Consider the following 71,222-nt stretch of genomic DNA (forward strand, 5'->3'; position numbering starts at 1 on the left):
ATTGTGTCGCTATAAAATCAAACCTTTTGTTGTTAAATTTTTTGTGATCGTTAAAAGGTTCAAATAGTACATCAGATTATTTTTGTTCCGTTTGCCTAAAACGTGTTCGGCAAACTGCAAAACAGTTGTGTTGCGGTCGTGCTCAAAACAATGGTATTCTAGGTGTTACAAACACAGACAATCGTGCAATACGAGACGATAACTCCAGGGAAAGGTCACGCATGGCCGGCGGCGCGTAACGCTGGTTTGCATCAGTTCGCGGAAATTTTGGCAAAAACATTTCTCTCCAGCTTCGTTGAAGGTTTTGGGTCGAAAACAAAGGTGGCCGTATTTTTAGCGCGAGGGTCGGATATCGGCTTGGGGTGATTTCCACGAATTTTTGTGGTCTTCTGTGTTTGTGTCAGTTGTCTGCCAATCGTCCGGTGGGACATTTACGCGACCGTTATTGTGCGATTTGCAAATGCTGACTTTTGAAAGGTTTCCCAATCGCAAAAACTACGGTCTTTGAACAAATTGTGTTCTATTTGGCCGAACGAGTATGAAGCTGATTTGGAGAGAATTAGTTAATAATCACGTGTTGTAATTTTTTAAATATGTCCTATCTGAATCGCGCTCAGAAATCTATGTTCATTTGCACAGTATAAGACAGGCCACAATGAGTACATTGTTTGTATCTCTGTAATGCTGAGAAGAATTAATTGCACACAACGGACATCAGCTGCCAATAATAGATTAATTGTGTTGGTTTCCAATCGTTGGGATTAGCCATCCGGATGGTCTTCTTGAGCGGCGTGATAATTGATTGGTCTCAAGTAAGTGTTGCCAGATTTTATCAAAAATACCGCAGAAGCTGTAATGTGGTTTAATCTGATTACAGGATAAAAACGTAAGAAACAAGTCATAAAAATCTGTTTTCTTTGATTTAACTGTTTTGTTTGTACGCAATTCATGCTATTTTGTCCTTTGATGTAGTCGCCTTGTTATTCATGTTTTTTTTTAAGTTAAGTAACCGCTGTTTTTATACACTGTTCGCAAGATAGTTTTTTCGTCATCTCCATTGCTACCATTTTATCGCACAAAATGTCAAGAGTGCCTATAATACGGTCTTGCAATACCACATAACGTCAACGTTCGTCGTCTTAAAAGTCAAACGTTTTGTTTATTTTTGACCACCTCTAACAAACACCACGAACGCCGCCTTTGGCGATGTGTATGAGACACAACCGCTCCAGTGTGAATTGGCGCAGTTTGCTCAACATATTACACCGGCAGTGTGTTACAGGGCTATAGTGACGTCATCTTTTGGGACGCTGACAGATCAATAAGAATAACAGTCAATGCGGCAAGCTGGTATAGTCATCGATAGACGAGCGTGCAATGCAGGGCAGTGCGGGACGTTTTTGTTTTAAGTTTTAACTCGCACGAACAACTGTATCTTGTTACTTATGTGAAGTTGGCCCAGAAAGCGACAACAATACAACCAACTAATCCGATACGCGTAAATGCGTTGTGGCCATGTGGCCTGCTATTTCATTGGCTACTAATGGCGGTTAGCGTGTGCGTACTTGCCTGGATGTCTAGATTGTGGACAACGCGTTTGTAGTGTTGTGCACAGTTAACGTTTTGTGATTTTCAAAGGTTTAGCCGATGTAACTTTTATTCTAAATGCGTTTTGATCCTGTGTAGTGTACAGTGCCGGAGAGTAGTTGAACGCCTCGCAACCAATATTATATTTATATTCTACAAGCCTAAGGTTTGAATATGTTAACTACAGTATATCTGTAGCCATTGTTTGATGCTCTGTTGCGAAAACCTGTGTATACACGCGAAGGCGTATGTGAGATACAGTTTGGTCGGTTGGCATAGGCTGCCGAAAACAGAATATATTCGTTGCGCGATGCAACTGAGAACGGATATAACCTCGCCTTACAACGTAAATACTACAAGTTACACTATATAAGACCCACGTGCATTATGATTAAAATGTAAAGTTGCATAACGACCGGACTTTTGCAATGTATCAAACCAGTTCCATGCAACATGAAGCATAGTGTTCAATTAACCTCTGAAGTATTGAATCATTTGAAGTCGAACGATACGTGATGAGGTTGACATATTTTAACTTCACGTTACGTTCTGAGTTCAGAGATAAAAGTGTCACTTGGTGCTTTACTCATTAAACAACATTTTCTAACAAGCCTGCACAGCATAAATTTACTGTTGACAGTGAGTATTGTTGGATAATTGTGATCATAACAGCCGCAATATAACAGTGTGCTCATTTTAGTCTGTAATATTTTGTTTACGCTTGAATAATCCAAATTTAATTTATTTCCAAATTGCTTGGCAGATTGACGTAAGGCCGCTGACAGTTATAATGCGAACAGATTCAAATTCTTGAGAGCGATCTGCTTGAGATAGGATGCAGACTATCAGTATTTATAGCGTGGGCCGCAGGTGCTTGGCCTCACCGGATAAACCAATTAGCATGACAAGAACGTATAGTTAAACTATGCGAACTCGACGCGAAATTGAAAGCGCTAATTTGCTCTTGACTTGACGTTGCATTCCATTGTCATCCCCAATTCACGGGATTATCAGTGTAGGTTGCTTCGATTGGCGCCGGAATAGAGTGGGATTAGGGCAGGGAGAGGCGATGGATTTATTTGTGAAAGATGTTGGCTCTGGGCTCAGATGCTGTGAATTTCACTGTGTGGAGTTTGAGACATCTTTGCGTAATGGACAACTGAATTTCTGTGCAAACAGGAGCTGATATATTCAAGGTCGTTGCGTCTGTTTGGTAACTAGATGTGTTTTGCAAACGAGGCCCATTTTTACTGGCGTTTTTGTTCAATTACGTACTGGCTTTTATGCTAAAACTTGCGTTTTTGCTCATCTGTTGATGCGATCAGTTCCAGTTAACGACTCTTGCACTCGACAGGTTAGATTAAACCGAACGAACCTGAGTAAAACAGTAGTGAGAACGTAGGTAGACACGCGGGCGAAGAAGAGATAACAGCGATCGGTCTTTCGGCATTCCAGCGCAAAACAAACCACAAGCCGCGTGACGGATGAATCTGGGCACACAATAGTTGACTCCCTGGACCTTATTGGAATCCCCATAGGCGACAAAGTGCTTCCTCGCTTTTCGAAGATGTTCATTTGTCGGTTGCTGGAATGCCCTGCTGGGCACATCGCGAAAACTCGCGTCTGTAATAGAATGCAGTTTATCAGGTGAATCATCGGGCCCGCCCCGGGCGACGCGAGGAAAAGGTGGACAGGTTTTCTTGCAGTCGCTGTCCTTTTGCGGCAGTCGCAGGGTTACGTGACATATTTACAGCGCACGAGGAGGCGGATAATGAATTGTCATTTTATTTAATACAAGTGATCAATGCAAGGCCAAAAACCCGCGTTGTGATTTTACTGAAGTGTATTTCTGCAGTTGGAGCAACTAGGAAGTTAAGCGGCTTCGTCTTACTTATCTACTGGCAGTTTAAAATGATAAAGTCTGTATATTTTTACAATCTTGTACTTTTCCAGGGTGTGTGTTTCCTATAGTGCCAGTGTGTAAACCTGTTATACGTCACTTCAAGGCCTCTGCATACCACTACTACGTGATCAAAGCCAGACGCAGTTGTCAGTGTGGGGTGATACTCGTGATAGTGACAATACCCCTATGGTTTAGTATGTTTTCGAGACTCATTAGAGGGAAGGCGGAAATGCAGCCGGCCGAGAAGCCTTTGCGGGGAATGCCGGCTCTGAAGCAAAAGCGATCGTCGCAACGACAGGAAGCATTGATGCCCAGGTTGTCAAGTCCAACTTCGTTGCCACCGCGACAACCTCAAATTCGTAAGTTTATATTAATGGTTAACTGTAATGATTCGACTGAGCAATGATCGTTGAAGTCTGCTTGTCTTCTGTGTATTTCAAGTTTTCGAGCATTGGGGCTCTTCTGGCAAATCAGCATATGTTCAACTTCGACATTTCGATGCTTTGTAATTGATTTGTCACGTATTTGTAGGAAATGCTGATGTAAACATTATAATATTTCATCAATACTTTTACGGGCTCGAAATCTGAAAGGTATAATTAGCACTTAGATGTTTGTTCTTAGACACTTTAGTTATCGCAAAACCAGATGAATCCATTCGTTTCAAACTACTTTGGACAAATCAAAATAACCCATGCTTGCTTTTGCTGCAATTTGTGGTTCAATGGCATTATCACCTTTAACTTTGATTGAACCGGGGTTGACCTTCTTGAACAATTTATAGCGACGTAAAACCATTCATTATCATTTAATGTCCTTGCGAATTGAACGTGTCGATCAACCCGAATTTAGAATACCGGGTGAATTTGATTACATTAAACTTTTGTTAGAACGCTTCAACGGCGGTTGTATATCATTAGCAACCCCTGCATGTATTGACTTCGTGTGACAGGTTTGGAACAAGCCAGCCCTTAGACTCGATTCTATTTTTGTCTCTGTTCCATTAAACCGCTGACAATTTATTGCTTGTTTTCAGGCGATACAAACGGGATGCATCAACACAACGGAAGGACAAACACAAAGGTGAGTTATGTGGTTCAGAAGCGCTACTAGCGCTGCCCGACCGCGGTTGGATCACGTTTAGATATATTTACCTCTCCTGCTTCGCACTTAGAAGCGCAAATATATGGAGTGCGTGTCTCGAGAAGGAGACGAACAAATCCTTGACATTTGATTCTAGAAGCCAGCGGCCGAAACCACCCGATACGGTAGCAATCGCTCCACGCTAATATAATCGCTGCCTGTTGCTCAAAGAGCGGTCACCGTAAAATGCGTACCTCGGCCTATTATGTGAATTCCTTTGTTACGATTCATGCTCTTGTGGCAGGGTAGTATCGTGTTGTGAAGATCCGCTTGCGATTATTCAGTCCTATTGTGTTTACACACTAGCCCGTGTGTTGCCTGGAAATTCAGTATGTGAACAACATACGTCTGAGGTTTTCTTGGTAGGTTTCGTGGCAACTGGTGAACTTTGCCTCGGTGTTGTGAAGCACGTATACGAATTAATGTATTTCATATACACGTATCGTATAGGTTTGGGTATATTTGGATGTTTTTGTATTATGTAGATTAGTATTTGTAGCTCGTTTCGCCCTTTTACGAGGATGTAGGTATTTGCACATGAACTGGTGCCTGTCTCAACGTAGTTTCGCTTCAGTTTTATCGATTTTCGCATAAAAACAGAGACCTTTGAAGTCAAAGGCAGTATGAAAAGGAGGGCATTGGTTGTATAACCCGACATATGTGGGGTGAGCGTAGTGGTGGAACTGGAAGTACATTTCTGCTATGCGATAGCTTGTAAGTGCAGATATAATGCGAAAATCTACTTAATCGTCTTACCATCGAGAACAGGCCTTTATTGCACCGGGGTACTCAGCATTTACAACATATTTTAGAATAGTTGATTGCCACCTAAGGTAATGAATACTTGACATTTTCGGTTTGTGATTGTCGCTTATACGTATGTGTACCAGGTGTTCCCAACCGTTTAAAACCGGCGAGTCGATATTTCAAATATGCTTGCAATAGTGTAGAAATACTAAAGTTGCTGGAATCTGTCCGATCCCAGAAGATTTTAGATAAGATATGAGGTTTGCAACACTTAATTCATCCACACTTACCATATTTTACAGTGTGTAGAAAACGGGCACGCGATGTCCGATCCAAGCGAAACGAAAGCTCGCTACAGACAGCAGAACGGTCTTGTAAAGGAGAGGCAACCTTACAAGAATCCAAACCGCTTGTCCTACCAAGAACCCCCTGCGAACAAGGGGAAATCTCATGGCCAGGGTGTCGCCACGAAGCAAAGTGAAGGTAAACAAATATACGTTCGTTGTTTCAGTTGGAATAAAGGTGTGTTTCGCTGGAGACAAATTCTTTCAGGGCTGATTTTGGCCAACGTCTAAGGCACGTACGTCACGTGAAGTATGGTTGTGTGGTAATACTGCTGAAGGGGCGCCTGGGTAGAATTGGATTATCGATAATTCTTAATATAGCGTAAGGTTAAAGGCTATTTTGGGTGTTTGGGAAATCTTTAAAATTCAGTTTCAATTTCGATTTTTGACTAAACGTTGATTTGTTCTATTTTTAAAACAAGCGAGTGTTCTCAGAAATACTTGACATTTGATAATAAGTTTGTTTAGGCAATATGTTTTTATCATACATGTTGGACTTCTTGTTTGACAAGAAATCGTCTTCGTGCAAATGGTTGTCCTAAAAACTCCAAGCAAAAAGAATGTGAACCATATAGGTGGAGTCATTAAATTTGACGGACGTTTTATTAAACCCTAAAAGCGCGGGGGATTTTTACGCCGTTAATACGTACAGGCTGGAGTGTTTTGCTCTCCCTGGCTGTCTATGTTTCGTTCCCGAAATCTTTTCGTCCCATTTCGGGCCTTGGCAGTCACTGAAGCGTACACGTATACGAAGACAAGTTTTCCAGCTCTCTAACAGTGACTGTTGTTGCTGTAAAGGTGTCTCTTCGTAAAAATGGTTTGAATAAAAGCGATTACGGCGTAAAACAATAGATTTCACGTGAATCGAGGGTGAGTCAGTGTGCGTCATGTGACCGTTGGGTATATTTTAGGAAACAAAACCCTGTAATTGGATAATTGCCTCCTCGTGTGGGATTAAATATAAAAAAACAAATACAACTATTATATGTAGAGATTTGTTACTTATACTCCATTACATTTTGCTTGAAAGATCGTTGTAAGTCACCAAATATGCACGGATTAGGTCGAAGTGGCCTCATCTGCAACTCATTAGGAAACTGTTGCAACGTTTAACAAATGCTGGTTTGTATCTTTAAAAAATCGACCCTAATTTTTAACAATAAACAAAGAAAGCGACCACAGGGTATTTGTGCACAAAGCGATCAGACCAGCAGCCAGGGCAAACGACACAGCCTTCACCAAACCACAAGGAGTTTGTAACGCCCCACTGCCCATAGTCTTTTGCGGTTATTTTGTGCCTGCGATCGTGCTGATGCTGATGTGGCGTCACCGGCGGATCACGTGGATAAACAGTGGTTTAGAGTTTCGTTTGTTTTGTGTGCGCGTTCCGTTCCACTCCATACTTTTTCCAACATAAGTCCATGTTTAGACATGCACAACCGAGCGATTTTACTGCAACCCAGAAGGTAAATTTAAGGTTCAATGCTCTACAGACCTCGAGGGGTTTTGTTTCGTTTTGACTGTTACTGGAAAAACAAATCCAGATTTTCACAGTCAATACCCACAGTCCTTACGACATTTGAGTCCCCACGAAGCATTTGACAAATATGTCACAGTTCATTACTGTCAGAATATGCACTGTCTCAAATGCATCTATGTATAGTGTTGCTCTGCATTGTGTGTAAGCAACACACTGATACAAACACAAGCGTTACCACTCAAAGAGCTTGTTTTATCGATTTAGATTCGGCAAAAAAATCCAAGCAAAAATCCTCATTTTCGTCAGATGTGAGGAAGGCGAAGAGCGAGAGTAGCAGTCCGACGCAGAAGAGCAACAACAAAGGCAGAAATCTGCACTCCATCAAGAAAGTTCGCAAGGTAACTTATCCTTATGATTGAAGTGCCTTTAGTGTACGTTTTCAACCGAACCCAGTATAATCACATCCCCACATCGTACTCTTGTGTCTATTCCCGTCTCTGTCTACTCTTATTCGTCTTTCAACCAACCAGAAACACTTACGCACACCCCTTTATCACAACACCACCTAATCAGCTTAACACAGCCGGGCTCAATTCTTCTTCCAACAATAAGTTAAATCTTGACTCTTGCGGCGCAGGAGAGCAGGGAGAGTGCGGTGAGTACGAGTATGAGGGCGCTTACTCCTCGGGAGCGAGAGAGCATCCGATTCTTGGAGGAAATCATCCAACAACACGACGAGTGGTGTCTGGAGTAAGTCACAGTGACGTTAATGCATGAATTTATGAATATGGAAAATTGACCCACATTAAAAAAATAGGAATGCTTCTATAGTGTGGTTTCGACACATTTTACGTCAAGGGGCTGAGTGTTCTTAGGAGCCCTGTAAGACTGACTCTTTTCCGGGTGTTTGGCCTGGCTTTTGATAGATTCTTAGTAGGGCTTCATAGCTGACAGATTACCGTAGATTTTGATAAACATGCAAACAATTTTCTGTTATTGATTCCGGTCTTAAAACATTAATGTGCATCTTTCTAATTCAACATTACAAGACAGTTGCTTCTACAGATAAATGTTCAATCAGTAAACGAAAGTATATGTTTATTATTAATTTGTGTCTTGTCAACACATTATTTCACAATTTACTATCAAAGCGATCACCCGTCATTCCCAAGAGCATACATTCATTGTTTCATGATCTTCACAGTGACTACGAAAATGCGGGTGACGAAAATGTTTTTTCGGAGACAAACGAGAATGACGACGACACGGACAGCGACACCACCAGTGTGGGGAGCATCATCGATCTTGTTGGAAACCTCTCCTCATCATGCTCCTCCCCACAGATGTCCGACAGTCGAGTGTCGGTCAACAGTAACTATAACAACAACGGATACGGCGGGAATGAGGAGGTTGACGATGTGTACGCTCAGGTGGACAGAAGATTTGTCCAGAAGAAAAGAGCCGTTAAAGCAGAGGTAAATTTGACTACAACTGTCTCAAAAGTATGCCGTGATGTTAGGTTGTTATATGATATACAATGCTATGGCCATGTCTACTGGTTTGCATTAGTTTTCAGTGGTAAAATTCCCTAATTGATAAAGTCGACACATTTTCTCGCCCTTCTTGTCGTTCCGTCTGTACATCTCTAAAGAAAATTTGATAAGTATCTCTTATATTTAATATTGTTTTTATCGTTAGGCGGGAGCAAAGGAAGCGGAAATGCATGCAGAGCCGGTATACGCCGCCGTAAAGAAGCCTAAAAAGAAGAAGGACGTCAAGTCCAAAAGGAGCGAACCCAAATACGAGGAGCCAATGCAGGAACGCTCCCAACCTTATGCGGAGGAACCAACTGCAAAAAGCAGCCGCATTTTCTGGCAGAAAATGAACGCAAAAGGTTCTCCTGTCAAACCTCCGACACCAGAGGCGCTGCATGATGGAAAAGTACGCCTTACGCCATCTAGCGGACACGAATCGCCTCACGCGTGGGAAAGAAGCAACAACATTGAGCACGTTCCTGGCTCATCCAAGAACAATTTCGTTGTAAGGCCTGGCAAGGGTAGGGGATCCACATCTAGCCGAAGCTCAGAAGGCAGCAGCTACTCAGACCATGGCGCCAAACCAGTACACGTGGACAAGAACACAATGTACCTGGACATTTCGCCTAACACCCCGCCGCCCAAGAGCGACTTCAAGCGGACACCAGACACCGATTCCGATGCTGATTCCGGGTGTCAGGTCGAACCATCTATGATGGCCATACCTCGGCATATGGTGATGTCAGCAAGTCCAAATAAACCCTTTGTGCTCACGACGGCCAAAAGTAGCGTGATATCTCTTTCCTAGAAGCACTTTTTTGTGGTTTTGTACAAATCTTTCCCTTTGCAATTGCCCCCGCCATACCGCCGTCTGACGCTGCACTTATACCTTTAGTTGCTTGTTACTCTTCCTATAGATTACGTTTTTTTGCGACTTCGACCAATCTTGCTTTGTATACTTTTGATTGCTTTGTTTTATTTGGTTGCGGCGGTAGCCTTGTATATATTTAGCTGTTGTTGACTTTTTCTCGTCTTTATCAAGGTCAAGTAGGTCACAGTCCGTGAAATGTGAAAACAAAGCAGCATTGACATATTAACATGGTATCACTTACAAACACATACATTTAATCTATGGTCAACTTTTGAGTCGTAGTTTAGTTTCTTCTCATCAATGTTTTGCTTATTGTGACAATGGAAGCAAACTGTTAAATACCTCTGTTTTATATTTCTTACCTTTTAATTTTTTAGTAACTTCACCTGTCACTTAAATTCAGTCACACTATGATTAAGACATGCACTTTATATTTTACAATTGCGAAAATACACACGATTATGAAAAGGCAACCATTTTCCACATTACTGCAATGACTTGATTATTTTTGCTTCCAAGTTCCATTTTTCTTACCCTTCCACTGCTGAATCATGCTGCCATTGAACAAATCGCATTTTTTTTATCGGTGCCAGGTTTGTGTGCACTGTTTCTTCAAAGCGAAGGATGAAACGATTGGAGTAAAAGGAGTTTTTAACAATGAGTTTGTCGTATTTTGAGGGGAATATTTCTTGTTGTTTAAAACGATTTGTAAATGTTTTGCAGTAGTTTCATGTCTTATAGCATAACTTCATATTATGTATGTTTGTAATACTGCAGTGCAACATGCATTTTACAGTTAAATTGCAAGTTAGAGAAAATAATATGACTAAGCAACCGTCTGAAAACCTAATCACTGAGCGTAAATGTGTCCAACACGTCGTTTGATATCATGGGGTATTCTTTTGTAACAAAATTATATTTTTCAGCGGGTTCTGTTACAAAAAGTCATATTGACAGTGACCAGTAATGCTAACCGGTTCGCTGATCTCATAAAATTTCGTGAGACGGTTCTATATTAGCGGCGCGAACCGGCTGAATCCCACCACTGAGATTATCCCAAGCTATTAATTGTGGAATCATGCGAGATCAAATTTCATCAGCGACGGTATGATAGTGAACCCCATCCTCATCCTCAAAGTCACATGCAACGTCATTATATGTCACATCGTCCTCCTGCTTGAGTTCATTGTTGTGAGAAGTGTTTGCCGCCCTGTTGTTCTTTCCTGATTGCTGGTATACGTTAAAAGAATATCTGCCGTAGGTGGACAGCGACTGAGATGTTGTCTTAGTTTGATTGACGTAGTTCGGGCCCTTGTTTGAAATCTTTGACCCATTTATTCGTGTAGGACGTACTTTGGTAAAATCTGTAGCAACATGGTGAAATTTGTCTCGGGTAATATAGGGCATGAACTCTATTCTGTTACAAACAAGTCTTACCGGTTTCGGCGCATGTGCATTGTTTTGGTTCCTTGTCGGTTCTGAAAGTGCGAAGGCATTTTATATATGTTCTGTAACATTTATAATATCGGCAAAATAATTGCATTGTGATTCGATAAAAAAAACATATGCTACACCGTATACCTTGCCCTTTATTTATGACATTTCAATATATTTATGTTAAGAGCACAATTACATACGGTCCTGTGAATATAGAAGCAACATGTAAAGGCCGGGTAATTGTCATATGAGATATATGGAAGCAGTACCTCATCTGGTTGCGGAGGCAGAGAAATAGGACAACAGCAGCAATAAAGAAAACTCCCGACACCGCACATTGAACCAGCACTGATCTCAATACTGACCAAACACGAGATTCTTAAAAATAAAACTTTACATTTTTAAGTTTTTGGGGGATTTGTGTAGGTTATAAATCACTGTAAAAGCATTCAATTAACGTCAGCAGGTAAAACGCTATGCAAAATAATTTGGGTTTTGCTGATTTTGTTGCTCCAACCAAAAAAAACAAATAAAAAAGGACGTCAAACATGCCGCCGATCAACAATTTAAAAATGATATAACACTGTGCATAGATTCGAGATTCAAAGTATTACAAACCTTCACATGTTGTTGTAATCACAATTTCTTTCCTGTGTGTTGTAAACTCAGTAGCAGGAGTGTTAGTTTGAATATCCACGAGAATCGGCGTTGGGACTGTTGTTATGCTTGCAGTAGTAGATGCAACTGCACAAGCGTGCGTACGATCTTTGCTCTATCGTAAACTACCTTTTAACTAGAGCAAACAACATACCTAAACTAGATCTTTGACAGATATATCTTGATGTGTATGAACAGGGAACATCTCTCCATCCGAATGTTGAATCATGTTCATAAATCCAACCCATTATCACACAATCTTCATTTCCTCCTTGATTGTTTGGTTCCCCTGCACTCCACTGTGCTACATCAACACTTGTTCCATCTGTCCACTGAAACTTTTTGGTGTCTGTGACTCTCGTGGCACCGATGTATAGGGAGTAGGGAACGTCTGTGGAAAAACTCGATATTGGAATATTTTTTGCACAATTTAAACGAGTTATGTGACAGAATTGGCATACGGTCGTACACCTGTTGCAATTTACCTGTAACGTTTATCTTTCCAATTAAAAAGTTGAATACTTGAGTTGTTTTAACATTTGCCACATTGGCATTTCTTGCAGCACATCCACTTTGAGCTTGAGCGTAAGAACTGACTGCACTGTATTCGATGTAATACTCATAATCTTGAAACTGGTGCCAGGTATGTGCATTGATAAGATGCGTAGCGGTTATCAAAGCATAGATCATCAATTTCATGTCGATAAAGTAATCAACAACACACATATGTTCCAACTTTCGTAAAAAAACGCTCAAAATTCAATTACTAAACACTGTTAAGAACTGTATTTTAATTCCAATAAGTTGTATGTTTACTGCCTGGTTAACTACAGCGAATGCATTATTGTTGCAAATAGCGTGGGAGCAGTGAGGAACAAAGATATAGAGTTACATGAGTATTATAAGACGTAATGCTACATGATGTGTGGTGACTTAAAACCTTAACCCTACCGCTGTTTGTACGCACAGCAAACAATCCCAAATCTTTGACAAAGTTAAGTATGGTGAAAAGGATGAAATTGTCCGGGATGAGTTATTTTAACAAACAAAATGTTTAGACATATTAGCAGTGGATGTCTGTTCTGACCCCACGATTCATTTACCCTGGGACAATTTTGTAGTGTTTAAATCAGTATCACAACACCTTCCCACGACATTGATACCACTACCTAATACATATGCTGATTTTTGACAACATAATGCGAAGTAACATGAGGTGGTTGCCTTGTCACGTGTATTGTTTGTCCATACCCTGTTTGTTTTAGAATGTTAAAGTAGAGAAAATGCATAAGTTTCCTATAGAATATTCCGATGATCAGCGTTTGGAGAAATGTCTTATTGTGAACAACGTATTCCGGCGTAAAAACTGTTTTCCTCTTTGTGTAAATGAAGCATTTGGGGTGACATTGGGGTTATGTCAGAACAGTTCTCTATTTCTGATACTTTTTCACAGCAGTCGCCAAATGTTTCGTTTCATGTCATAACAGCAATCATGTACGATACATGTATTGATGCAATTAGAACTACAAAGAAGCACGTAGGAATCAGGTACGAACAGTATCATGGCCACATTAAAACGATGGTGTGAAGGACAAAAAAACCCACACGCTTCCACATGCTTACAAAACACTGCAGAGGAGAGCTTCGTCTGGTGTTGGTAGAATGTGTGGGATCCAAGCCATAACACAAAACACAAGAAAGCACAACAGTGTGTGGAGGTTACGTCACTAGTGATAGCAGTGAAAGCGTGTTTGAATATAAGTGGGCATATCTTAAAATCTCGAGGATACCAAATACAACAACAAATGAAATCTTGCCTGGCTGAATGCTTATTGAGAACAATACCAACGCTATGGGATCAAAAGGGTCATAATAATAATGCATTCGGTGATACTTGTCCCTAGGTGAATGTGAAATACATGTCTTAACATACCAAAAGCGTTATTTATTGAAAAAACGTGGGACGCAAAACTTTGCTAAAGAAATTACCTCATACAAAGCAATAGTCAACGTGTACTTTATTGCAAATAAATAAAGTACAATGTTTCATCAACAACCACAAAAAAGGAAAACTAAAATATCAAAACGACAACTATCACTACAAGGTATGGGATACAACGTACTATGCAGTATAGCCTGATGAGATAAACGCAATAGTTTTCATCCATTGTTTAACAAAAAAAAACTCGCAGAAATATTTAGAGCAACATTAGGGGTATGACAGAACAGATCTATAGTCTTAATACTTTTCCACAGCAGCAATCGCAATTTTTTAAAATTTTATGTCATAACAACAATCGTGTAATTGATACGATTCATTTATTGTTGCAATTACAACGCCAAACAAGCACGTAGGGAACACACGAGCAACATGATGGTGACATTAAAGCGATGGAGCGGAGGACAATATAATGTGATTAATCACACGCTTTCTAACGATTACAAAACACTGCAGAGGAGCGCGTTCTGGCGGTGGAGATTGTGTGGGATTTTAAATCATAACTTTCTACAAAAGAAATCACAACAGTGTGTGGAGCGTGGAGTTTGAGTCACAAAAACCAACAGTGGAAAAGTGTTTTGATATACAAGTGGTTATATCTGAGAAACACACGAAGGTGACGCACGAGAAACGGTGGATGAAACCGTTTTTTAATCAATTTTACAATAAAATCGTCCAAAACACCCGCGTGTTGACGATTGAATGCAAGGTAACAAGCAATTAGCAACGTTGCAGGGAATGGTGAGAATTGAATGGGCGAAAATGATAAAGTTTACAAAATACTTTACAGTGATTGAAACGTGCAAAATGAAACAAATCAAGAATTACTTGATCAAAATGTTGAAAGTCTAGAACGCAAAAATGAACATCTTCGCGTTTTACTGCTCGAAAAATATCTTAAAACAGAAAGATATTTACACGGGGTTTTGAAAAAGAGCAGTAGATTAACGCTGAGGCATAAACGTCGCCACGAACCTCATCGTCCTTTAATTCAATGTCTTCCACCGGAACAGTATCATGGCATGCATCGGCTTTTGGGAGTGATTTATTGCTGAAAGATTCCCTGTCGACATCAAAGAGTACGTTTGCTTGCACTGACCCGTTGACCGTTTCGTCGACCACACCACTATTATCCGGGTTCTGTCCATCAAGTGGTTTGGATGTATCGTCGCTTTGATTGACGTGAGTTAAGGTGTTGGGTGGCTTGCTTGTAATTTTTGCTTCATCTGTATATACAAGGGGAGTTTCAGTGTTAACAAGTGTAAGTAATCTGCGTAAAACAAATAGCCGTAGACTACCGACTTTTACCTATTTCAGCGTGATGGTGTTGGTTTCGGTTTCGTGACCTAAAACGCATTTAGTTTTATATCACGTTTCATTGTAAAAAGTAAAATGAAATGTAAAAAAGAGACATCTGATGTTACTGCAAACCAACTGTATATGCACTAGCAGCAAATTGAACTAATTTAGTGACAAGAGTTGCTATGTATGTTTGCTATGGATACAAAAAAATGTTTTTCATCCTTGGCGCAATTAAATTATTAAATTGTTTACGTGTATTGTTAGAACAATTTTCATTACTTTGTGCGCTTGCGTATACAAATGTACAAAGCAATTCCAATTGCAAGAAAGACAATTCCCATCATTGAGGCAACTAGAGCGATCGCAACCATGCCAGTTGTTTCCGTAACTAAAAATGTAAAAAGAGCTTTACCAACATTACCTAACCGGCTTAATCAAACGTATTTTCATTATATTTGCTTTGCAAAAAGACGCTCGAAGGCGACAACTAGTATGTAAGTTTTGAGTTATTGCATTATCTATGCACCTAATTGATCATCTTGTGTTATTGTCGAATCCCGGAAATTAGAGGTTGTTTCTGAAATAATAAAATAGTCATGTTAGTAAAAAGACAGTATTAATCAAAAACGTTCTTCTGGCACTTAAGGTTCTTAAGTTGTTTATTCGAAACCGACGTTTCGTCTTCCATCCGGCGAGACTTCCTCAGACAGTAGTTCATGGTATCAATACTAAGTTTAAATAACTTTCACACCTTTAACCAAAGTTTTCTTTTGTTGGTCTTGCACATTGGTATGGGTTGTAAATACGGTGGGTGGCGTAATGGAATGATGAGAAAGAATTTCCGAGGAAATGATCGTTTGGAAGGTCGCTGTGTTCACTGTGGTGCCTATATGTGTTTATAATATGTAACGAACAAATTGTTCACCAATAGGTGAAACATTATTTAGTTTGTATTTATATAATAACTTACCTAATACAAGTTTTGTTGGATTCTTATTTTGGTATGTAGACAAAGCGATTTCAGTACTTGCAGTGTTGGTAACAATTTCAGTAAGATGCAAAGTTTCACTGGTTGACTTTTTTTCTGCAACGGTTGTGTAAGGAATGTCTGTGCAAAACGTAACAGTTACAAAAAGAGGCACCAGCGCAGAATAAATATTTATTTTCCATTTTGTTGCTATACGTTGTAAGTAAAGTTTGTTTCCCGGTACCATCTGACACTAATTTTCGAACGAAATGTTGAGGTTTTTTACTGAAACGAAATATCATACCTGAACCAGATCTTTGACAAATATATCTTGACGAATATGAACAGGGAACATCTCTCCATCCGAATGTTGAATCAAGTTCATAAACCCAACCCATTATCACACAATCCTCATTTCCTACCAGGTTGTTTGGTTCCCCTATACCTGGAACCCACTGTGTAACATTAACATTCGTTCCGTCTGTCCACTGAAACTTGTTGGTGCCTGTGACTCTCGTAGCACCGATGTAAAACGAGTAGGGATAGTCTGAAATTTAGGTATGTCAACAATTCATTTTCCATATCTTGTGAGATTGTTAACGCATTACATTGTAACCGTTTAAAATGTCATATCGTTTGTAAACTCAATGGTTGATTGTGTAGAGTGCTAGAAATTTAAATTACTTGTTTAGATGAAATTATAATGTAGTACTGGTTAGACAAATTACGTTACCGAAGGCAATTACGTGTATACCACGCATTTTGAGTTTATCTGCAAAAAATTATTGAGCACTTATCTAGCCAATAAAAAAGTTAAACACAAGTTGTTTGAACATTTTCCTCAATAACTGTAATCAGTAATCTGTACTCAATGACTGAAATATCTGAGGTTTATTACTAATATTTTAAAGCTTAAATTACGTTATATTTAGGATCCACCTGTTACATTGATCTTTCCGACAAGAAAGTTGAACACTTGAGTTGTTTTAACATTTGCCACATTAGCATTTCTTGTAACACATCCACTTTGAGCTTGTGCATAAGAAACGGCTGCATTGTATTCGATGTAATACTTGTAATCTTCAAGTTGATGCCATGTCTCAGCTTCAATAAGATGTGAAACAAAAGTTATCGCACAGATTACATGGAATATCTTCTTCATATCGGAAGATTTGTTTAAAATTGTAAAATACTGATCATTCATTCGTCTCTGCATATTTAAACAGTTACAGAACAAATAAACACAATTTCTCATTGTGGAAAATATTATTCGCATATACCTGTATATAGCTTGACATAATGTTACATAAAATACCATTGGTTTCCATAACGCGTAGGATTGATGATGCAGCTAGGCTCTAGGATATTACGTTACGCGTCACAACAAGACTTACTTATCGATAAATACAGTCAGTGGTGTACATATTCGAGATATTATGTCAATCTAATATACAGTTTAACTGTTCGCAAATGGAGCTTTGCTTTAGTGTTGTTGAGGCGTCGCAAAGCTATTTAAGACTTTCACAAATATTACTTTTTTAACGCTTGTTTATAGAAGTGGGAAAATCCTGGAAAAATCCCAAAATTTGCATAAACTCGAATAGCATTTTTTTAGCATACTTTAACATTGTTGATCTAGTCTAGCGTGGTGTTTAATGCTTTTTCTGCTTTCGGTGGGGTTTTACTTTTTTAAACAAAACTATTTACTGCCTCAAATTTATTCGATAAATGCTGCTTTCCGAAAAAGTTATTAAAATTTTAATACCTTTAGCACTACATTCCATAAATGGTTCCACATAACAACTACATCGTTTTATTTAGGACTACACTGTCGTCGAAACGCATTGATATAAGCGCCAGCTGGGCTGACCACCTCCATCTATCAATCCGAAGCTGCAATCAATCTACATGCACTACGCCGAGGCTTCTGGCAGAACACTTACGGGGGCTTGCGATATCAAAACATTCAGGCAACGTTTAAATCTTAAAATGTTTTAATTTAACGACGTGGGCGAAATATACATGTGCATTACATTGTAAAGTGTGCTGTAAACCTAAGCTGTAAAATCTGAAATTTCGGCGCAAATAAACACAAATCAACATACGCCGAGCATTTTGTGGAAGATACCTTTACCAAACATGACACCCTCTTTAAAGTTGGTATTGTCGCACGTGGGTTTATATCCAATAAACTACACAACACTTGAAATTCCTTCGAATAAAAAAAACATGGATTTCACAGACACCGTAAGCACAAAAACAAAGTTTGTGAAGTTAATTTTTAATGTGTTCAAACGTGCCAGGTGCGGGTTTGGAATAAATCAGTAACCGAGTCGCAATGTAGCGCCTGTTTCAAATATCACCACAATCCAAATCGCTACAAACTGCAAATAGTTTATAAAACACTGCTTTTATGCGGGCAATGACTGATAAAACATAACAATATAAGGTTTACGCACCAAACACTAATAAGAAATGAATCAGATACATATTTGGTGTTTTTTTGAAAGAAAGTACGATTTATACTTTAAGTAACTGCTGCGGTACCTTTTATTTAGACATTATTGCTGCGGTGTTTCTTTTTAATAACAACAGCATACACATCGTCTTGATTAGTCGCATCTCCTTTTAAATTAATTTCCTCAACTTCGTTTACATAATGCTGCGAGGAAAGTGACCCGGATGCAATGTCGGTTTGATTGACGTAAGTTCCGGTGTTGGGTTCCTTGCTTGCAATCTTTGTTTCATCTGTTGATGTAAGAATACGTTTAAATGTTTTAGGAAGTGTAAGTAGTCTGCGAAAAAAAATCAACATTTTCACTACTCTTACCAATTTTGCCGTATTCCTGTTGTTGTCGCTTTTGCTTCCTAAATTATATATATATATATATGTACATAGTCAACAAACAACGCTCATTTCGTTAGGCCGTTTTCACATTTTGCAGTTAGTTAACCGAAAGTACGCATAAATTTAAAGAAACTTATGGTATACATATAAAAATGACAATACTGTATTCAGCAATAAAATATGCCTGGCAGCGTCAGTAACAATACTGTATTTATCATGCAAAAATGGTAAATTAATTTCCATTCAGTTACATTTTGCGTTTGCAAATGCAAACGAATGAGACAATGCCTGAAGCGACGAAGACAATTCCCACCAATGAGGCAACAAGCGCTGGTAGCACAATGCCAGTCGTCTCTGTAACTAAAAAGGCGAAAATAATTGAAAAACATTGACAAAAATCAAACCGAGTCGAAATGCTATCAATCTAAACTAATTCTTCCTGCTTTATTCGTGTTTGTATAAAAATATAGGACAACGACACCAATCACAATATTATAAATTGTTGTTTCCATTTCATACCTAAATGTTGTTCAGATTCTGTTGACGTACCCTGGTAATTCGAAGTTGCTTCTGAAAAAGTTACATATGTAAATAAGGCTATCGGGTGCAATCAACACAATCTGTTATCGGGTGTAAGAAATCTTGAAAATAAATCTTTCCTACCTTTAACTATAGTTTTGTAACCGGCTTCGTGTATACCAAAGCTAGTAGTGATTGGAATGGTCGAAGTACTTCTAATCAGTTCCTTGAATTGTGACAATTCAGTGATTGCTGCGTCAACCGTTGATGCTGTATAACATATACACACACACATGCTGGCACATACATATGTTTGTTTATGAGCAAACTAAGCGGTTTAATGTAAACGGTTTAATCTGTGACGCTGAGATAAAGGCACTATAAATATTGGCTCAAACAGTTGCTTGTCCCAGGGTATTGTTCACCCGTCTCTTCGGGGTCTGTTACTATCTTAGGGTTTCCAATGGAGTGCCGTCGACTGCAATGTCACCCCAATAGATAAATCTTCCCCTAAATCGAAAGTCCTTCATAGGCGAGGTACGTTAACCTACACTAATAAGTCAAAACAGTGTGCACTGCATACAGCTCCCTTATTGGCATTATTAAGACAGGACTTGAGTTTTCTGTCGGATTAAGACATCATACCTGAACGAGATCTTTGACAAATATATCCTATGTCATATTCAGGTGAACAAGATATATCTCTCCATCCGAATGTTAAATCAATTTCATAAACCCAACCCATCATCACGCAATCTTCAATTCCATCTTTGTTGTTTGGTTCTCCAGTATGCCACAGTGTTACATTAACACTTGTCCCATCTGTCCATTGAAACTTGTTGGTGTTCTTCACTCTAGTACCACCGATGTAAAACGAGAAGGCATCGTCTGAAATGATTGTAAATTATGCAGTAAGAACCTGAAAGTTTTTTTAATTTCGGAGACCCTTCAGACATTGCCACAGCCGACGGTTTTTCACGTTGGTTGGGCGGGATATTGGGTATAAAGTTCATTTTTCAGACTGCTTAGGTATATTAAAAGAGTTGAAAAAAAATTCATTTTACCTTCAACCATTGCACGTATTTTGTTTACAAGGAAGTCGAACACTTCAATTGTTTTTACATTTGCCACATTAGCATTTCTTGCACCACATCCACTTTGAGCTTGAGTATAATTACCGACTGCTCTGTACTCAATGTAATACTCGTAACCTCGAAACTGGTGCCAGGTTTGAGCGTCAACACATGCAATTACACAAACGATAAAAATCCTGCACATTTTTAATAGACATTGGCTACGCATGACCAAACAAATGCTATGATCAATAATGAAGTAAAATATTTTCACTTTACGCCCACATAATGTGGTACATATTGTCTAATATTGTGATAACGGATAACGGATACATGCAATGCATTCATTTTGGAACGGACCCCGTTGTTTTGTAAGTAAATACCAGTCGGCATGTTTTGACTATGTGTCTCACCACTGCAGCTTTGATGTGATTTAAGCGATCTTGCCAGTTATATAGACTGACATTACTTCAACTTTGGAAAGACTATCCAGTCAACCATTGTGTATCAAACTATAGTTGCGACTCGCCGGAAACAACCAAAGGTGGAAAATAGCCAAGCAACTGCTAAAACAAACCGTGCTGCCAGGCTCGTGCAACAAAAATTTATGTTTTGATTTGCAGACAGGATCGTTCTAAGTCACACCAAAACTCTATAATTTTTTGAAAAGTTACTTTGTCACAATTTGAACATATAGCTCTATGGCGCCCGCTCGTGCCTAAATGTAGATTCTGTTTTTTACAGAAATAAGACCTGCAAAATGTTTAAGTCGTTCGTGCTTTGTATATGAAGGTGATAAATTTACAAAAAACACACTTTCCCGACCTACGCCAATATTAAAGCATTGCCGTGTCAATCGTGTACTTGCTGCATACATGGTGGCAACTTCGAAACAATTTAAGATGCTTTTTTCCGAACTCTGTCTTTGAGGGCACTCCTGGCAATGTAACCCTATTGCGAGAAATAAATATTCCCACTTTCTTGTTGAAAAACTTTTTGCTTTTAAAAATTTTTTTGAAACAAAATTTTTTGAATAGAATCCTTTTCTTGTGTATTTCAAACCAGTACTATTTGGAGTGGCCATCACTGCCTGTCGCTATAAAAACATGTTTTACTTTGACGCCTTCTTTTAATGACGTTGTAATCGGCCATACCATGGCTATAACTACAAGTTGCACTTATTCTACAACAGTGTCGAGAGCTTGATTGTCATGATTGGGTTAATAGTTACTTTGTACAAACATATTTAGTGTGTGACGATTGTAGCTGTGTCAAGAAATATAATCAAATCTCGCCTCTTGACATCAGCCTCATTCCCGGAATGTGCTATCATCTTTCAAAGTCCGAAACCTGAAAAGTATTGATAACTTCGTGGTTAAAATGAATGGATATCTTCTTCATTGATCCTTTATACGGCCAAGAACTTAAGAGTCGGCGATATGAACAGAAAAAAAGATTTTTATGACAATATTGTGCTAAATTTTATGGTATTTAGATGACAGGTCAACGAGGTTGTAACGATAAAGCGGACATATCCAGCATATAATTGAATACACGAAATTCAAATGACCTCCACGACATCTTAATTTGTATTGTGTATAAGCTGCAGACAGATGGACACTGTTTCGACCCCAAAAGGTCTCATGGTGTGACTATAAGACGACTTTACTGACCAAACGGCCAAGCAAAAACTTCCACTTTGTGGTGACTATACAATCACCGTCACCAAACTAGGTGCAACCTTACGGAGAAAACAAGGTGGAAACACTATGACCAAGCAAAGCTCAACCATAGCTTATCTTTATTTGTGTCTGGTAGAAATCTCCCATACAAGCTTTCCCCGCATTCGAATATCCGTAGCGCAACGTGTGGGTTAAAGTCTTACGTATGTTCGTGCAGGTGTGACACAAGTGTTGGAAAGTGAATAAAATTGTGCAGTGTTCAGTCATTTGCATGATTATGATGAAAATAAAAAATATTTTAATTTTCATGGCTTGTGTGGTTTTGCAAAGCAAAGCTCAAACCTGGCACCAGTTCGAAGGTTACGAGTATTACATCGAATACAGTGCAGCCAGTTCTTATACTCAAGCTCAAAGTGGATGTGCTGCAAAAAATGCTAATGTGGCAAATGTTAAAACAACCCAAGTGTTCAACTTTCTTGTTGGAACGATAAATGTAACAGGTTAAATGTAATCTATTTTTTTGTAACAAAGGCATGGAATATACATGATCGATAATCGAGGATAAATTTTCTAATGTTTTAGACCACCCATACTCGTTTTACATCGGTGCTACGAGAGTCACAGGCACCAAAAGGTTCCAGTGGACAGATGGAACAAGTGTTGATGTAGCACAGTGGGGTAGTTATGAACCGAACAACTCAGGAGGAAATGAGAATTGTGTGATAATGGGTTGGATTTATCATCTTGATTCAACATTCGCATGGAATGATGTTTCCTGTTCATACACATCAAGATATATCTGTCAAAGTAAGAAGAAATGATAACCTAAATATTGCTCTCATGGAAGATTGATTGTAAGAATAATCGTCAATAATAAATACTATGCGGTCCCAAGACAGGTAATTTTTGACTGAATTGCTTACGATTTCCACTCTGTGTTTAGACTTGAGCTGTATTACACGTGCTTGATATTTTCGACTAACAAACAAATCAAGTTGAATTACTCTAATAAGAAAGGCTGTTAAACAATGATGCGTGTTCAATAAAACTGGACATTAGATTAAAAACATAATTACCAATATTTTGTTCTGAATCCTTTACGTAGATCTATAATTGCCCAAATTCGGTTTCGAAAAACATGTCAACACACGCTACAGTACATTGTAAGATTAATATTTATTTTACAGAAATCAAAACACAACAGTCAACGACTGAGCTGAGTCTTGTAACAACAAAAGAGTCAACCACTGTATCTACGTCACCTGCAATAACACAAGCAGCAACTACCCGTCAATCAACACACGGATCCAAACCTGCGTCCACTCCACTTGCATCCCTGCCTACATCTCAATCTACAATGAACAACCGAGTATCGCATGGTATGCGTAAGTTCATTATCAAACAAAATCCAAAACTTTTCGGCAGAATTTTGTAATCATATTGCTAATATTAGAATCAACAACTAAAGAAAGTTCAATTTCTGGCTTACAAAATGCAGTAACGACTGATAGCAGTTTTCGTAAAGGTAAGCTGAAAATTTAACTATAAATTATGATATGTATGATAAGCTGGAATATCTCATCAAATGATTGTTTTCTTGGTAGATCCCATTTATGTATGTATTATTGTAATACTGGTTATAACAAACATCGTGTCCTGTGTTGTGATCTCGAAACAACGGAATAACAAACGGTAAAATTACAATCTAACTCACGACATATTTTGAACTTAAATAGCATTTTACTCAGAAGCGAATCACCAAGCAACGCAGGAAAAGGAAGTGTTTGCCATGAGAGAGCGTCTACAGAGAACTACGAAAATACTAACCCTACACAACAACAACAAAATCAACACGCATACGAAGAAATATCAGGTAAGACTTTGGACATTTTGACGTTATGAAACCAATATTCATACAGGCGATTAGGAAAAAAACATCACCGTTTTAGGTGTTGCTGCAACTGGTGCTTCGGCGTCGAGAAATCCATGTTACGTGAACGTGAAAGGATCTGCAACAAATGAAGATGCTGCTTACATTAATTTTTCTGTCTAGTTCACAGAATCGCACGCAGTAATTGAACTTGTTGGTGTGCTTCAATGTGTATTTGCGCAATGATAATTTGGCAATGACGACGCTGTTATGCTTTACTGTCACATACCTTCCGTAATTTGTGCCTTTTTCTTGCAGCTGGTTTATCACAAATGTATTTTAGGCATCGGCCTACGGTGGCTGCGCAGTGCTTGTGCCCATTATTGGTCAAGATTACATTTCGTTTGTGACAATTTTGGGAGGATTAAAACTGTTTGCCAAGTGAATCTAGCAGAGAGACAGTTAAAAGAAACGACTGTTTATAGAATAGGGTCGAACGTCATGGTGTTACATTTACAATATATTGCAGTATTATATTATAGGATTTGAGTAGAGTGAAAGCATGTTTTTACACAAAACCGCGACCAAACATAAGTTTTAGAATTTTTAATGTTCATTATTTAGCTATTGTTGAATTTTTCTCGTCTTTATCAAGGTCATGTAGGTCACAGTCCTTGAAATGTGAAAACAAAGCAGCATTGACATATTAACATGGTATCACCTAAAAACACATTTACACATACATTCAGTGTATGGTCAACTTTTGAGTCGTAGTTTAATTTCTTCCCATCTACGTTTTACATATTGTAACAATGGAAGTAAAGTGCCGAATACCTCTGTTTTATATTTCTAAACTTATAATGTTTTAGTAACCTCACACCTATCACTTAAATTCAGTCACACTACGATTAAGACATGCACTTTATATTTTACAATTGCAAAAATACACACGATTATGAAAAGGCAACCATTTTCCACGTTACTGCAATGACTTGATTATTTTTGCTTCCAAGTTCCATTTTTCTTACCCTTCCACTGCTGAATCATGCTGCCATTAAACAAATTGCATTTTTTTCTATCGGTGCCAGGTTTGTGTGCACTGTTTCTTCAAAGCGAAGGATGAAACGATTGGAGTAAAAGGAGTTTTTGAGAATGTGTTTGTCGTATTTTGAGGGGAGTATTTCTTGTTGTTTAAAACGATTTGTAAAATGTTTGCAGTACTTTCATGCCTTATGGCATAACTTCATATTATGTTTGCAATACTGCAGTGCAACATGCATTTTACAGTTAAAATGCTTAGAGAAAATAATATGGCTCAGCAACTGTCAGAGAACCTGATCACTGAACGTATTTGTGTTCAACAGGTCGTTTGATTTCATGGGGTATTCTTTTGTAACAAAAACGTTACATGGAGAAAAACATTTAACTTGTCAATAGTTTTTATTTATTAAAATCAAATTACGCTCATCAACAAACAAAACATGTTTGATTTGAGAGTGTGCTGAGACTAGTATACGGCGCCTGTTTGGAGTAACACATATTCATATCTTTAAAGATAGAGGCGTAGCCAGACGAAAAGTACGGCATCATATACAAGTAACTTTTACATATACCTTTTCCCATTATATAATAGAAGCAAAGAGTGTTACTGTAAATGTCGGTTTAGAATTAGTTACGTGAGATTATCCAGTGGTGGGATTCAAATTTTTTGTCAGCCGGTTCTATCACAAAAGTCATATTTTTCAGCGGGTTCTGTTACAAAAAGTCATATTGACAGTAACGAGGAATGCTAACCGGTTCGCTGATCTCATAAAATTTCGTGATACGGTTCTGTAGAACCGGTGCGAACCGGCTGAATCCCACCACTGAGATTATCCCAAGCTATTAATTGTGGAATCATGCGAGATCAAATTTGATCAGCGACGGTATCATATTGAACCCCATCCCCATAGTCACATACAACATCATGATATCCCACGTCGTCCTCCTGCTTGAATTCATTGTTGTGAGAAGCGTTTGCCGCCCTGTTGTTCTTTCCTGATTGCTGGTATACGTTAAAAGAATATCTGCCGTAGGTGGACAGCGACTGAGATGTTGTCTTAGTTTGATTGACGTAGTTCGGGCCCTTGCTTGAAATCTTTGACCCATTTATTCGTGTAGGACGTACTTTGGCAAAATCTGTAGCAACATGGTGCAATTTGTCTCGGGTAATATCAGGCATGAATTCTATTCTGTTACAAACAAGTCTTACCGGTTTCGGCGCATGTGCACTGTTTTGCTTCCTTGCAGGTGCTGAAAGTGCGAAGCTATTTTACATATGTACTGCAACATGTACAATAATTGTATTCGTTAAAAAAACATACGCTACACCGTATAACTTGCTCTACTATATGACACTTTAATATGTTTATATTAGGAGCACAATTATAGGCCGTGCGGTCCTGTGAATATAGAGGCAACATGAAAAGGCTGGGTAATTGTCATATAAGATATATGGAAGCAGTATACCTCATGTGCTTGCGGTGGCAGAGAAATAGGACAACAGCAGCAATAATGAAAACTCCCGACACCGCACATTGAACGAGCACTGATCTCAATACTGACCAAACACGAGATTCTTGAACATAAAACTTTTATATAATTTGGGTTTTTCTGCTTCTGTTGCTCTAAACAAAACCCGGTAAAAAAGCACGTAACAAACGCCGCTGATTTGAAGCAATATAACACTATATAGATTCAAGATTGAAGTATTACCTTCACAAGTTGTTGCAATCACAACTTCTTTCATGTGTGTTGTAAACTCAATAGCAGGAGTATCAGTTGGCATATCCACGTGGTTCGGCGTTGAGACTGTTGTTATGCTTGCAGTACTAGTTGCACCTGTACATGTGTGCGTACGATCTTAGTTATTCTCGTAAAATTTAACTCAAGAAAACAACATACGTAAACCAGATCCTTGACAAATATATCTTGATGTGTATGAACAGGGAACATCTCTCCACCCGAATGTTGAATCAAGTTCATAAATCCAACCCATTATCACACAATCCTCATTTCCTCCTGAGTTGTTTGGTTCCCCTGTACCTGGAACCCACTGAGCTACATCAACACTTGTTCCATCTGACCACTGAAACCTGTTAGTTCCTGTGACTCTCGTAGCACCGATGTAAAACGAGTATGGGTGGTCTGTAAAAAAACTCAATATTGGAATTGTATATTTTTTGCACAGTTTAAACGCGTTATCCTAAATAATTGGCATACTTTAGGCAAATGTCGTACACCTGTTATAATTTACCTGTAACATTTATCTTTCCTACAAGAAAGTTGAACAATTGTGTAGTTTCAACATTTGTAACATTAGCATTTCTTGCAGCACATCTACTTTGAGCTTCAGCAAAAGAATTGGCTGCACTGTATTCGATGTAATACTCGTAACCTTGAAACTGAAGCCAGGTTTGTGCGTTGACAAGATGCGTAACGGTTATCAAAGCATAGATTATCAATTTCATGTCGATAATATAATCAACAACACACATAAGTTCCAACTTTCATAAAAAAAATGAATTTCTAAACACTGTTAAAAACTAATAATAATGTATTAAAATCCCAACACAGCGATCTTTAGACAGCTCAGATCGATTTATTGAGAGAAAAATATATTTCGCCTAAAACGGCATTATCAGTTTCTCCATTTACCAAAACTGCCAAAAAGTAAAAACAGAAAGGAAAAAGTCAAGAATCTAACGCAAAAAGGTTACGCAAGCTAAAAATAAATAAAAATTAATAAAAACTATAAAAATATTCGGGTTTCAAGCATTAACTAAGAAATAATAAAAGTATGAATTAACTGCATGTGGTTAGACCTGTCTGTACTGCTTTACTTTCAAAAAACCACTGGCGCTGACACCGAGTGAGCACACAAACAAACAGAAGCAACTGAATGTAAAAACAGAACAAAAGTGGAAGGGGAATGGACGTCACGAACTGCAGACAGGTAGGTCTGTGGGCGAACAGGTGTGACCGATAAGACTCGGTGAATGATAAAGACGATAAAAACAGGTTAACAACACAGGTAAAGTCATCAACCCGTTACAGCGAAAACAAGCGCAAACATAAACATAGGCCTACGGGCGGGGAATAGCAAAACAAACTATTTGCATGATGGTGTTACCATGGTTTGCACATTGATTTGTGCCCGTATTCTGTGCAACCATAAGTCCTCATATAGATCCAAACTCCCTGCAGGTGGTTTTTGCACGAACGTCACGTCATAGCAACTTGGCAATATGGGTCTTTGCTGGAATGTTTCGCTATGTTTCGCTATGCTTTTTTTCTCTCAATAAATCGATCTGAGCTGTCTAAAGATCGCTGTGTTGGGATTTTAATACATTATTATTATTGATACGGTGTGCGATCGACAGCCTGCCAGGGGCCTTTGGTTTTTGATCCAGTTTTGATTTACTAATCACACTGTTAAAAACTGTATTTTAATTCCAACAAGTTATATGTTTACTGCCTAGTTAACTGAAAACAGTATACATTATTATTGCAAATAGCGTGGGAGTAGTGAGGAACAAAAGAGTTACATAGGTATTACGAGATGTAATGCTACATTATGTGTGGTGACTTTAAACCTTAACCCTACCGCTGTATATACGCACAGCTATCAAATTTTAAATCTTTGACAAAGTGAATTTGTGAATTTTTTGTGTGGGGTGAGTTTTTTCTACCAAACAAAATGTTTAGACGTATTAGTAGTAGTTGTCTGTTCTCACCCCACGATTCATTTAGCCCGGGACAATTTTGTAGTGTTTAAATCAGTATCACGACATCCCACGGCATTGATACCACTACATAAATCATATGCTGATTTTTGACAACAAAGTGCAAAGTTTCAGGAGGTGGTTTTCTTGTCACTTGCATTGTTGTCTATACCCTGTTTGTTTTAGAATGTTGTGAAAATGCCTAAGTTTCTTATGGTATCCTTAGAATAGTCCGACGGTCAGCTTTTGGAGAAATGTCTTATAGTGCACAAAAAATGGCGCAAAATCTTTTTTTCCTCTTTGCGTGATTGAGGCAATTCGAACGGTGCACATTTGCATTCAAAGAACGATTCGTTTTAACTTGATTAAACATGTCGTTAAACCATAGTTCCTTAAAATTGTTTTTAAAATGACAGAACTGGCTGGCGTGACCATAGGAAAAATCATGTGACTCTCTGTTTTGAAACACTGAAACATTAAAGAAGAGAGATGGTGGCGGAATGTGTGTGGGTTTCTAAACCATAACGGTAAACGCAAGATATCACAACAGTGTGTGAAGGTTACGTCACTAGAGACAACAGTTAAAGCGTGTTTTGATATCAGTGGGCATATCTCACAAACACAAAGATTCAAAATACAGCAATAAATCTAATCTCGACTGACTGAATGTTTATTGACATCAATACCAACGCTATGGGATCAAAAGAGTCATAATAATCATGTATTCGGTGAAACTTGTGCCTGAGTAAATGTGAAATACATGTCTTAACATACGAAAAGCGTTATTTAGTGAAAAAACGTGAGACACAACCACAATATTGACCATTAACATGTCAAAACAAGATGACATCTATCACTATTAAGTATGGGATACAACGTACTAAGGGGTATAGCCTGATGAGATGACCTGATACGCAATAGTTTTCATCCAGTGTTTTCACAAACCAAACTGGTAGAAACAGAGTAACATTGTGGTTATGACAGAACCTATCTCTATTTCTGAAACTTTTTTACTTTTATGCCATAGCAGCAACCATGTAATTGTTACGATACACATATTGTTGCAATTAGAACTCTAAACAAGCACGTAGGGATTAGACATGAGCTGTATCATGTTCACTGTAGTGGGGGACAATGGAATGTGAAAAATCACACGCTTCCAAATGCTTGCAAAACATTGCTGAGGAGAAGTGATGGTAGAGTGTGTGTGGGATTTAAGCCATAACGGTAAACACAAGATATCACAACATTGTGTGGAGGATGCGCGTCACTAGCGACAGCAGTAAAGCATGTTTTGATATGAGTGGGAGTGCTCGCTATATTTCAAAAGCTAAATGATTCAAAATACAAATGTAATATCGACTGGCTGAATGTTGATTGACATCAATACCAACGCTATAGGAACAAAAGAGTCATAATAATCATGTATTCGGTGAAACTTGTGCCTGAGTAAATGTGAAATACATGTCTTAACATACGAAAAGCGTTATCAGTGAAAAAACGTGAGACACAATCACAATAAGGACCATTAACATGTCAAAACAAGACTACATCTATCACTATAAACTATGGGATACAATGCACTAGGGGTATAGCCTAAAGAGTTGACCTGTCAAGCAATAGTTTTCATCCAGTGTTTCACAAACCAAACTGACAGAAACATTTAGAGTAACATTGGGAATATGACAGAACCAATCTCTATTTCTAATACTTTTACACAGCAGTCGCAAATTCTTTACTTTCATATCATAACAGCAGTCCATGTAAATGTTACGATACATATATTGTTGCCATTAGAACTCCAAACATGCACGTAGGGATCAGGCGTGAGCTGTATCATTGTCTAATTCCTAAATGACATTACAATGTGAATGATCACATGCTTCCACATGCATACAAAACACTGCAGAGGAGCGCGTTCTGGCATTAGAATTTGTGTGGGATTTTAAATCATAACTTTACACATAAGAAATCACAACAGTGTGTGGAGCGTAGAGTTTGTGTCACAAAAACCAACACTGGAAAAGTGTTTTGATATACAAGTGGTTATATCTTAGAAACACAAGAAGGTGACGCACGAGAAATGGTGGATGAAACCGTTTTTTATTCAATATTACAATAAAATCGTCCAAAATAACGCGTAAGGACGATTGACTGCAAGGCAAGAAATTAGCAACGTGGTAGGAAATGATTAGAATTCAATGTGCGAAAATTAATGAAGTTAACCAAATATTTCATCGTGGTTGAAAACTACAATGCGGAAAGATGAATAACTGCTTAATTAGAACGTGAAAAGTATAAAACGCAAATATCAACCTTCTCCGCTTTTTTATCGCTTTAAAATGCCTTAAACAGAAAGATTTACATGTTTTCAAAATAAAACTGCAAATTAATTCTGAGAAAAGTGTATAACGAACAATTCAAACATTGACTTCTAATATCATTTTTTTAGTGGCCATGATGTTGGAGTTAAATTTTCGATTTACTGTTGTTCGTTTTGATTACGACGGCATAAACGTCGCCACAAGGTTCATCGTCCTTTAATTCCTTGTCTTCCTCCGAGACAGTATCACAACATGCATCAGCTTTTGAGGGTGATTTATTGTTGAAAGATTCCCTGTCGACATCACTGAGTACGTTTGCTTGCACTGAACCGTTGGTTTCTGTCTGTTCATCCGTTTCGTTGCGTTGTGTAGAAGCCGTTTCGTCAACCACACCACCATTATCCGGGTTCTGTCCATCAGGTGCTTCGGATGCAACGTCGCTTTGATTGACGTAAGTTACGATATTGGGTTGTTTGCTTGTATTTTTTGCTTCATCTGTATACATGTAGACAAAGTAAAAGTAAAACAAAAAACAACTTTTATGATAATTGATTTCACCTATTTCGGCGTATTCGTGATGATTGCGCTTTCGTGACCTTGAAATACAGTTAGTATTTTTATATTGTAATTGTAATTTTGTTTTCAAATTGCATCATACGTTAAAAAACCTAAGATGCTACCAAATAAACTCTGTATACACCCAAGCCAATATTTTTCGACAAGCGCTACCATGTGTGCTAAAGATACAAAAAACTACGTTTCATTATTTACTCAATTTTATTGTTGAATTGTTAATGTTATTTTGAAAACAATTTTGAATACTTTTTGCGCTTGATTGTGCAGATGCACAAGGTAACGGCAACAGCAAGAAAGACAATTCCCACCCCCGCGGCAATAAGAACATTAGAAATCACGTCTGTTGTTTCTGTAACTAAAAACACAATTAAAAAATATGTTAGCTCAGCTTCATCAACATTAAACAGCTTAATTGGACATTGCTGATATATATTTCTTTGATAAAAAATCCTCTCAAAGCTGCCAACCGGTATATAAGTTTAAATTGATAGGATCATCTATGCACCTGATTGACCTTCTGGTTTCGTTGTCGAGTCCCAGTAATTAGAAGTTGTTTCTAAAATATCCACTTTATTATTCATGTTGGTAAAAATACATAAATTTTTGCTATTGATACAAGTTTTAACAAACACCATTGGTGCTCTGGTCAAACAACGTTTATACCTTCAACAAAAGTTTTGTTTAGAGCGTGTTGCATTTTGGTTTTGGTCGTGAAAAGAATGGGTTTTGAACTTTGAGTAGGAATTTCCTCAAGAAATGCCGTTTGGTTAATCGTTATGTAGACTGTGTTGTGTGCTGATCCTATATATTAGAACCACAAAATGTTCACAGGTGAAATGAACGTAGTTTATAAATTAGTTTCAGTCAATGAATTTAAATAAAACCTAGTTATTGATACACATTTTTTATTATATTGTTATGTAAAATAGAGATTTTAGTACTTGTGTTTGTAACAATTTCTGTGGCATGTAAAGGTTCACTGGTTGACTTTTTTACTGCAGTAGTTGTAGAACGAACAACTGTACAAAAAGTAGCAGTTACCAATACAGGTATAAACGTACAGTAAAAAACAATATTTTTTCCTTCACGTTTTCTACGTACTGTAAATAAAGTTCCGTTGTTGATAACACTAGATAGAGAACCAATTTACGAAACAAAATTTGACTTGATTTACTCTAACGTGACGTCACACCTGGAACAAGTCGTTGACAAATATATCTTGATGTGTATGAACAAGGAACATCTCTCCATTCGTATGTTGAATCAAGTGAATAAACCCAACCCATTATCACACAATCCTCATTTCCTCCTTGATTGTTTGGTTCCATTGTATTGCCCCACTGTGCAACATCAACACTTGTTCCATCTGTCCACTGAAACCTGTTGGTTCCGGTGACTCTCGTAGCACCGATGTAAAATGAGTAGGGAAAGTCTGACACAAAAATAAATAGCATCACAATTAAACGTACTGGCAATGTAGCAACACAAAACTTATTCCTATGAAGACGAAGTTTTACTTATTTATCAGTCGTAAAACCATTAGATCAACTGGAAATACGAAGTGTATCTTTCGTTGTAACGTCATACTTCTATTTTAGAATCGTTTGTGTTTGTTGCGTGCAAGCCCATTTTAGTTGCTTCGAATGCAATTCACCGCTTAATAGATTGCTTTTTTGAATAATGCTACTGGCTCTGTGCCGAAAAGGCACGAAACAACAGACGCGAATATCGAGTCGTTGCGCCGAACGTTGTAAGTTGTTGTTTTGTAAGTGTAGCTTATTTTGTCGTTTTTATTTCAAATAAAATGTTGCAAAGTTATAACGGTTTCAAATTGCTTGGCGGAGATGGATACACGGAATGTTTGTAAACTGCGAAATACGTCGCATATTCAAATTAGAATGAAAATTTACATACATACCTGTAACATTTATTTTTCCAATAAGAAACTTGAACACTTCAGTTGTTTTAACATTTGCCACATTGGCATTTCTTGCAGCACATCCACTGCGAGCTTGAGTATAAGAACCGACCGTACTACTGTTTTCGATGAAATACTCGTAACCTTGAAACTGGTGCCAGGTTTGGGCATTGACAAGATGAACAACACATATTATGACCCCGATGAGATCTTTCATAACGAACTAAATAACCATGTTTCTGGTTTTGTGTCGAAAGAAAATTGGATCCTTCGATTATTTAAACAATACTTCAATCTGTGTTTCTGTTTTCAACACATTGTCTCACAGTGAAGAAAATGCAACTGGTTTGTTCGACGAGTAGGATGTTTAGGAAACCTAGGTGGCGAGGCGTGAGGACAGTGCGCAACGCCTCTAAGCAAGACTCCTGTGAGCTACTATTGAATAGTACGAGACCTCTTACTATGATTACAAACTAGCTCTCACGATGAAAACGGTCGGTTACGATCAATTATCTATAGTTTTTAGCCCGTTTTCCAAGAAACTTGCTGCCACGCTCTAAGCAAAGAGTACAGACCGTTCAAATTATGTTGATTATGCCACTGTATTTTAGCGAATTTCCATCGTTTTGTAACGAAAGTTCTTGTATGACAGTGTTGGATAAAACGGCCCCTATATGCCTGAGTAACTGACGTGGAGTGGATAATACATACACTGATATCTTACAAAACATTGCAGAGGAATGTGCGTGGGACATCATAACGCAAAACACACAACACTATGTGGTGACGTCACAAAAACAATAGTGAAAGTGTGATTAGATATGCAAGTAGCCTGACAGTGGTTCTGCACATATAATCTCATTCACATTCATAAATACTAGACACAATATTCCTTTGATCTTTCAAAAGGATGTTCGAGAACTCTTGACTTTATTATGGAAAATCCAGTCCATCAATAAAACTCCCGTTAAAATGTGGGTCTACTGTTGAATGCCATCTGTTTATTGGTAGACTTTTTTTCCTTTTTTCACAACAACTGCATATATGTTGTTACATTTGCCATTGCTACTTAAATCCGCACCCTCCTCTTCAATATTTTGTAGGGAAGCCGACTTGGTCGTTCCTTTGAATACGTTTCCAACATACGGCTTTTGTGAGGAAAGTATTGCGGACGAAGGTTCTGTTTGATTGACGTAAGTTGGGTTGTGAGGTTGATTGCTCGTAATCTTTAACTCATCTGTTAGTAAAAGTAAATTTGTATAAAAGCGTTAGTATACTCAGAAGTCAAGCTTTTGGCAAGTTTTTTATTACTTGTCTTACAAATTTCTTCGTGTTCGTGCGTTTTCAGCCTTTCCGATCTTTAATAAAAGATTTTTATTAAATGATAATTAAAGCAACCTTTAAATGTTGTAAGTTATCTGTTTAAGTCAAGCACTGTCACAAAGTGGACACACACAAATATTTTGTTATTAATCATCATAAATTTGAAAATCATGTGCATACAATAAAAATGACGTCAAAAACATGTTTATACTTTATCCGTTTGTGACAATAAATGATTGTGGCGATGCAGATTGCAATGAAAGCAATTCCCACCAAAGAGGCAATAAGAGCATACGAAACTACGCCAGTTGTTTTCTCATCTGGAAAAAGGAAAATTATAAGAACAGAGAAGTAAAAACTCAAAAACAATCAATAAAACGCAATATTTTAATGTTTCTTTCGTGCTTTATCTGCGTTTTTAGAAGCACGTAACCTACAAGCAGAAGTATCTTTTTTAGGTAACTTCACTTATTTTAACTATTATGCACCTAAATCCTGTGTAGTTTGTGTTAATTTGTGATTATAAATAAAGTTGCTTTATAAATGAATGAAACATTTAAAGTGAGCAGCAAAATGCTTGCTATGCAGTCCTGCATCACCTTTAAGTGACGTTTATTCAAAACTTCTTTCATTATTAATTTGGTTGTAAAACGAATCGTTGGGGAACTTTTTGTAATTTCTACAGAACGTGATGTTCGCGTGGTCGTTTTGATAACAGTGGCAGCTGTATAGATAACACATCAATATATTGGTCTACATATATTTGTACGTTTGTAATGCCGTCATGTCATACCTGAAAAAGCTCTTTGATAAATATATCTAGATGTGTGGGATGTACAATTAACATCTTTCCATCCGAAATTTGAATCAAGTTCATAAATCCAACCCATTATCACACAATCCTCATTTCCTCCTATGTTGTTTGGTTCCCCTGAATTCCACTGTGCTACATCAACACTTGTTCCATCTGTCCACTTAAACATGTTAGCGCCTGTGACTCTCGTAGCCCCGATGTAAAACGAGTAGGGAACATCTAAAAAAGGTTTGTAAACTCATCGTGTGTCGTACAAATAAACAAGAAATATTTTGTTAAGCATAATTTATAATCGTCCATCGTCACACCCAACTGCACTAACAAGACCTAAGGTCGAAGCAGTGGTCATATGTGTATGCAGCTCACACTACAATTTATGTTGTTTAAAACACTTGCATAACATTCAATCGAAAGTCACTCTCTTGTAAAAAAAACTTTGATCAGCTAATCTTAGTGGAATGCCAATAACCCTGAATAATCGTCAAAGATCGTCTCGTAAAGGCAAGTGCAGTTGGGCGGTCTACCTAGTCATGCGATAGCAGGTGCCAAAGTAATAATTTTAAAGCTCTAAAGAGGGTGTACACACTGTTTCGAAGTATTTAGTTTCATCTGGACAGCTGGTGACTGTGGCACTGGGCTGGCGTTTAAACTAATTTTCGGTCATCGTCGATCCCTTGGGTACCAAACTAGGTACCAATCCACCGTGGAGCGCAACAGCTGCTTGGTATAGGATGGTGCTACCAGCCGTTTGGTCACAGTACGCTCCACGGTGGTTCTCAAGACTATGAAAATAAGTTTCGGTGCTGGTTAATGCCCACCGTGTAGACCTTTTTCTCAATAGAAAATTTGTCTCAAAATCACAAAGCAAACCAGTGATGCACATAAGTCAATTTTACGGTTGAATGAGTGCACATGCAAAAATTATGCTGAAAATGGAGCACAAAATTCAGGCTGTGTTTGTGGAAAAATGAATTCGTTGTACTTCAAGCACCGCAACCTTCCAGTGACGTTTTAGCCATTCAGCACCGCAGCATTCAGGTTGTAGGCCTGAAAGTACAAAAACATTATTCTGTAACTTGATTCTCGGCAACAAGCAAGTTTTTGAATCCATTGTCATGTGAGTCTGATCATTTTGCCAACGAACGTTACAATTTTTATTACTAACTGCGCTCTACCACTACCTGACGGAAAGTTTTTGAACTACACAATATGGATCACAAGTCAATATTCCGAGTTAGTATGCAGTATGCACTTTCCGTTTGGGCAGCGAACCGGGTACTCCACGCTACGCCTGTATTTTCAAGTTTGCCTTTTAGGAAAATGTTACGTTACACAAACAAAAGTTATGTATATATGTGCCAAATTGAAACATCATGATGATTCCATTGGAAATACAAACATAGTGGTAGCAAGCGGCGAACCCACAAAACTATGTATCGCAAACAAACATTAACATGCTTGGCACTTTGCGCGTAAAGTATTCATAGCCACGGGGTTAAAATATCATTGTGTGTGGTAGAAAACCCAACCTGGCAGTTACGTCTATATTTGAGTGCACGTACCTTACCATGTGGGTTGAGATCCTACGCCTGTTCGTGTGGCTGTGAAACAAGTGCTGGAAAGTGAATCACTTTGTTATGCAGTTCTTGATATCCAGTCAATTGCATCAGTCATTATGAAAAAAATATACAAGATTTTTGTTTTTATTTCATGTGTGGTTTTACCAGTCACTACTCAAACATGGCACCAGTTTGAAGGTTACGAGTATTACATCGAATACAGTGCAGCCAGTTCTTATGTTCAAGCTCAAAGTGGATGTGCTGCAAGAAATGCTAATGTGGCAAATGTTAAAACTACTCAAGTGTTCAACTTCCTTGTTGGAAAGATAAATGTTACAGGTGAGCAGTAAACAGACATTTTTTACGACGTCAGCTAAAATGTTTACAATTAACCTCGGTTGCTTGTATTCATGGTGGGCAAATTGCTTGACAACGTAATTTTGAAAACTTTTGATGAAAACTAAATTAAAAAATTATGTGATATGCGAGTGGTGATAGTTATAGGCATCTGTAAGTTGCCAACATTTAAAATTTGATTATGGCAATCACTTTTTCAGACTATCCTTACTCGTTTTACATCGGCGCAACGAGAGTCACAGGCACCAACAACTTTCAGTGGACAGATGGAACAAGTCTTGATGTAGCACAGTGGGGTGCATGGGAACCAAACAACTCAGGAGGAAATGACGGTTGTGTGATGATGGGTTGGGTTTATGAACTTGATTCAACATTCGGATGGAGAGATGTTCCTTGTTCGCCTTCATACACATCAAGATATATTTGCCAGAGAAGTAAGTTTGATCACGATAAGTAAAAACATTGCCGTTAGATTACACTTAAAAATTACAAGGGTAGTGGCTGATTGAGGCTTGGCCCCCATTGTAATGTTGATTTGCATTTCAAACTTTATTTTTAACACCACAGTGATTCAGTAAGTTGCAATCAATATGCACATTTGTTGCAGTAACCACAGAACAACAGTCAACGATGAAATTGACTACTCAACCAACAACCCAAAAAATAACAGCTGCATTAACTTCATCTGTAACAACACAGGAAACAACAACAGCAACCACTACATCTTCACCACGCCCAACAACACAAAAAACTGCGCCCACATCACCAACATCAACATACCCTACGGAAACGACAAAAATCAATCATCATTTGGATGGTATGCACAGTTATCACCCAAAACATACGCATTTAGAATTCTATGTTGATTTATGTGTGATGGACTTTCTTGTTGCAAGAATTTTTTATGTTTAGAATCCACAATGAAAGGAAGTTCGTTTTTTACAACGAGTGATTTAGAAACACCGATGACCTATTTTCTTGGACGTAAGATTCTCACTTCTAAAAATATGTGAAATCTTTGCTCCAAATGTGAAAAGATGATAATACAATCATTTTGATTTCTCGGCTAAGTACATTCAAATCGGCCGAGTACATTCACCATTAAGTAAAACATTTGGACATGAGCCCTAAAGCAAATAGAAAGCAGATTCTCACAACGGGTATCAAAAAAAAATCTTTGCTTTGTTTTTGCAGTCGAACGTATTATCGTAATATCTTCTGTTTCGTTCTTGTTCGTCATAATCATCATTTGCTGTGTTGTCATCTGTAAGTTAAGAAAAAGGTGAGAAAGCTTGACGCTTGACGTTTCTTGTTCCGGCATTTATATGATTTTACACCTTCTGCCCCATGCGTAAATAACGGTGATTGTTCAATCTAACAGGCACATTAATTTGCTCGCAGTTACAACCGATGCTGTACAAATCCTATAATAACAGCACAGTACGAACTGATTTAAAATACTTTTTGAAAGGATATCCCACCTAACAACGCAAATTACGCCTTCTCGTCAAAACACGTCTTCTGCAAGATATGAAAATTTTGATCTAGCGCAACGACAGCAACAAAAAATACATTCATACGAAGACATAATACCAGGTGTGTAAAATAAATAATGCAACTTAGCCCTGAACTCTTCCTACCGAGTTCATTTTGTATTTGTCCCAATTATCCAAAACACATTCTACAGTTTGAAGACTAACCTTGACATGAAAACTGGCGCAAATTATCACATTCCTCCCAAGCATCGACTTTTCATTGGAACACCAAGTTGCCCCTAGATTTTTTTACTTCAATATATTTTTCATTATAGGAAGTATATAAAAAATAAATTTTATAGGTGTTTCTGCTACGTCTATCCGACGCCCATCCTACGTGAACGTGAAACTGACAACAGCGACGACAAATCAAGCTGCTTATGTTGAATTTGTGGCATAACTAGCACATTGTCAACATTTTCAAAACGATTTAACTATCTGATTGTTAGTTTGTAAGGTATTTTTACATTTGCATTACTGTTGGCTGACTCCGTTGTTGTGTTGTTTTTTTTAGCGATACTGACGATGCCTGCACAGACAGGCGAAATATATATGTCGTAAAAACTTGAAACAGACAGACGACTTAGGATTATTTATCATTTTCTGCGATTTAACTATTGCTGCATTTTTTGGTCGAATTATAAATTTGGACATCGCATCAACCTTTAACATTTCGACCACATGGATTTCTCTGTGTTCATTTTTGGAGCACTGCATAACGTTGACGTACGGTTTTGAAGGTCAACATTACAACACATGCAACAATGTGACTGCTTTTGTGGCTATTATATTTTTCGTTAAGATTTTCAGCTCTGCGATGTTTATATAAATTACTGTAATACTGTTGAAAGTGCGTTTCGACAAATGTTTTTTGTATGCCTTTTGTATAACCTTGTAATCATCAACTGTTCTCATTTGTAAAATATCCACGTGATGTTCGTTGTACGATCAGTCTTTACATGTATTTACCACAGGTGACTTGCAAGTGGGTGTAAGCATACGTGTGCATGAGGAGATCTTTCCAAAAATTGTTTGTGACACAACTTGTCTGCACCCACATGATAAGTTCGGAAAACCTGTGTGACGTTTTGTGTTACATGATCCTATTTGCTGGTTTATCATACATGTGAATAAAGTAACTGTTTTGTGGACAAGATGCGCAATAAACATCAAAGTACAGAAAATCATTGAGCTTGATTTAAACTTCAACAAGACCTATATGTCCCAATACCCATTAAAACGTGTTTGTGCCACCCACACCTTCACAGAAAACACCATAAATTATAACAGTGTGTGGAGGTTACATCACTAGCGACAGCAGTGAAAGCGTGTTTTGATATCACAGGGTATATCTCACAAACACAAGGATTCAAAAGACAAATGTAATCTCGCCTGGCTGAATGTTTATTACAATAATACCAAATCAAGCACTTTGCTTGTGGTGCGCTACAATGTGACTCGTCCTCCACAGTGGGAGTGAAAAACTTTGCGCCTGTCAGTTAAAACGGTATAGTTCACTGCTATTGTCAACCAGCTCCACTGATTATAGGTTGAAATAGGGTGCACTACTGTTGTCAATACCAACCTAAAACAAGTGAATATGTAATTTATGTTTGACGTACAGTTTATCTGAGCACAGGCAAAAGTTTTGGAAAAGCAATTCTTTGAGCCAAAAACACTTAAACTTTGTTGCAGCGAAAACATATACTTTAATAATAAATTAAGTTCTAAATATGAATAAGTGGTTACTCAATAAGTATTATTGAAGGTACAAAACACAAAGCAACAGTGAACGCGTACATTATTACCATTTGAAGAAAGGTAATTTTTTCATCAAACAACCACAAAATTGTTGTCAGTGTTATGTAATATTTATAATAAGGACCAGTAACAAGTTAAAACAAGACCTCACTTATCACTGCAAGGTATGGGATACAACGTAGCCTACTACGCAGTATAACTAACGTGATGAGATGAGCTGTTACGTAATAGTAGCTTTTATCCAGTGTTTCATAAACAAAACTGGCAGAGACACTGAGAGTAACATTAGGGTAATGACAGAACAGATCTAGCCAAATTTTTAGTTTTATGTCATAACAGCAATCATGTAATACATGTTTAATTACAAAGAGAAGGCCAAACCAGCACCACAGGATTTAGGCATGAGCTGTATGATGGTCACATTAAAACGATTGAGTGGAGAACAATACAATGTGAATAACCACACGCTTTCAAACGTTTACAAAACACTGCAGAGGAGCGCGTTCTGGCGATAGAGTTGATGTGGGATTTTAAATCATAACTTTCTACATAAGAAATCACAACAGTGTGTGGAGCGTGGAGTTTGAGTCACAAATACCAACACTGGAAAGGTGTTTTGATAGTTATATACAAGTAGTTATATTTCAAAAACACAAGAAAGTGACGCACGAGAAATGGTGGAAGACACTGCTTTATTCAATATAACAATGAAATTGTCCATAATACATACGTGTGGAAGGTTGGTAGGAAATAGTGAGAATTCAATGAGCGAAAACGGCAAAAGTTAACAAAATACTTCACAACAAAAATCAACCTTTGCGCACTTTTACTGCTTTGTCTTGAACTGAAAAATATTTACATGGCGCGTTTGAAACTAAACTGCGTTGATTAGTGGTGAGAGAAGAGTTTGATTTCCAATTCAAACAATCACTTCCAATATCACTTTTCATGTGGCGATTTTGACGGTTAGTTAATTTTTCGGTTTTCCGTTGTTCTTTTTGATTACACTGGCATATACGTCACCACAAGCCTCATCGTCCTTTAATGCTGTGTCCTCCACCGGGATAGTATCATAACATGCATCGACTTTTGGGAGTGATTCATCACCGAAAGATTCCTCATCAATATCAAAGTATAATTCTGCTTGCACAGACCCATTGGTTGCGGTCTCGTCATCCGTTCCATTGTGTTGCGTAGATGCCGTTTCGCCGACCACACCACTGTTATCCGGGTTCTGTCCATCAGGTGCTTTGGATGTTACGTCGCATTGATTGACGTAAGTCACGATATTGGGCCGTTTGCTTCTAATTTTTGCTTCGTCTGTATGCAAGTCGTCAAAGTGAAAGTAAAACAAAAAACAACTTTTATGATAACCGATTTTACCTATTTCGGCGTATTCAGGATGGTTCCGCTTTTGTGACCTTGAAATACAATTAGTTTTTTTATTATAATTGTAAATTTATTTTCAAATTGCATCATACATAAAAAAATCTGATAGTATTAAATCAACTACGTATACACCCAAGCTATTTTTTGTTGAAAAGAGTGTGTTCTATAGATACCATGTGTGCTATAGATACAAAAAACTATGTCTCATCAGTAACTCAACTTTATTGTGTCAATACTTTTAAAACAATTTCCAATACTTTTTGCGCTTGAGTGTACAGATGCACAAGGCAACAGTAATAGCAAGAAAGACAATTCCCGCCCCCGAGGCAATGAGAACAACAGAAACCATGTCTGTTGTTTCTGTAACTAAAAACACTAAAAAAAAACATTTAAACATGAATTTAGCTCAGCTTGATTAACATTAACTGAACAGCCTAATTAGACAGTTCTGCTAGATATTTTCTTTGATAAAAATTTCGCCAACCGCTATAAGCTTTGATAGATAGGATCATCTTTGCACCTGATTGATCTTTTGGTTTTGTTGTCGGGTCCCAGTAGTTAGAAGTTGTTTCTGAAATAATTACGTTAATAATCCTGTTAGTAAAAAGAAAGAAATTTGTGCTATTGGTAATCAGTTCAGACAACAGACTTACCTTCAATCAAAATTGTGTTTACGTCTTGTATATTGTTATAGGATGGGAAAAGAGTAGATGAAGTACTTGAATTACGAGTAAGAATTTTCGATGCAAGTGTCAGTTGGGTAGACGTTGTGTTGACTGTATAAGTACCTGTTTGTATGCGTGCATAATACATAACGGATCCATATACTATTATACAATATGTTCACAAAAAGAATAAACGTGATACAGTTTCTACGGGTAACACAATAACTTCATGTTAAAACTTGATACACGTTTTGTGGCAATGTTGGTATGCAAATAAAGTGGTTTGAGTACTTGGTGTGTTGATAAAAATTTCTGTAGTATGTGAAGTTTCACTGGTTGACATTCTTGTTGCAAAAGTGGAATAACGAACATCTGTATAAAGACAAACAGTTACCAAACAGGTACAAACAAAAAACAAACATTTAATTTTTGTTTAGTTTTTGTGTATAATATAAGATTAATTCTCGATAATACCTGGCCCAGAACCAATTTACGAACGAATTGTTGTGCTTTTTACTAAAATGAGATATCTAACTTGAACTAGATCTTTGACAAATATATCTTGATGTGTAGTCAGGTAAACATTTAACATCTCTCCATCTGAATGTTGATTGAAGTTCATAAACCCAACCCATTATCACACAATCCTCATTTCCTCCATTATTGTTTGGTTCCCCCGGATTCCACTGTGCTACATCAACACTTGTTCCATCTGTCCACTGAAACCTGTTGGTTCCTTTGACTCTCGTAGCACCGATGTAAAACGAGTAGGGAACGTCTACAAAAAAATAAAAATATGTTAATTACAATCGTACTAGAAATGCAACAACACAGAACATATTCTAATAAAGACCAAATTTGAATACTTTCTCCTTAGATGTTAAAAGCATTTGTTTTACTCTGAATGCGGTGTGTATTCTTTCGTTGTATCGACATGATTATATATCATTGTAGTTTGTGTTAGTCTCGTTTCAGGCGCTGTTGTTTACATTTTAGTATTGCAGTATTCGCTGTAAGTAAGTGTCAGTATTCAGCAGATATTCTACGACAGAGCGTAATTCTCCCACGTGAGGAAATCGCCATCACACTGGCGCCTGACTCGATAGCCCCCAAGGTTGTATACGTTCCCATGATATATTGTAACATTTACTTGCATAGTTCATTTGCGTTGTGCTCTTCTGCGATATTGTGATTCAGTGTTTCAAAATCGGATTAGCGTGAATGTCGAATCTCAAATAGGAACGTGAATGACGACTATTTGTACATCCTGATTTTTAAATCAAATGCCTTGTTCTTTAAAACATGCAACATACCATACACGAAAATTCAATAACACACTTGTTGCACTTATCTTTCCGATAAGAAAGTCGAACAATTGAGTTGTTTTAACATTTGCTACATTAGCATTTCTTGCAGCACATCCACTTTGAGCTTGAGCATAAGAACTAGCTGCACTGTATTCGATGTAATACTCGTGACCTTGAAACTGGTGCCAGGTTTGGGCGTTGACAAGATGAACAACACATATTATGACCCCGATGAGATCTTTCATAACGAACTAAAAAACGTGCTTCTGGTTTTGTGTCGAAAGAAAATTGGATCCTTCGATTATTTGAACAATACTTCAATCTGTGTTTGTGTTTTCAACACATTGTCTCACAGTAAAGAAAGTGCAACTGGTTTGTTCGACGAGTAGGATGTTAAGGAAACCTAGGTGGCGAGGCGTGCGGACAATGCGCAACGCCTCGAAGCAAGACTCCTGTGAGCTACTATTGAATACTACGAGACCTCTTACTATGATTACAAACTAGCTCTCAAGATGAAAACAGTCGGTTACGATGAATTATCTAAAGTTTTTAGCCCGTTTGCCAAGTAACTTGCTGCCACGCTCTAAGCAAAGAGTACAGACCGTTCAAATTATGTTGATTATGCCACTGTATTTTAGCGAATTTCCATCGTTTTGTAACGAAAGATCTTGTATGACAGTGTTGGATAAAACGGCCCCTATATGCCTGAGTAAATGACGTGGAGTGGATAATACATACACTGATATCTTACAAAACATTGCAGAGGAATGTGCGTGGGACATCATAACGCAAAACACACAACACTATGTGGTGACGTCACAAAAACAATAGTGGAAGTTTGATTAGATATGCAAGTAGCTTGACAGTGGTTCTGCACATATAATCTCATTCACATTCATAAATACTAGACATAATATTCCTTTGATCTTTCAAAAGGATGTTCGAGAACTCTTGACTTTAATATGGAAAAGCAAGTCCATCAATAAAACTCCAGTTAAAATGTGTGTCTACTGTTGAATGCCATCTGTTTATTGGTAGACTTTTTTCCTTTTTTCACAACAACTGCATATATGTTGTTACATTTGCCATTGCTACTTAAATCCGCACCCTCCTCTTCAATATTTTGTAGGGAAGCCGCCTTGGTCGTTCCTTCGAATACGTTTCCAACATACGGATTTTGTGAGGAAAGTATCGCGGACGAAGGATCTGTTTGATTGACGTAAGTTGGGTTGTGAGGTTGATTGCTCGAACATCTAAAAAATGGTTTGTAAACTCATCGTGCTAGTGATGTACAAATAAAAAAGAAATCTTTTGCTTGCTTAGCATAATTTATGATCGTCCATAGTAACACCCAACTGCACTAATAAGACCTAAGGTCGAAACAGTGGCCATATGTGTATGCAGCTCACACTATAATTTATGTTGTTTGAAACACTTGCATAACATTCAATCGAAAGTCACTCTCTTGTAAAAAAAACTTTGATCAGCTAATCTTAGTGGAATGTCAATAACCCTGAATAATCGTCAAAGATCGTCTAGTAAAGGCAAGTGCAGTGGGGCGGTCTACCTAGTCATGCGATAGCAGGTGCCAAAGTAATAATTTTAAAGCTCTAAAGAGGGTGTAGACACTGTTTCGAAGTATTTAGTTTCATCTAGGCAGCTGGTGATTGTGGCACTGGGCTAGCGTTGAAACTAATTTTCGGTCATCGTCGATCCGTTGGGTACCAAACTAGGTACCAATCCACCGTGGAGCGCAACAGCTGCTTGGTATAGGATGGTGCTACCAGCCGTTTGGTCACAGTACGCTCCACGGTGGTTCTCAATTTGTAGAGCATTTACCTGATACACTTATCTTACTGATAAGAAATTTGAATATTGGAGTTGTTTTAACATTTGCCACATTAGCATTTCTTGCAGCACATCCACTTTCAGCTTGAGCAAAAGAACTGACTGCACTATATTCGATGTAATACTCGTGACCTTCAAACTGGTGCCATGTTTGAGCATTCACAAGATGAACAACGCAGGTTATTACATAAATCAGGTTCTTGATGTCGACGTAAGAACCTAATTTCATTTGAGCTTTGCTACAGTTTACGTACTTTGACATGAACAAACAAACATAATTCCAAGTTGTTGCAAATAACGAAGAGAATTTATATTCGATACTTATCCATATACCTACATTTCTACGCATTATGTTGCTCTCTGCTCTACCACGAAGATCGGTTATTTTTTACCGCGCATATAAACATGAAGAAACGTCTGGCGTCTCGGTACAAGGATATGCGTCACATGCTATAACAAGACTCGACACCTTCAATATTACGGTATGATGTTTTGTGTAAAATCGGCTTTGTGATGGGAAGGCGTAACAAGACTATGAAAATAAGTTTCGGTGCTGGTTAATGCCCACCGTGTAGACCTTTTTCTCAATAGAAAATTTGTCTCAAAATCACAAAGCAAACCAGTGATGCACAAAAGTCAATTTTACGGTTGAATGAGTGCACATGCGAAAATTATGGTGAAAATGGAGCACAAAATTCAGGCTGTGTTTGTGGAAAAATGAATTCGTTGTACTTCAAGCACCGCAACCTTCCAGTGACGTTTTAGCCATTCAGCACCGCAGCATTCAGGTTGTAGGCCTGAAAGTACAAAAACATTATTCTGTAACTTGATTCTCGGCAACAAGCAAGTTTTTGAATCCATTGTCATGTGAGGCTGATTATTTTGCCAACGAACGTTACAATTTTTATTACTAAATGCGCTCTACCACTACCTGACGGAAAGTTTTTGAACTACACAATATGGATCACAAGTCAATATTCCGAGTTAGTATGCAGTATGCACTTTCCGTTTGGGCAGCGAACCGGGTAATCCACGCTACGCCTGTATTTTCAAGTCTGCCTTTTAGGAAAATGTTACGTTACACAAACAAAAGTTATGTATATATGTGCCAAATTGAAACATCATGATGATTCCATTGGAAATACAAACATAGTGGTAGCAAGCGGCGAACCCACAAAACTATTTATCGCAAACAAACATTAACATGCTTGGCAATTTGCGCGTAAAGTATTCATAGCCACGGGGTTAAAATATCATTGTGTGTGGTAGAAAACCCAACCTGGCAGTTACGTCTATATTTGAGTGCACGTACCTTACCATGTGGGTTGAGATCCTACGCCTGTTCGTGTGGCTGTGAAACAAGTGCTGGAAAGTGAATCACTTTGTTATGCAGTTCTTGATATCCAGTCATTTGCATCAGTCATTATGAAGAAAATATACAAGATTTTTGTTTTTATTTCATGTGTGGTTTTACCAGTCACTACTCAAACATGGCACCAGTTTGAAGGATACGAGTATTACATCGAATACAGTGCAGTCAGTTCATATGCTCAAGCTCAAAGTGAATGTGCTGCAAGAAATGCTGATGTAGCAAATGTAAAAACAACTCAAGTGTTTAACTTTCTTGTCACAAAGATAAATGTAACAGGTGAAGAGTAAATAGACATTTTTTTACAACGTCAGCTAAAATATTTACAATTAACCTCGGTTGTTTTTATTCATGGTGAGCAAATTACTTGACAACGTAATTTTAAAAACTTTTGATGAAAACTACATTTAAATTATGTGATATGTGAGTGGTGATAGTTATAGGCATCTGTAAGTTGCCAACATTTAAAATTTGATTATGGCAATCACTTTTTCAGACTATCCCTACTCGTTTTACATCGGCGTAACGAGAGTCACAGGCACCAAAAACTTTCAGTGGACAGATGGAACAAGTGTTGATGTAGCTCAGTGGGTTCCAGGTACAGGGGAACCAAACAACCTGGGAGGAAATGAGGATTGTGTGATAATAGGTTGGGTTTATGAACTTGATTCAACATTCGGATGGAGAGATCAAACATGTTCACAAACATCGCGATATATTTGCCAGAGAAGTAAGTTTGATCACGATAAGTAAAAACTTTGCCGTTAGATTGCACTTAAAAATTACAAGGGTAGTGGCTGATTGAGGCTTGGCCCATTGTAATGCTGATTTGCATTTCAAACTTTATTTTTACCACCACATTGATTCAGTGAGTTGCAATCAATATGCACATTTGTTGCAGTAACCACAGAACAACAGTCAACGATGAAATTGACTACTCAACCAACAACCCAAAAAATAACAGCTGCATTAACTTCATCTGTAACAACACAGGAAACAACTACGGCAACAATTACATCTTCACCAAGCCAATTAACACAAAAAACTGCACCCACATCACCAACATCAACTTACCCTATGAAAACGACAAAAATGAAGCATCATTTGTATGGTATGAACAGTTAGCAAGCAAACTTACTCATTTATAATTCTATGTAGATTGATGTGTAATAAACATTCTTGTTGAATGAATTTTTTATGTTTAGAATCCACAATGAAAGAAAGTTCGTTTTTTACAATGAGTGATTTAGAAACACCGACGACCTATATTTTTGAACGTAAGATTCAAGCTCCTAAAAATATGTAAAGTCTATTTCAATTATGTATAGATAGTAAATACAATATTATTGATTTCCAAATTGGCCAAGTACGTTTGCAATTAAGCAAAACATTTGTTTAGCAAAAACGTGAGACCCAAAGGAAAACAAAGCAGATTTCACAACGGGTATCGAAAGAAAATCTTTGCTTTGTTTTTGCAGTCGATCGCATTATCCTAATATCTTCTGTTTCGTTCTTGCTCGTGATAACCATCATTTGCTGTGTTGTAATCTGTAAGTTAAGAAAAAGGTGAGAAATGAGTTGTTGTGATCGGTGAAGCAAGACGTTTTCTGTTTATACATTTATCAAACATGCAGACTAATTTGCTCACTGTATATATTTATGCTTTGTAATTGCCAGAATACAACGTTACTTAATTCTGACAGCACAGTATGACATGAATTAGAATTATTTTTGAAAGGATATCCCACTTATCAACACAAATCAAGCCTTCTTATCACAACACGTCTTCAGCAAGTTACGAAAATTTTAAACCAGATCGACAACAGCAGCAAAATCCACATTCATACGAAGACGTAATACCAGGTGTGTAAAATAGGTGATGTAGACTTGCACTGAATTCTCCCTGCCGAGTTCATTTTATACTTGTCCTAATCATCCAACAGAGATAATACTGTTTAAAGATTAATCCTAACCTGAAAGCTAGCACAAACTATCAAATTTCTGTCAAGCAGCATCATTTCGACTTTATTGGAATACCAAGTTGCTCGTAATTTCTTTCACTTCAATATATTTCTAATTATAGATCTATATAAATTTTACAGGTGTTTCTTCTACGTCTATCCGACGCCCATCTTACGTGAACGTGAAACTAACTACAGCGTCGACAAATCAAGCTGCTTATGTTGAATTTGTGGCCTAACTATCACATTGTTGAAACGTTTTGTCTATTCTTTCTCCTTCGTAAAACACTCGCTTGAAGTTCGATGTACTATCGGTTTTAAATATATTTACCGCAGATTACTTGCAAGTCGGTGTATATGCCTTCGTGTTGACGAGGTGATCTTATAAAAACGAATGCGATCAGTAATAGTGCAGTTCTTGTATTTCGTTATTCAATGGTATTTTGCGTTCATCCCTCGAGACGAGCATAAACATTGAGAAAGTGTAAACCTGTAAACGAAGTAGATGAGACGCATAATATTTTATGACTTCACAGAACACTGTTACTGGGAGATTGTTTAACTGTTTGTGAAACAACATATGTGCAGGCACACATAGATTTCCACCCACACGCCGCAACAGGAAAACCTCTGTGACGTTTTGTGTGACATGATTCTATTTGCTGGTTCATCGTTCAATACATGTCAGTATATGTGCCTCAAATGTGTCAACTTACATTCTTCCTCCTGATGAAGGTTGTTGGATAACAGCCGAAACGTTGAGAAACGTAAATAGAATAAAGTTTGCCAGAAGGGCAGTATTCAGCAATAAAATATGCCTGACAGCATCAGTAACAATGTACATGTCAGTAAAGTTTTGTGTCGTAAGAGTCAACTATTGAGTTCTACTTGTATATCCCAGTAGGAAATAAGTTTTGCGGGCCACAAGTAAGAAAGAAGCAAACGTATTATTTGTATTTTTTCAAAGGTTCAACATAAGTAACTACAACGATAAGTATGTATATCAACTAAATAAACTACAACAAAAAAATTGTAAAAAAGTAGCATCGGAGGGAAAATTTAATTCTGAAGACTTTGCGGTTGCTCTCTGTGTCCATACTTAAATAAAAATAAATAATAAAAGTATGTTGATCCATTTTTTGTTCGAACTTTCCGATCACCTTTGCAGTAAAAGTGCAGCTTTTTGGTTTCAAATAGGCGCCAGACGACCTGCAACTCTTTGATATATTTCTCATGTTAATCTTACTTGTTAAGGCTGGTAGTATCTGATTTAAGTCTTAGAAAAGATTTCACAATATTTGTTTAAGCGTAACACAAATACTGGGTTGAAAGCATATAATGATACTACGGTGATTAAAGGTAAGTTTTAACAAATAAATCACCTTACTGTGCAGTGTTTATTTAACTGATTATATTATAGATCATTACAATGGAAATGCTTGCGATCTTTGGTTTCATCGTTTTGTTAGTTTTACGTGTCAAAGCACAAACCTGGCACGAGTTTCAAGATTACGAGTATTACATTGAATTCAGTGCAGTCAGTTCTTATGCCCAAGCTGCAAGTGGGTGTGCTGCAAGAAATGCTGGTGTGGCAAATGTTAAAATAACTCAAGTTTTCAACTTTCTAGTGGGAAAGATAATCGTAACAGGTAAACATTATTTAAATTTCAGTAAATTGACTATTTTATCGCGTATAAAGTGTCTGAAAACTGAAAATTGGTTTTGGTTTGTTCTTCCGGTGAAACAAAAACAACAAATATACACATTTTGTTTGCAAAAGATTATATTCTTCTGACGCTTCGTCTGTACGAACGACTAGGCTTCGTCAGAAAGTAAATTAAACACAGTACTGGAACCAATGGCAAGAAAATTACGCGATGAAAAAGTACAACATTGGGTGTATAGCAAAAGAAAGCAAAAACTGTTGTAAACTCGCCTTTTCCGCAGACCATCCCTTCTCGTTTTACATCGGTGCCACAAGAATCACAGGAACCAACAAGTTTCAGTGGACAGATGGAACGAGTGTTGATGTGTCACAGTGGAATTCAGGGGCACCAAACAACATTGGAGGAAATGAGGATTGTGTGATAATGGGTTGGATTTATGAACTTGATTCAACATTCAGATGGAGAGATGTTCCCTGTTCATACTCATCAAGATATGTTTGTCAAAGTAAGAAGAAATGATAACTTACATATTGCGCTTCTGGAAGATTTAATGTGAGAATAATCGTCAATAATAATTATGATGCGGTCTCAGGACAGTTAATTTTTAACTGAACTGCCTACGATTTCCACGCTGTGTTCAGACCTGAGGTTTATTACATGCGCTTGATATTTTCGAGCAAAGTTTGAATTACTTTTAATAAGAAAAGGCGTAGAAAAATGATGCATTTTCAAAAACCCGGACATTAGACTAAAAACATAATTACCAATAATTTGTTCTGAATCCTTAACGTAGATCAGAATAATCTGTAGTTGCATCAATTCGCCTACGATAAACATGCCAACACACACTACAAAAATATTCATTTTACAGAAATCAAAACACAACAGTCAACGACTAAGCTTAGTCTTGTAACAACAAAAGACTTAACAACAGCATCTACGTCACCTGTAACAACACAAGCAGCAACTACACGCCCATCAACACACGAAACCAAACCTTCGTCCACTCCACATGCATCCCCGCGTACATCTCAATCTACAATGAACAACCGAATATCGCATGGTATGGGTCATTGTACCGAAAGTTCATTACCATTGAAAAGCCTACATAAAAAAAACGTCAGAATTCTTCTTATTTAACATTAAGAATCAACAACTGCACAGAGTTCAATTTCTTTCGTGAAAAATGCAGGAACGTCTGATAGCAGTCTCAAAGGTAAACTGGAAATTGTTAAAATATAACAACCTTTAATGTAACGTGTCGCGTGTTTCCTTCTTTGTATGTAGATTCCATCTTTGTTTGTATTATTGTGTTCCTGGTTATAACAAACATCGTTTCCTGTGTTGTGATCTGGAAACAACGAAATGACAAACGGTAAAATTACATCCAACGAAACAATTTTGAACTTAAATAGCATTTGGCTCAGAAGTGAATCACAAAGCAACACAGAATGTAAAAGGGCTCGTCATAGAGAGTGCACAGAGAATTACGAAAACCCTGATCCTGCACAACAACAACAAAGTCAATACGCATACGAGGAAATATCAGGTATGAGTTTGGACGTAGACTTCGTAAACCCAGTATTCATGTCCGCGATTAAGAAAAACGCGTCACCGTTTTAGGTGTTACCGCAACTGGTGGTTCTGCGTCGAGAAATCCAAGTTACGTGAACGTGAAAGGCAACGTATCTGCAACAAATGAAGATGCGTCTTACATTACTTTTTCTGTCTAGTTTAGATTCACACGCATTAATTGAACTTGGTGGTGTGTGTTTGCGCAATGATCGACGATACTGTTATGTTTACTGACACACACCTTGCATGATTTATGTCTTTCTCTTGCAGCTAGTTTACTTCAAATGTGTTTTTTCGTTCTATGCGCAGTGCTTGTGCCTACTGTTGGTCAAGATTACATTTTTCCGAATCATGTTTGGCATTTACATTATGTGTTCCATAGTGTTACGTCATGTCTCCTATTGTATCGCCGTTTTACTGGTCAGAACGTTTTTTGCACTGAAAACATGCAATACATAGATACGCAACGTAATTCTTGCCGTTAACACATTAACTGAGTGTACAGCAATTTCTGTACATTGCAGAGGACGAAGACAAGTTTTAACGGTATTACGGCAACGTTGCCTACTTCCTCTACTGTTTTCCATTAGAATCTATTATCGCTTGGACAGGCACAACTTTCTTGACAGAGAAGCATTATACTGTTCTCCGGCTTGAAATTTGTTAAGACTGATAATCATCTGTTCATTTTGATTTAACCGTTTGCCAAGTGAATCCTTCAGAAAGACTAAAAAATTGTGAATTATACTGAATTTTTTTTTGATTTATGCTGCGAAAATGCATATAAAAGTATACTTGCATTTTCTTGTTAAAATGTTCTTGTTTTGCGTCATTTTTGTATAACTTGACCAGTAAATTATACAAAAGACAGGAACTCTGATTGTCTTATGGTCCCACAGACACCGAAAACTCAAAATTCGCTTAAATAAACAACTTAAAGAAAAAATTATAAAATGTAATCGCCTGTTTATAGATGAGAGTCGTCATGGTGTTACTCTCACAATATATCGCAACATTATAGGATCGGAGTATAGAGTGAAAGCATATATTTACACAAAAGTGGATAAAACAGATTTCTTTGTACACAAACCGATGACAACACAATTCAAATTTCATGCTTAACCTCAACAAACAAGTTTGTAAATCTTTAATATGAACAGAATAGCCAATACAGTGTTGGAAAACTTCATGTAAACGTTTCGATTGTTTCTACAACCATTATCAATACAAATGAAGGCGGATCGGCAAAAATGGCAGGTGAAGTTTGTGGAAATTTGGATTTTAAGTTAATTATAAATATCCTTGACAAATAAATTAATGCAAGTTGAGGTCCTTCGTAATACAAAATACAAAACAAAGCCCATTCTATTAAACATTTTACACAAACTTAAATAGTTCTTGTACCTTTACGCTACCACAGTACAGGACACGATTCACACATAAAAGAAGGGGAACAAAGAGAAAAGTTAAACAAACATGACAAATTACGTTCTTCCTTTTTTTGACCACACCGGGATTTGAACCCAGGATATCCTGAGCACGAGTCCCGATCAGGTTTTATTTTTGGTATACAGGTCGAGCGTTTGGTTAATGCAGCCACCGGTGGCGCTGCTTGAAATTAAGGCGTACTCCACCTAACGGACACGGCCTAGGAAAGAAGCGGCAGTATTGAGCACCTTCCAGTCAAAAACAATTTCGTTGTTAGGTGGGCGGGGTATTGGCAATATCGGTCATACGCCCGCCTAAGATACCTAGAAGAAAACCTGATCGGGATTCGTGCCGAAGATATTTCTTTTTATTTTTTATTTTTTTGACCACACCTGGGTTTGAACCCCTAAGCCTGACACCCCACCGCCCAAGAGCGACGTCAAGCGGACACCAGACACCGATTCCAATGCTGATTCCTGGTGCCAGGTCGAACCATCTGCAATGGCCATACCTCGTCATACCGTAATTTCATCAAGTCCAAATAAACCCTTCGTGCTCACGACGGCCAAAAGTGGCGTGATATCACTTTCCTAGAAGCACTTTTTTGTGGTTGTGTACAAATCTTTCCCTTTGCAATTGCCCCCGCCATACCGCCGTCTGACGCTGCACTTATACCTTCAGTTGCTTGTTACTCTTCCTGTAGATTACGTTTTTTTGCGACTTCGACCAATCTTGCTTTGTATACTTTTGATTGCTTTGTTTTTATGTGGTTGCAGCGGTAGCCTTGTACATATTTAGCTGTTGTAGCTGAGTAAAACTTTTAAATCAATCTTTCAGACAGCTCTTTTAAAGATGTTTTTATTTTTGTCAGAAAAATATATTTCGCCCTGAAAAGGGCATCATCAGTTTCTTATTCAAACAGATATTTAGCTGTTGTTGACTTTTTCTCGTCTCTATCAAGGTCATGTAGGTCACAGTCCTTGAAATGTGAAAACAAAGCAGCATTGACATATTAACATGGTATCACTTACAAACACATACATTTATTCTAAGGTCAACTTTTGAGTCGTAGTTTAGTTTCTTCCCATCAATGTTTTACCTATTGTGACAATGGAAGCAAAGTGCTAAATACCTCTGTTTTATATTTCTAAACTTATGATGTTTTAGTACCCTCACCTATCACTTAAATTCAATCACACTACGATTAAGACATGCACTTTATATTTTACAATTGCGAAAATACACACGATTATGAAAAGGCAACCATTTTCCACATTACTGCAATGACTTGGTTATTTTTGCTTCCAAGTTCCATTTTTCTTACCCTTCCACTGCTGAATCATGCTGCCATTGAACAAATTGCATTTTTTTCTATCGGTGCCAGGTTTGTGTGCACTGTTTCTTCAAAGCGAAGGATGAAACGATTGGAGTAAAAGGATTTTTTGAGAATGTGTTTGTCGTATTTTGAGGGGAGTATTTCTTGTTGTTTAAAACGATTTGTAAAATGTTTGCAGTACTTTCATGCCTTATGGCATAACTTCATATTATGTTTGCAATACTGCAGTGCAACATGCATTTTACAGTTAAATTGCTTAGAGAAAATAATATGACTCAGCAACTGTCAGAGAACCTGATCACTGAACGTATTTGTGTTCAACAGGTCGTTTGATATCATGGGGTATTCTTTTGTAGCAAAAACGTTACATGGAGAAAAACATTTAACTTGTCAATAGTTTTTATTTGTTAAAATCAAATTACGCTCATCAACAAACAAAACATTTGATTTGAGAGTGCGCTGAGACTAGTATACGGCGCCTGTTTGGAGTAACACATATTCATATCTTTAAAGATAGAGGCGTAACCAGACGAAAAGTACGGTATCATATACAAGTAACTTTTACATATACCTTTTCCCATTATATAATGGAAGCAAAGAGTGGTACTGTAAATGTCGGTTTAGAATTGGTTACGTGAGATTATCCAGTGGTGGGATTCAAATTTTTTGTCAGCCGGTTCTATCACAAAAGTCATATTTTTTAGCGGGTTCTGTTACAAAAAGTCATATTGACAGTAACGAGGAATGCTAACCGGTTCGCTGATCTCATAAAATTTCGTAAGACGGTTCTGTAGAACCGGTGCGAACCGGCTGAATCCCACCACTGAGATTATCCCAAGCTATTAATTGTGGAATCATGCGAGATCAAATTTGATCAGCGACGGTATCATATTGAACCCCATCCCCATAGTCACATACAACATCATGATATCCCACGTCGTCCTCCTGCTTGAATTCATTGTTATGAGAAGTGTTTGCCGCCCTGTTGTTCTTTCCTGATTGCTGGTATACGTTAAAAGAATATCTGCCGTAGGTGGAGAGCGACTGAGATGTTGTCTTAGTTTGATTGACGTAGTTCGGGCCCTTTCTTGTAATTTTTGATCCATTTATTCGTGTAGGATGTACTTTGGTAAAATCTGTAGCAACATGGTGCAATTTGTCTCGGGTGATATTATGCATGAATTATGTTCTGTTACAAACAAGTCTTACCGGATTCGGCGCTTGTGCATTGTTTTGGTTCCTTGTCGATTCTGAAAGTGCGAAGCGACTTATTTATGTTCTGTAGCATGTATGATATTGGCAAAATAATTGCATTGTGATTCATCAAAAAAGCATGTGCTATGCAGCTATACTGTGTATCTTGCTCCACTTTATGCCATTTTATTATGTTATATTAATAGCAAACCCTGTGAATATAGAGGGCAACATTTAAAGGCCGGATAATTGTTATGTAAAATATATGGAAGCAATTATACCTCATGTGCTTGTGGTGACAGAGAAACAGGATAACAGCAGCAATAAAGAAAAATCCCGACACAGCACATTGAACCAGCACAGATCTCAATACTGACCAAATACGAGTTTCTTGAAAATATATTTTTTCAATTTTTTAACGTTTCTCAAGGAATATCATGTTAAAAAGAACGTCGAAAGCGCCGCCGGGAAACACTTTTAAACCTTTGTCATATTTAGAGATTCAAAATATTTCATACCTTCGCAAGTTGTTGCAACTTCTTTCATATGTGTTGTAACGTCAGTAGCAGGAGTATCAGTTGGAATATCCACATGATGCGGCTTGGAGACTGTTGTTATGCTTGCTGTACTAATTGCACCTGCACATATGCGAGAACGATCTTAGTTATTCTCTTAAAATTTTACTGGAGAAAACAACATACCTAAACCATATCTTTGACAAATATATCTTGAAGAATATGAACAGGGAACATCTCTCCATCTGTATGTTGGATCAAGTTCGTAAACCCAACCCATTATCACACAATCCTCATTTCCTCCTTGATTGTTTGGTTCATGACCGTTACCACTCCATTGTGCTACATCAACACTTGTTCCATCTGTCCAATGAAACTTGTTGGTTCCGGTGACTCTCGTAGCACCGATGTAAAACGAGTATGGGATGTCTGTAAAAAAATCAATATTGGAATCATATTTTTTGCACAATTTAAACGCGTTATCTGAAATAATTGGCATGCTTTAGGCAAATGTCGAACACCTGTTACAATTTACCTGTAACATTTATCTTTCCTACAAGAAAGTTGAACAATTGTGTTGTTTCAACGTTTGCAACATTAGCATTTTTTGCAGCACATCTACTTTGAGCTTCAACATAAGAATTGGCTGCACTGTATTCGATGTAATACTCGTAACCTTCAAACTTAAGCCAGGTTTGTGCGTTGACAAGATGCGTAACGGTTATCAGAGCATACATTATCAATTTCATGTCGATAATATAATCAACAACACACATAAGTTCCAACTTTCATAAAAAAAATTAAATTTCTAAACACTGTTAAAAACTGTATTTTAATTCCAACAAGTTGTATGTTTACTGCCTAGTTAACTGTATGCATATACAGTATGCATTATTTTTGCAAATAGCGTGGGAGTAGTGAGGAACAAAAGAGTTACATAGGTATTACGAGATGTAATGCTACATTATGTGTGGTGACTTTAAACCTACCGCTGTATGTACGCACAGCTATCAAATCTTAAATCTTTGACAAAGTGAATTTGTGAATTTTTTGTGTGGGGTGAGTTTTTTCTACCGAACAAAATGTTTAGACGTATTAGTAGTAGTTGTCTGTTCTCACCCCACGATTCATTTAGCCTGGAACAATTTTGTAGTGTCTAAATCAGTATCACGACATCCCACGGCATTGATACCACTACATAAATCATATGCTGATTTTTGACAACAAAGTGCAAAGTTTCAGGAGGTCTTGTAACGTGTATTGTTGTCCATACCCTGTTTGTTTTAGAATGTTGTAAAAATGCCTAAGTTTCTTATGGTATCCTTAGAATAGTCCGACGGTCAGCTTTTGGAGAAATGTCTTATAGTGCACAAAAAATGGCGCAAAATCTTTTTTTCCTCTTTGCGTGATTGAGGCAATTCAAACGGTGCACATTTGCATTCAAAGAACGATTCGTTTTAACTTGATTAAACATGTCGTTAAACCATAGTTCCTTAAAATTGTTTTTAAAATGACAGAACTGGCTGGCGTGACCATAGGAAAATCATGTGACTCTCTGTTTTGAAACACTGAAACATTAAAGAAGAGAGATGGTGGCGGAATGTGTGTGGGTTTCTAAACCATAACGGTAAACGCAAGATATCACAACAGTGTGTGAAGGTTACGTCACTAGAGACAACAGTTAAAGCGTGTTTTGATATCAGTGGGCATATCTCACAAACACAAAGATTCAAAATACAGCAATAAATCTAATCTCGACTGACTGAATGTTTATTGACATCAATACCAACGCTATGGGATCAAAAGAGTCATAATAATCATGTATTCGGTGAAACTTGTGCCTGAGTAAATGTGAAATACATGTCTTAACATGCGAAAAGCGTTATTTAGTGAAAAAACGTGAGACAACCACAATATTGACCATTAACATGTCAAAACAAGACGACATCTATCACTATTAAGTATGGGATACAACGTACTAAGGGGTATAGCCTGATGAGATGACCTGTTACGCAATAGTTTTCATCCAGTGTTTTCACAAACCAAACTGGTAGAAACAGAGTAACATTGTGGTTATGACAGAACCTATCTCTATTTCTGAAACTTTTTTGCTTTTATGCCATAGCAGCAATCATGTAATTGTTACGATACACATATTGTTGCAATTAGAACTCTAAACAAGCACGTAGGGATTAGACATGAGCTGTATCATGTTCACTGTAGTGGGGGACAATGGAATGTGAAAAATCACACGCTTCCAAATGCTTGCAAAACATTGCTGAGGAGAAGTGATGGTAGAGTGTGTGTGGGATTTAAGCCATAACGGTAAACACAAGATATCACAACATTGTGTGGAGGATACGTCACTAGCGACAGCAGTAAAGCATGTTTTGATATGAGTGGGAGTGCTCGCTATATTTCAAAAGCTAAATGATTCAAAATACAAATGTAATATCGACTGGCTGAATGTTGATTGACATCAATACCAACGCTATAGGAACAAAAGAGTCATAATAATCATGTATTCGGTGAAACTTGTGCCTGAGTAAATGTGAAATGCATGTCTTAACATACGAAAAGCGTTATTTAGTGAAAAAACGTGAGACACAATCACAATATTGACCATTAACATGTCAAAACAAGACTACATCTATCACTATAAACTATGGGATACAATGTACTAGGGGTATAGCCTAAAGAGTTGACCTGTCAAGCAATAGTTTTCATCCAGTGTTTCACAAACAAAACTGACAGAAACATTTAGAGTAACATTGCGAATATGACAGAACCAATCTCTATTTCTAATACTTTTACACAGCAGTCGCAAATTCTTTACTTTCATATCATAACAGCAGTCCATGTAATTGTTACGATGCATATATTGTTGCCATTAGAACTCCAAACATGCACGTAGGGATCAGGCGTGAGCTGTATCATTGTCAAATTCCTAAATGACATTACAATGTGAATGATCACATGCTTCCACATGCATACAAAACACTGCAGAGGAGCGCGTTCTGGCATTATAATTTGTGTGGGATTTTAAATCATAACTTTGTACACAAGAAATCACAACAGTGTGTGGAGCGTAGAGTTTGAGTCACAATTACCAACACTGGAAAACTGTTTTGATATACAAGTGGTTATATCTTAGAAACACAAGAAGGTGACGCACGAGAAATGGTGGATGAAATTTTTTTATTCAATATTACAATAAAATCGTCCAAAATACCGCGTGTGGACGATTGACTGTAAGGCAAGAAATTAGCAACGTGGTAGGAAATGATTAGAATTCAATGTGCGAAAATTACTGAAGTTAACCAAATATTTCATCGTGGTTGAAAACTACAATGCGGAAAGATGAATAACTGCTTAATTAGAACGTGAAAAGTATAAAACGCAAAAATCAACCTTCTCCGCTTTTTTATCGCTTTAAACAGAAAGATTTACATGTTTTCAAAATAAAACTGCAAATTAATTCTGAGAAAAGTGTATAATGAACAATTCAAACAATGAATTCTAACATCACTTTTTAAGCGGCCATAATGATGTTGGAGTTAAATTTTCGATTTACAGTTGTTCGTTTTGATTACGACGGCATAAACGTCGCCACAAGGTTCATCGTCATTTAATTCCTTGTCTTCCTCCGAGACAGTATCACAACATGCATCGGCTTTTGAGGGTGATTTATTCTTGAAAGATTCCCTGTCGACATCACTGAGTACGTTTGCTTGCACTGAACCGTTGGTTTCTGTCTGTTCATCCGTTTCGTTGCGTTGTGTAGATGCCGTTTCGTCAACCACACCACCATTATCCGGGTTCTGTCCATCAGGTGCTTTGGATGCAGCGTCGCATTGGTTGACGTAAGTTACGATATTGGGTTGTTTGCTTTTATTTTTTGCTTCATCTGTATGCAAGTCGACAAAGTGAAAGTAAAACAAAAAACAACTTTTATGATAATTGATTTTACCTATTTCGGCGTATTCGGGATGGTTCCGCTTTCGTGACCTTAAAATACCATTAGTTTTTTTATATTGTAATTGTAATTTTGTTTTCAAATTGCATCATACGTAAAAAAAACCTATGATGCTACCAAATAAACTTCTTATACACCCAAGCCAATATTTTTCGACAAGCGCTACCATGTGTGCTAAAGATACAAAAAACTACGTTTCATTATTTACTCAATTTTATTGTTGAATTGTTAACGTTATTTTTGAAACAATTTTGAATACTTTTTGCGCTTGATTGTGCAGATGCATAAGGCAACGGCAATAGCAAGAAAGACAATTCCCACCCCCGAGGCAATGAGAACAGTAGCAACCACGTCTGTTGTTTCTGTAACTAAAAACACATTTAAAAAAGATGTTAGCTCAGCTTCATCAACATTAAACAGCTTAATTGGTCATTGCTGCTATATATTTTCTTTGATAAAAAATCCTCGCAAAGCCGCAAAGCCGCAAAGCCGCCAACCAGTATATAAGTTTAAATTGATAGGATCATCTATGCACCCGATTGACCTTCGGGTTTTATTGTCGAGTCCCGGTAATTAGAAGTTGTTTCTAAAATATTCACTTTATTATTCATGTTGGTAAAAATACAGAAATTTTTGCTGTTAATACAAGTTTTAAGAAACAAAATTGGTACTCAGGTCTAACAACGTTTATACCTTCAACAAAAGTTTTGTTTACAACGTGTTGCATGTTGGCATTGGTCGTGAAAAGGATGGGTAGAGTAACTGAACTTTGAGTAGGAATTTCCGAAGCAAATGCCGTTTGGTTGATCGTTATGCTGTGTGATCCTATATAGTAGTAGCACAAAATTTTCACACGTAAATATGCGTAATTTATAATTTAGTTAAAACTATGCCTAGTTCTTTACAATTTTTTTGTGGCAACATATGAAGGTATGTGAGAACAGAGATTTAAGTACTTGGTATGTTTGTAACAATTTCTGTAGAATGTAAAGTTTCACTGGTTGACATTCTTGCTGCCGAAGTTGAAGAACGAACAACTGCAAAAAAACGAACTGTTACAAAATAGAAAACATATTTTTTTCATTTTCGTTTCCTGTGTGCTACAAAGTTCGTTTCTCGATAACACTAGATAGAGAACCAATTTACGAAACAAAATTTGACTTGATTTACTGTAACGTGACGTCACATCTAGAACGAGCCGTTGACAAATATATCTTGATGTGTATGAACAGGGGACATCTCTCCATCTGAATGTTGAATCAAGTTCATAAACCCAACCCATTAACACACAATCCTCATTTTTTCCCATGTTGTTTGGTTCCCCTACACCGCCACCCCACTGTGTTACATCAACACTTGTTCCATCTGTCCACTGGAAATTGTTGGTTCCTGTGACTCTCGTAGCACCGATGTAAAACGAGTATGGGTAGTCTGCAAAAAATGATCACCACACAAATATTTGATATTTATAAACGTACTAGGAATGGAACAACACAGAAAAAATTGTAGTGAAGACCAAATACGAATACTTTTTATCGGTCGTAAAAACATTTGTTCAAACTGGAAAAAGGAGTGTACATTTTTGTTGTATGCTTATAATTATATTTCATAGTCGTTTGAGTTTATTTTGTGCAATCCTATTTTCGGCAAAGCACGTTTTTAGAGGCTGTTGTTTACATTTGAATATTGCAGCATTCGCTGTCAGTAAGTGTCAATATACAGCAAAGATCCTACGACAGAACGAGATTTTCCTACGAAAGGAAATCACCATCATATAAGCGCCTGACTCGATTACCTCTAAGGTTATTACTGTGTCCATTCTATATTTAACATTTATTTGTATAGTTCATTACGTTGTAGTCTTCTGCGCAAAAACTGAGCCTGACTTGATATTCTGTTTCGGTGTCCAAATTCGGATTACGACGGTTGATGACCATTAGGTACATACGACGCATTTTTTAATTTGTCTTGTTAAGTTTAAAAATTGATTGAGCACCTGTTACACTTATCTTTCCAATAAGGAAGTTAAAAACTTCATTTGTTTTAACATTTGCCACATTAGCATTTCTTGCAGCACATCCACTTTGAGCTTGAGCATAAGAACTGGCCGCACTGTATTCGATGTAATACTCATAGTCTTGAAACTGGTGCCATGTGTCAACTTCAGTAACACGAGAAATAAAAGTTATCACACAGATCAAATATGTAATCGTCTTTATTTGGGAAGGTAGTTATCATTGGTCCGTCTCTACATATTCAAACATTCAAGGAACAAATAAACACAATTCGAATTGTTAAAAAAGAATCTCTTGTTTGTATGTAACTACTATATCTTGGTATAATCTAACATAAAAAACCGCTGGTTTCATAACGCGTGGGAATTATAATACAGCAAGGCTATTGGATAATCGTCGACGAAACGCATTGATATGAGCGCTAGCTGGGTCGACTACGCCCATATGCTCTATCAATCCGAAGCTGCAATCAATCTACATGCACCACGCCAAGGCTTCTGGCAGAACACAATCACTTACGGGGGCTGGCGATATACAAAACATTACCAGGTAACGTTCAAAACTTAAATGTTTTAATTTAACGGATGTGGGCGAAATATACATGTGCATTACATTGTAAAGTGTGCTGTAAACCTAAGCTGTAAAATGTGAATTTTCGGCGCAAATAAACACAAATCAACATACGCCGAGCATTTTGGTTTCCTCCTATAAGTTGTTTGGTTCACCTGTAAACCACAGTGCTACATCAACACTCGCCCCACCTGTCCATTGAAACTTGTTGGTGTTCTTCAATCTAGTACCACCGATGTAAAACGAGAAGCAACTGCTAAAACCAACCATGCCGCCTGGCTCCGTGTCACAAAATCATGCATAGGTAATATAGCCAATGTTTTTTTATAGTGATGCAGGCAGGATCGTTCTACGTCACACCAAAACTTTACTAATGAGACCATTTGGGTCGAAACAGTGGCCCTGGACTGCAGCTCAATATAAAAAAAATTATTGGCTATACTGCTTATGCACGTCAACGTATTGTCATAAAGTTTGAATACCGAACACATTTGTGCAACAACGTTTACTACACATGTAAGCTTTTTCGCGTCTACATAAGTGCCTAAAAAGGTTGTTCTATGTGAATTTCAAAAGTGTGCAAACGAACATACATACTGCTTTCATCATCAAACGACAAGATCGCTTATTTTTCCTTCTGTTGCAAACTGATCTGAAAAGTTTCTTAACTAACAAAAGCTTTTTTGGTATTTTTATAATCGTTAAAAGTTTATGTACAACAATGCCTCACTATCAAAGAAATGTACAAATGGGAAATCATCCTTAACCATAGCATACAAAGAGTACACATGTAAAACATTGCGGGTAAATGGATGTTCAAATCGCGACTGATTGCTTCCACCGTGTTTGGTGGGCAAAAATGAATTTCTCCAATGCATTTTGCTGCATCGTGAGTTTCAGAACAGACATGACGTCGATTATCCACAAAATGACGAGAAGCGTAAAATTGGATATTGGCATATCAATGTCACCGACATAAAAGGATTTTCCGTCAAGTATACTGCATCGCAGCAACGTAACGGCAAAGCCCGAATTTACAAAGTTGTTAACCTTTTATTTTGGTATAAATCAAGTGGTTTCTTACATATTTCAAGCTGGTCATTAATACTTGTTATGACACAACATGTGCATATAGCTCTGTAGCGCCCGCATGTGCCTAAATTTCGATTCAATATTTTTTACAGAAATAAGACCTGTAAATTGTTTTCGCCATTCGTGCCTAGTATTTCAACGTGATTAACCTACAAACCACCATCGTGTCCGACCTTTGCCGATTACTTTGCATTATTTTGCAGGAACATTTTTAGATTGTGATGATTGCTAACGTGCGACGAAATATCACCAAATCTCGCCTCTCGACATTAGCCACATTCCTGGGAAGAGTTACCTGTTTGCGATGTCCGAAGCCCAAAACGTATTGATAACCTTGTGGTTAAAATGTCGTTCATATCTTCTTCTTAAGGACTTTATAATGTGACGAAATTAGGAGCTAGTAATATCTACAGAAAAAAAAAGTTTTTTATTGCCAATATCATTACATATTGTGCTGAATTTTATGGAATTCAGATGACAGATCAACGAGGTTGTAACGACAAAGCGGACATATCCAGCATATAGTTGAATATACCAAATTCAAAAGACCGCAACGTCTTAATTTGAGTGTGGTAGAAATCTAACATAACAGTTATCTCCCTATATGAGTGTACATATCGCAACGTGTGGGTTAAAATCCTACGTATGTTCGTGCAGGTTAGACACAAGTGTAGGAAAGTGAATCACTTTTCTGTGCAGTGCTTGATATTCAGTCATTTACATCAGTCATTATGATGGAAGTATACAAGATTTTAATTTTCGTAGCTTGTGCGGTTTTGCAAACCAAAGCTCAAACCTGGCATCAGTTTGAAGGTGTCGAGTATTACATCGAGTACAGTGCAGCCAGTTCTTACGCTCAAGCTCAAAGTGGATGTGCTGCAAGAAATGCTATTGTGGCAAATGTTAAAACAACTAATGTGTTCAACTTTCTTGTTGGAAAGATAAGTGCAACAGGTTAAACCTAATGTATTTTTTAGTAATAAAGGCATAGAATATTTTAGTAAACTTGATTGGTTATCGAGGATAAATGTTCTGATTTTTAGACGAACCTTACTCGTTTTACATCGGTGCTACGAGAGTCACAGGCACCGACAAGTTTCACTGGACAGATGGAACAAGCGTTGATGTAACACAGTGGTTTACAAACGAACCAAACAACCGAGGAGGAAATGACGGTTGTGTGATAATGGGTTGGATTTATGAACTTGATTCAACATTCGGGTGGAGAGATGTTCCCTGTTCATATTCATCAAGATATGTTTGTCAGAGGAGCTTTGCAAGTATGATTACCTTTAAAGAGTAAAAACAATGTGGTTTGATTGCAGTTAAAAAGTGCAGAAATAGCGACATACTTGGGCATTTGCACTTTATATTTTATTTCCTGTACGACCAAACTGATTAGTTGTTCACAAAAAAATATGAATGATTTGTTACAGCAGCTACAGAACAACAGTCAACGTTGGAAATGACTTCTTTACCAACAACACAAAAAATAACAGCTGCATCAACTTCTCCTGTAACAACACAGGAAACAACAACAGCAACCACTACATCTTCACCACGCCCAACAACACAAAAAACTGCTCCCACATCACCAACATCAACTTACCCTACGGAAACGACAGAAATTAATCATCATTTGTATGGTATGCACAGTTATCACCCAAAACATACGCATTTAGAATTCTATGTTGATTTATGTGTGATGGACTTTCTTGTTGCAAGAATTTTTTATGTTTAGAATCCACAATGGAAGGAAGTTCGTTTTTTACAACGAGTGATTTAGAAACACCGATGACCTATTTTCTTGGACGTAAGATTCACACTTCTAAAAATATGTGAAATCTTTGCTTCAAATGTGAAAAGATAATAATACAATCATTTTGATTTCCAAATCGGCCAAGTACATTCACCATTAAGTAAAACATTTGGACATGAGCCCTAAAGCAAATAGAAAGCAGATTCTCACAACGGGTATCAAAAAAAGATCTTTGCTTTGTTTTTGCAGTCGAACGTATTATCGTAATCTTCTGTTTCGTTCTTGTTCGTGATAATCATCATTTGCTGTGTTGTCATCTGTAAGTTAAGAAAAAGGTGAGAAAGCTTGACGCTTGACGTTTCTTGTTCCGGCATTTATATGATTTTACACCTTCTGCCCCATGCGTAAATAACGGTGATTGTTCAATCTGACTGGCACATTAATTTGCTCCGCAGTTACAACCTATGTCATGCTATAATAACAGCACAGTACGAACTGATTTAAAATACTTTTTGAAAGGATATCCCACCTAACATCGCAAATTACGCCTTCTCGTCCAAACACGTCTTCTGCAAGATATGAAAATTTTGATCTAGCGCAACGACAGCAACAAAACCTACATTCATACGAAGACATAATACCAGGTGTGTAAAATAAGTAATGCAACTTAGCCCTGAACTCTTCCTACCGAGTTCATTTTGTATTTGTCCCAACTATCCAAAACACATTATACAGTTTGAAGACTAACCTTGAGATGAAAACTGACGCAAATTATCACATTCCTCACAAGCATCGACTTTTCATTGGAACACCAAGTTGCCCCTAGATTTTTTTACTTCAATATATTTTTAATTATAGGAAGTATATACAAATAAATTTTATAGTTGTTTCTGCTACGTCTATCCGACGCCCATCCTACGTGAACGTGAAACTGACAACAACGACGACAAATCAAGCTGCTTATGTTGAATTTGTGGCATAACTAGCAGATTGTCAACATTTTCAAAACGATTTAACTATCTGATTGTTAGTTTGTAAGGTATTTTTACATTTGCATTACTGTTGGCTAACTCCGTTGTTGTGTTGTTTTTTTTAGCGATACCGATGATGCCTGCACAGACAGGCGAAATATATATGTCGTAAAAACTTGAAACAGACAGACGACTTAGGATTATTTATCATTTTTTGCGATTTAACTATTGCTGCATTTTTTGGTCGAATTATAAATTTAGACATCGCATCAACCTTTAACATTTCGACCAGATGGATTTCTTTATGTTCATTTATGGAACACTGCATAACGTTGACCTACGGTTTTGAAGGTCGACATTGCAACACATGCAACAATGTGTCTGCTTTTGTGGCTATTAAATTTTTCGTAAAGATTTTCTGCTCTGCGATTTTTATATAAAAGATAATGTAATACTGTTGAAAGTGCGTCACGACAAATGTTTTTTTGTATGCCTTTTGTATTACCTTGTAATCGTCAACTGTTCTCATTTGTAAAATATCCACGTGATGTTCGTTGTACAATCAGTCTTTACATGTTTTTACCACAGGTGACTTGAAAGTGGGTGTAGACCTACGTGTGCATGGGGAGATCTTACAAAAAATGTTTGTGACACAACTTGTCTGCACCCACATGATAAGTTAGGAAAACCTGTGTGACGTTTTGTGTTACATGATTCTGTTTGCTGGTTTGTTATACATGTGAGAAAAGTAACTGTTTTGTGGACAAGATGCGCAACGAACATCAAAGTACAGAAAATCATTGTGCTGATTTAAACTTCAACAATACCTACAGGTCCCAATACCCATAATAACGTGTGCGTGGCATTCACACCATAACAGAAAACGCAAGAAAGCACAATAGTGTGTGGAGGTTACGTCACTCGCGTCAACAGTGAAAGCGTGTTTTGATATCATTGGGTATATCTCATAAACACAAGGATTCAAAAGACTACAACAAATGTAATCTCGTCTGGTTGGATGCTTATTACAATATTACCAACGCTATAGGAGTAAAAGAGCAATACAAATTATGCTTTCAGAGACACCTGTGTCTACGGTACTATTGCAAATCAAGAACTTTGCTTGTAGTGCGCTACAATGTGACTCGTCCTCCACAGTGGCAGTGACAAATTCTGCGCCTGTCAGTAAAAACGGTATAGTTCACTGCTATTGTCAACCAGCTCCACTGATTGTAGGTTGAAATAGGGTGCACTACTGTTCTCAATACCAACCTTAAAGCAAGTGAATATGTAATGTATGTCACAAGCATTGACGTACGGTTTATCAGAACACAGGCAAAAGTTTTGGAAAAGCAATTCTTTGAGCCAAAAACACTTAAACTTTGTTGCAGCGAAACATACACTTTTAATAATGAGTTACTAAATTTGAATAAGTGGTTACACGATCAGTATTATTGAAGGTACAAAACACAAAGCAACAGTGAACGCGTACTTTATTACCATATGAAGAAAGGTTAATTTTTTATCAAAACAACCACAAAATTGTTTTCAGTGTAATGTAATATTTATGATAAGGACCAGTAACATGTTAAAACAAGACCTCACCTATCATTTCAAGGTATGGGATACAACGTAGCCTACTACGCAGTATAGCTAACGTGATGAGATTGGCTGTTACGTAATAGTAGCTTTTATCCAGTGTTTCACAAACAAAACTGGCAGAGACACTGAGAGTAACATTAGGTTTATGACAGAGCAGATCTCGCCATATTTTTAGTTTTATGTCACAACAGCAATCATCAAATTTATTAAACTTGCCGAAATCAAGATCAGCAAGGGAGACGGCCGAGCAACACCACATTAACCGCTTCAATGCCATCAAAGATGGGCTCAACAGAGATTGGGGATTCCTGAGCCATTATCAACACGACGATGCCGCAGGAACGATGCAGCAACACGACGACGCCAACTAACGGCAGCTTATCATTTACAGTGCCTTTTTTCTTCGACCGCCATTTTTTGTATCGCATTGTGTTTATTTACACCTGACGAAGCGAAGGAAAATCGCGAAAGCTTGTGTACCATTTACAATACAAAAGTCAGTCTTTTGCAAAAGAGTGCCAATCAGAGAAAGAATTTAACAGCAATCATGTAATACATGTTTAATTACAAAGAGAAGGCCAAACCAGAACCACAGGATTTAGGCATGAGCTGTATGATGGTCACATTAAAACGATTGAGTGGAGAACAATACAATGTGAATAACCACACGCTTTCAAACGTTTACAAAACACTGCAGAGGAGCGCGTTCTGGCGATAGAGTTTATGTGGGATTTTAAATCATAACTTTCTACATAAGAAATCACAACAGTGTGTGGAGCGTGGAGTTTGAGTCACAAATACCAACAGTGGAAAGGAATTTTGATATACAAGTGGTTATATCTTAAAAACACAAGAAAGTGACACACGAGAAATGGTGGAAGAAACTGCTTTATTCAATATAACAATGAAATTGTCCATAATACATACGTGTGGAAGGTTGGTAGGAAATAGTGAGAATTCAATGAGCGAAAACGGCAAATGTTAACAAAATACTTCATATCAAAAATCAACCTCTACGCATTTTTACTGCTTTGTCTTGAACTGAAAAATATTTACATGGCGCTTTTGAAACTAAACTGCGTTGATTAGTGGTGAGAGAAGAGTTTGATTTCCAATTCAAACAATCACTTCCAATATCCATTTTCATGTGGGTATTTTGACGATTAGTTAATTTTTCGGTTTTCCGTTGTTCTTTTTGATTACACTGGCGTATATGTCGCCACAAGCCTCATCGTCCTTTTTGTCTTCCACCGGGACAATATCATAGCATGCATCGGCTTTTGGGAGTGATTCATCACAGAAAGATTCTTCATCAATATCAAAGTATAATTCTGCTTGCACTGACCCGTTGGTTACTGCCTGGTCATCCGTTTCATTGTGTTGTGTAGATGCCGTTTCACCGACCACACCATTATCCGGGTTCTGTCCATCAGGTGCTTTGGATGTAACGTCGCATTGATTGACGTAAGTCACGATATTGGGCCGTTTGCTTGTAATTTTTGCTTCGTCTGTATACAAGTCGTCAAAGTGAAAGTAAAACAAGGAACAACTTTTTTAATTACCGATTTTACCTATTTCGGCGTATTCAGGATGGTTCCGCTTTAGTGACCTTGAAATACAATTAGTATTTTTATTATAATTGTAAATTTATTTTCAAATTGCATCATACATGAAAAAATCTGATAGTATTAAATCAACTACGTATACACCCAAGCTATTTTTTGTTGTAAAGAGTGTGTTCTATAGATACCATGTGTGCTATAGATACAAAAAACTATGTCTCATCAGTAACTCAACTTTATTGTGTCAATACTTTTGAAACAATTTTCAATACTTTTTGCGCTTGAGTATACAGATGCACAAGGCAACGGCAATAGCAAGAAAGGCAATTCCCACCCCAGAGGCAATGAGAACAACAGAAACCATGCCTGATGTTTCTGTAACTAAAAACACAAATTTTTTAAAATACTTTAGCTCAGCTTGATTAACATTAACTGAACAGCTTAATTAGACGGGTCTGCTATATATTTTCTTTGATAAAAAAGTCGCCAACCGCTATAAGCTTTTATAGATAGGATCATCTATGCAC

At 37.5% G+C, this 71,222-nt stretch overlaps 7 protein-coding genes across 10 annotated transcripts; 4 read left to right on the forward strand and 3 right to left on the reverse strand.

Moving 5' to 3' along the window:
* The first annotated feature begins 644 nt into the window (after positions 1-644).
* LOC145897728 (uncharacterized) lies at positions 645-10,268 on the forward strand. Of its 3 annotated transcripts, XM_082986148.1 has the most exons (8): positions 645-812; positions 3,686-3,849; positions 4,527-4,573; positions 5,683-5,863; positions 7,469-7,602; positions 7,842-7,954; positions 8,409-8,679; positions 8,903-10,268. In XM_082986148.1, exons 2-8 carry the CDS (start codon positions 3,687-3,689, stop codon positions 9,545-9,547), a joined length of 1,554 nt encoding a protein of 517 aa, XP_082842274.1. In that variant the 5' UTR covers positions 645-812; position 3,686; the 3' UTR covers positions 9,548-10,268. The 3 variants fall into 3 exon arrangements, with proteins under 3 accessions (XP_082842274.1, XP_082842280.1, XP_082842264.1); XM_082986154.1 differs by lacking the exon at positions 645-812 and having other exon boundaries at positions 2,924-3,849; positions 8,409-8,673; XM_082986138.1 differs by lacking the exon at positions 645-812 and having other exon boundaries at positions 2,929-3,849.
* A 428-nt stretch (positions 10,269-10,696) lies between these two features.
* Positions 10,697-12,403, reverse strand: LOC145889701 (uncharacterized). The gene is made up of 6 exons (XM_082980707.1): positions 12,190-12,403; positions 11,859-12,095; positions 11,666-11,791; positions 11,317-11,425; positions 11,048-11,088; positions 10,697-10,974 (listed from the first exon to the last, which is right to left on the reverse strand). The coding sequence occupies exons 1-6, from the start codon at positions 12,401-12,403 to the stop codon at positions 10,697-10,699; spliced, it is 1,005 nt and encodes a 334-aa protein (XP_082836833.1).
* Positions 12,404-22,401: 9,998 nt separating this feature from the next.
* On the forward strand, positions 22,402-23,653 carry LOC145889711 (ladderlectin-like). Its single transcript, XM_082980717.1, has 4 exons — positions 22,402-22,594; positions 22,677-22,901; positions 23,282-23,473; positions 23,548-23,653. The coding sequence occupies exons 1-4, from the start codon at positions 22,402-22,404 to the stop codon at positions 23,634-23,636; spliced, it is 699 nt and encodes a 232-aa protein (XP_082836843.1). The 3' UTR covers positions 23,637-23,653.
* Positions 23,654-31,184: 7,531 nt separating this feature from the next.
* LOC145900082 (uncharacterized) lies at positions 31,185-33,779 on the reverse strand. Of its 2 annotated transcripts, XM_082988834.1 has the most exons (8): positions 33,546-33,779; positions 32,820-33,059; positions 32,569-32,646; positions 32,291-32,428; positions 32,133-32,183; positions 31,874-31,982; positions 31,610-31,647; positions 31,185-31,546 (listed from the first exon to the last, which is right to left on the reverse strand). In XM_082988834.1, exons 1-8 carry the CDS (start codon positions 33,760-33,762, stop codon positions 31,197-31,199), a joined length of 1,221 nt encoding a protein of 406 aa, XP_082844960.1. In that variant the 5' UTR covers positions 33,763-33,779; the 3' UTR covers positions 31,185-31,196. The 2 variants fall into 2 exon arrangements, with proteins under 2 accessions (XP_082844960.1, XP_082844961.1); XM_082988835.1 differs by lacking the exons at positions 32,291-32,428; positions 32,569-32,646 and having other exon boundaries at positions 31,874-31,976.
* Positions 33,780-38,499: 4,720 nt separating this feature from the next.
* LOC145889721 (uncharacterized) lies at positions 38,500-39,533 on the forward strand. The gene is made up of 4 exons (XM_082980728.1): positions 38,500-38,582; positions 38,793-38,880; positions 39,070-39,194; positions 39,436-39,533. Exons 1-4 carry the CDS (start codon positions 38,519-38,521, stop codon positions 39,531-39,533), a joined length of 375 nt encoding a protein of 124 aa, XP_082836854.1. The 5' UTR covers positions 38,500-38,518.
* An 11,329-nt stretch (positions 39,534-50,862) lies between these two features.
* Positions 50,863-52,844, forward strand: LOC145889728 (uncharacterized). Its single transcript, XM_082980743.1, has 7 exons — positions 50,863-51,082; positions 51,381-51,605; positions 51,972-52,163; positions 52,248-52,316; positions 52,388-52,475; positions 52,528-52,649; positions 52,724-52,844. The coding sequence occupies exons 1-7, from the start codon at positions 50,863-50,865 to the stop codon at positions 52,831-52,833; spliced, it is 1,026 nt and encodes a 341-aa protein (XP_082836869.1). The 3' UTR covers positions 52,834-52,844.
* Positions 52,845-56,303: 3,459 nt separating this feature from the next.
* LOC145889735 (uncharacterized) lies at positions 56,304-57,885 on the reverse strand. Its single transcript, XM_082980756.1, has 6 exons — positions 57,684-57,885; positions 57,335-57,577; positions 57,152-57,271; positions 56,915-57,023; positions 56,649-56,689; positions 56,304-56,575 (listed from the first exon to the last, which is right to left on the reverse strand). Exons 1-6 carry the CDS (start codon positions 57,883-57,885, stop codon positions 56,304-56,306), a joined length of 987 nt encoding a protein of 328 aa, XP_082836882.1.
* Positions 57,886-71,222: the final 13,337 nt, after the last annotated feature.

Source organism: Ascidia mentula, chromosome 1 (assembly GCF_947561715.1).
Source record: "Ascidia mentula chromosome 1, kaAscMent1.1, whole genome shotgun sequence".
NCBI lineage: Eukaryota > Metazoa > Chordata > Ascidiacea > Phlebobranchia > Ascidiidae > Ascidia > Ascidia mentula.

Bases quoted from the DNA above. Each gene is read 5' to 3' on its own strand.
- LOC145897728 (XM_082986148.1), top strand. From the start codon at position 3,687: ATGTTTTCGAGACTCATTAGAGGGAAGGCGGAAATGCAGCCGGCCGAG. The intron at 7,603-7,841 runs GTAACTTATCCT...CTTGCGGCGCAG, and splicing joins CCATCAAGAAAGTTCGCAAG to GAGAGCAGGGAGAGTGCGGT. The intron at 7,955-8,408 runs GTAAGTCACAGT...TGATCTTCACAG, and splicing joins CACGACGAGTGGTGTCTGGA to TGACTACGAAAATGCGGGTG.
- LOC145889701 (XM_082980707.1), bottom strand. From the start codon at position 12,403: ATGAAATTGATGATCTATGCTTTGATAACCGCTACGCATCTTATCAAT. The intron at 11,426-11,665 runs GTTTGTAATACT...TTTATTTTTAAG, and splicing joins GATTACAACAACATGTGAAG to AATCTCGTGTTTGGTCAGTA. The intron at 10,975-11,047 runs GTAAGACTTGTT...ATGTTGCTACAG, and splicing joins ATGCACATGCGCCGAAACCG to ATTTTACCAAAGTACGTCCT.
- LOC145889711 (XM_082980717.1), top strand. From the start codon at position 22,402: ATGGCTTGTGTGGTTTTGCAAAGCAAAGCTCAAACCTGGCACCAGTTC. The intron at 22,902-23,281 runs GTAAGAAGAAAT...TTTATTTTACAG, and splicing joins ATCAAGATATATCTGTCAAA to AAATCAAAACACAACAGTCA. The intron at 23,474-23,547 runs GTATGCGTAAGT...TGCTAATATTAG, and splicing joins GAACAACCGAGTATCGCATG to AATCAACAACTAAAGAAAGT.
- LOC145900082 (XM_082988834.1), bottom strand. From the start codon at position 33,762: ATGAAAGATCTCATCGGGGTCATAATATGTGTTGTTCATCTTGTCAAT. The intron at 31,983-32,132 runs GTGCATAGATGA...TTGTGTTTTTAG, and splicing joins GAAACCAGAAGGTCAATCAG to TTACAGAAACAACAGACGTG. The intron at 31,648-31,873 runs GTATTCAAAATT...CTGTATTTCAAG, and splicing joins TGCACAATCAAGCGCAAAAA to GTCACGAAAGCGCAATCATC.
- LOC145889721 (XM_082980728.1), top strand. From the start codon at position 38,519: ATGAAAGGAAGTTCGTTTTTTACAACGAGTGATTTAGAAACACCGATG. The intron at 38,583-38,792 runs GTAAGATTCTCA...TTGTTTTTGCAG, and splicing joins GATGACCTATTTTCTTGGAC to TCGAACGTATTATCGTAATA. The intron at 38,881-39,069 runs GTGAGAAAGCTT...ACTTTTTGAAAG, and splicing joins ATCTGTAAGTTAAGAAAAAG to GATATCCCACCTAACAACGC.
- LOC145889728 (XM_082980743.1), top strand. From the start codon at position 50,863: ATGGAAATGCTTGCGATCTTTGGTTTCATCGTTTTGTTAGTTTTACGT. The intron at 51,606-51,971 runs GTAAGAAGAAAT...TTCATTTTACAG, and splicing joins ATCAAGATATGTTTGTCAAA to AAATCAAAACACAACAGTCA. The intron at 52,476-52,527 runs GTAAAATTACAT...CATTTGGCTCAG, and splicing joins AAACAACGAAATGACAAACG to AAGTGAATCACAAAGCAACA.
- LOC145889735 (XM_082980756.1), bottom strand. From the start codon at position 57,885: ATGTATGCTCTGATAACCGTTACGCATCTTGTCAACGCACAAACCTGG. The intron at 57,578-57,683 runs GTAAATTGTAAC...ATTTTTTTACAG, and splicing joins AGGAAAGATAAATGTTACAG to ACATCCCATACTCGTTTTAC. The intron at 56,576-56,648 runs GTAAGACTTGTT...ATGTTGCTACAG, and splicing joins ATGCACAAGCGCCGAATCCG to ATTTTACCAAAGTACATCCT.